Raw genomic sequence first — 72,089 nt, 5'->3', positions numbered from 1 at the left:
GTGGATGGAGGGGTCAAGAAGTCCACCAGGCGTGGAGAAGACGAGCCTTTTCCGTGGACTCCACCACACAGGCCCGAGTGGAACGCATGAAACGCATCGCGACCCCGGGTGGTCATCACTGCAGCCCGTTTCAGAGACAGAACCTTAGCCCGAAAGTGTGGACACAGTTCCTCTGCTCCCGCTCCCTGGCAGTTCCCATTGACTGGGAGAGAAGCTGTCTAACGGATACAGTTTGGCCTTCCATCTTCAACAGTCGTCGCGGCTTGCAAATTTTAGTCTGAATGACTATGGTTATTCAGTCCTTAGGCGCTCAGAGCCCCTCCCTTTTGCCCCACCCCCAGCTACAGCTCCGAAACCTCCCTCCCTCGCCCTGTCTTCCAGGAAGCTTCTCCCACTGCCAGTGCTATCCAGTGTCACTTAATTTTATTACTTTTAATAAAAGTATTCTAAAAATATATTTCTAAAAGCGAATTAACTTTTCTAGCTTTGTAAGACTTTAGAATTTGAATAAGTCTCCCGATCAGAGATAAAAGGTAGGATATGGTTGATGGATCTGAGGTTTGGAAAACAGGTTTATCACATGGAAGTCAGGGCTATCGGCCATTTCACACAAAATTAACCCTCCGACGTGGTTCCGTGACATCCTTAGTGTGTGCGGCCAGCTGCTTTACCAGCCATAGTCAGGCTATTGAAGGCCGCACGAGGGGAGACTGGGTCCGCGCACCCCTCCCGGGCGCATCCCTCCGGGGCGCGGAGCGCGAACGGGTCTAGATACACACGTGCAGGTTCATTGACGTCTCCCGGCGAGCTGGGGGTCCAAGTGGAGGCGGCGGCGCCTCCCATGCACCGCCTCCCATGCACCGCCTCCCATGCACCGCCCGGGGCTGGGCGCGCGCAGGTCCGGGAGGGAGACGAGGTGGGCACCCGGCAGCCCTCCCGCCCCGGCGCAGCCCCGTCCGGGAAGCAGGCCGGCGTCCTGCGCGGCGTCGGGGACCTGCTCGGCGTGGGGCCGGGGAGCGGCAGGGGCCAGTCGCGCCATCCCCCGGGGCCTCCTCCCTGGGCTCCGCCGGCGAGTCCCCCGAGCGGGCCGGGCAGCTGCGCACGCCCGCCGCCTCCCTCGCGCCTCGCGCCCCGCGCCCGGGGGCCGGCCCGGGATTGTCAGCGCGCCCCATATAGCCGCAGACAGCTGCCATCTGTTATGTTTAGTAACAACCCCGCACCGCCCCTCCTTCCCTGTGGATAAGCCGGCCTCGGTCATTAAGCCGGGAAGTTAGTTTTTAACGACTCGCACTCCCTCTCGCGGGCGGGCTCTGCGGGTCAGGCAGCCGCCGGGTCTTCGGCGCGGGGGTGCCGCAGGCAGGTGCTTCAGCGCGCGGGCGGAGAGCGCCGCCTCCACGGGTTCAGTGAAGAGAAAAATCTGGGATGTGTGCACCGTTTTAATGCATCGCGTTTCAGTTCTGCAAATGCGAAGTGTAAATTGGGCTAGAATATGATTGTGAATCAGACCAGACGTCACGATTAATTTATCACCGTGCTCCAGATACATCAGTTAAAATAATGTGAATTCAAAGTAACGGTTCCTCCTGCCTTTGTGTTTGCTGGTTAAAGAAGAGATCTCTAGAGCAATAGAACTAAGATTCCACTCTCTTCTTGTATTGACAAAGTATGAATGTAATTAAACATGCTCACCCAGGTTTCTTCCACCGACTGAAAGAGAAAGATTTGCCCACTCACGCTTTCCATCAGCCTGTGCGCCGCTCTCACGGACACACCCTGAGCTGCTGGTCAACGCTGAAGTGGAGATGAGCTTTTCCTTATCTCAGGCAACATTTGAGATGCCCAAAGTTCTGGTTCCACAACTGGCTGAATATTAGAATTTTCTAGGTCTTTGCCACTGAAGGGGAGCAAAATATACCAGCCAAAATATGCCTATTTTAAGCTGCTTATTCTTAAAACACAGGAGACACAGGTGAAGCTCTGAAAACTGAGTAGAAGTTACCCTTTTGTAAGAAACATTTACATTCATAAGGCAAATCTCCGTTTGTAAAGTGTCTCCCTCTCTGTACTAGGAAGAGAACCGTTACTCTAAATCTCTAGAAACTCTTACAACGGAGAAGCAACGACTTAAATCTTCATAACAACCTTACCCTTGTTTACTGTGCTTTTCTTGGTCACCTCCCCTAACAGACACCCCACCCCCAACATCTTCTTTTGTCTTTAGCTAAGATGGTATCTAAGGTGATGGCTTTGGCCATTTCAGAAAGCTACTCAGTTTTCCTAGGTATCGCCTATGGATACAGGACGTATACATGTTATTAAACTTTAGTCTTTCTCCTGTTAATCTGTCTTACAGCAATTTAATTATTAGATCAGCCATAGGATCTAGAAGGGAAGAAGGGAAAATTTTTCCGCCCCAACACCACTCAGAGTGTGGTCCGTGGAGCAGCCGCACAGCATCACTTTCAAGATCATTCAAAATGCAGAGTCTCCGGCCCCACCCCTGACCTATGGAAGCGGAAGGTAAACTTCTAACCAGATTTCTGCATTAAAGTTTGAGAAGAACTGATCTAATTTTTTTAAACCACAAATATCTTTGCCCAAACATTTATGTATGTTTAGTAAGCAGCCCAGGTGACTCTCACACGTTGTCAGGTTTGGAGGTCACTGTTCTAAGGTTCAAATGACATTTATGCAGATGACATCAGCCAAATTCATTGAATCAGTTGAACTGTCCTCAAGTTTGGTACAGGTAAGTTTATCTGTTTGGTCGTCCATGAATTACAGATGCAAGGGAGCTAATGAATTATTTGGTTAAATAACAACACATTTATTGCTCCGTTAGGAAAGCTCAGAACTGGGAAGGCAGATTTTCTCCTTGTATACTAGCTCATTCACTCCCAGACTGAGTGTAGGCCTGAGAAAATCTTTTGCTTGGCCATTAAAGCTGTCCCCTTCCCCCCCCATTCAAATGGTCTGACTTTATTTATAACAGTACCTTTCATTCAGAAGGACACAAAAGTCCTTTATGCTGATGCTCAGCGCTGTTTAGGGCTGTGCTAGAGGACTGTGTCTGGTTCTGGACTTCACAATAAAAGAGTGATGTGGAGACACTGGCAAAGGTTCAGAAGAAATTCCTAAAGGTTTTTTTAAAATTCAAAGTGAATCTTCAAATTGTGTGGCATTATCTAGAAAATAGTCCTCCTTCCATTGGTGTAAGCAATGCAAAATGAGCTTTCACTGCAGCTGGAGACATTTCCACTTTTAGAGAAATAGATATTGTAGGAATAAGTAGCGAAAGAGAAAGAACTTCTCTTGAGCACAAGTTTTCCCCCTTGGTTGCAGACAGAAGTCACCTGGGGAGGTTTTAAAGACCCCAATGCCAATTAAGTTGGGATCTTTGTGGGCGGGACCCAGGCGTCAGTATTTTTTAAAGCTCCCCAGGTGATTCTGATGTGCAACCAAGGGTGAGAGGAGAACCGTGCTTCCCCAACTATAGTGCGTGTTAGCACCACCTGGGATGTTGTTAAAGTGCAGCTTCGGATTCAGCAGGTCTGTGGTGGGGCCAGAGCTTCTGCGTTTCTAACAAGTGCTCAGGTGATGTCAAACCTCTGGTCCGTGCGCCAGACTTTGAGTGGCAAGGGTCTAGAGGCCTTTGAAACCAGACTAAACCCTCTCCCAGGAAGAGTCCATGATCTTATTTGTAGGCCATCTCAAAGTTCCTATGGCATTATCACGTCCGTCAACATGCCAAAGAGATAACTTCATATAAGCATCATATAAGTCAATGAAAAGAAAACCAACATCAAGAACACTGCTTTGGATGAAAATATTTAACAATGATCAGTATCTCCTTGAATAGAAAAATATTTACAGAATTTAAAGGATAGAAATGTTCCTGGCTTTTCTGGACAAATTACTGTCCCTATTCTCATGTTACTCTTTCCTCAAGATGGCTTTAGTAGTAGCAGAGTTGTCACAATGGTACCCGGTCAAGTACAAGAGCAGCTGGGATGCTGGTGCTGCTGCATCTGACTAGTACCATCTTGTCCAAAGTGGAGCCATCTCAGAACCCAGTTTTCCCTGAGTCGTGGGCATAGGAGAACCAGCCACTTTGTCCAGAGGTCCCATTCAGCAATCAACATGATGGGCAAATGAGTAAAGCAAAATTTTAGGATTTTAAAATGTAAGCATGCCCACAGTGATGTTAATAGCTAACCTAAATGACAGAGCTTTCCATGTACTATCTCATTTATTCCTCTCAACAACCTTATGGGGAAATTCCTATTGTTATCCCTATTTTACAAATCAGACAACAGCGCTTAGAGAAGGGGAGATACTTGCGGGAGGCCACACAACTAGAGAGGCAGAGCCGAGGTTGGAACCCGCTTCTGTTTGACTCTCGAATCGCCACGCTGAGTTCATCCATGTGATAACAAATTTAGCTTGCTGTTTGGAATTTTCTATGGCTATTTCTGCTGCTACAAGCAGTGTGTTCCTGTTTTCCCTAGGCTGTGGTCTAAATATTTTTTAAAAAGCAGACTTTTAATTTTGTAATTAGCCTGGTTCCCTAAAGATAAAGCTCTTTAAAGGTCAGATGTTAACTTAATCCTCTTTGGGTTGTCGTTGAAAAAGATCAGCCGAATTGACCTTGACAAAACCACCTCAGAGGCTTGGGGACAGACAGGCCCTGCTCTCTCAGTGAACACGGACGACCGCCGTGCAGGGAGGGGGCATTTTCCGTGCCTTTGATGGCAGGCACATTTGTTTTTCTTGACAAGACCCTGAGTAAAAAGACTTAATATCCATCTTCAATGTGAATTGAATCGTGTCCTACTGACATTAGATCCTCAGCCCCGGGGAACACCAGGCTGGCGCTGAGGGGCTGCATTAGGCTGACTCAATGACCTCGAGAAGAAACAGAGCGTGACAGGAACTGAATTACATCGCAGGGAGGGAGGGCTCATCCCGCGTTCATTGGCTGCCTCCACTGCGGAGCCTGACCAACGACATGACAGCGAGGCCCACGCTTCATAGGACATATTCTTAAGGACAGTCTGAGTTTCCAAGATATCAACCCCAAATGCAGAGTTTGCCCAAGAAGAGCAAAAACCTGTTGGCTTAGAGTCAACATGGTAACAATCCACTTTATACATGACAAACATAATAGAGCATTGCTGTCCTGAGCCTGTGCTGGCATAAAGACAGGGTCAGGTTGACCCACCCCTAGGCCCCCATCCATGTGGCTAGAATGGAACAGCTATGACCTATCCTCTAGCCTGGACACCATTCGTTGGGTGGTTGTACGACTCCAGCTGGGCCAATCAGAGTCCTTCCTTAGAATTTTTTAAACTGGAAGTGAAAAAAGGAATCTCTGTCTCCCCAGTGGCAGTGGTGGAGGGACTGAGGCTCAGGACCCAGCAGCAGCCATTTTGGCTCCCACAAGGAAGAAGCTGGTCTGCCCAGCATGGAAAATAAGAAAGGAGGAAGAGTAGGGAGAGCACGGAGACGCCTGCTCCCAGTTGTTCCTGAGGCCCACCTGCACTGCTGACCAGCCACAATTTCGTTGTTCAACCGTAGATACTCTGAACTTTTGCCTAACCTAGGTTGGTTACGTTTCTATGACTTGTCAACAAGAAACCCATGACTCCTGGGGAGGAAGTGTGTGAAACGTGATTTGAGCCTCCCCCCGTTTCCCGTGTCTTCTCCTCTGCAGTGGGCCAGCAGCACCTGCCTGCACTGAGCCCTATTTTCTCCCATTTCAAAACCAGCGGACTTACGGCTCCTCCCCAAAGGCCCCAACCCTCGGCTTTCTGCCATGTGGCTTAAGAAAAAGCTAAGAATTTCAAAATCTTTCCTTTGGGGAAAATGTGCATTTTTTTTAAGAATGGGAAAAGGAATGCTTTTCAACTCAGAAGGTGATGAGTGCAGGTTCTTTAGGAAAGACAGGACAAGACAGTGTTGACCCTAGAGGTTTAGGAGTGGAAAAGATGGGTGTTATGGAACATGCCCGACAATGTGTGAAGCACATTTTACAAAACACACTTTTTCATTAATCCTCACAATCACAGACAAGAGCTGCTAGTCTATTTTGTAAAGTAGCTGAGAAATATCATGATTTTAACTATTTTCTAATCCTTTACCCATATCCTTTCTCTTACCATTCAAACATCAAAGGGGACTTTCTATATGTCTTCCCCTGCCCACAAGGGTAGGACTAATATCCTGGAAGAATGGAGATTCCTGGTGTTTCAGTTCAAAGGTAAATTTTAAAAAATCGATAGCTGTTCATCTGACTTTCAAATGTAAGAGCTAGGCACTTGAATAATTTGTCTTTTCTTTTTTTTAAAATTCTAAAGCTTGTTTCCAAATACTAAGGACCAAAAACAAGAAGACCTAGGGTCCAGACTTTATTCTGTAAAGCAAGCTACGGCCTGCAGAGGTAAAGTTTTTGTAAATAAAGTTTTCTTGAAACACAGTTACACCCATTTGTTTATGTATTGTCTGTAGCTACTTTCGCACTAGAACAGCAGACTTGAGAGGCTGCACTAGAAATTGTAAGGACCAAAAAGCCTAAAATATTTATCTGGCCCTTTTTGGAAAGTTTGCTGACCTCTGCATAAGCCATAGAAAAGAGGAAGAACACAAGAGGAGGTGGTGTTTTCTCCCCCAAAAGAGATAAGGGTTTGACCTGCAGGAGGAAGGCAGAAATTTAAGGAGGGGTGACTTAGAGCTCTCTGGGCCCTGGAGAATGGGCACAGAGCCACCATCCTGAGCTAAGTCCAAAAGAGGGAGTGGAAAATAGAAACGACAGATGGACTGGAGGGAATCAGAGAGCAGAAGAACCTTTGGCTGCAGGGGACCAAACGTAGGGTCTGGGGGCAGCCTCAATGCAGAAGTTTCCTATGTCCTCTAAAAAGGGCTGGAGGTGACTGAGAGGGCTGGCAGTCTGGAGGAAGTCTCTCAGTTACTTGGGAATGCCATCAACAAATGGTCCGGAACATACATGTTGGAGACCCCAGGAGGACAAAAGCGTCAGCAGAGACAGAACCAACATCCGAATGCCATTAAGACAGAGGATGTTACAAGTCTTGGATGCCCTCCCCTCAATGCCAAGATAATTCTTAGAGTCCCTGTTTCACCCACAGAAGTCAGGTTATCCCTGGAGAGAAAGAGATGAGGATGGGATCATTGACTAAGTGGTTTCCAAAAAGTGCTGAGTGGGCTGACTGGAGGCTTTCTATCTGCCTCACTGTTAACAGGATCTTTTAGCTCATCTTTCAGAAGTGTGGCCCCAGTGAAGGGTCATCAGCATTAGGACAATAATACTGCTGTCTGAGACGGCACCATCCGACAGAACTTTCTGCTGTAAAGGTTCTCTGTCTGTACTGTCCAATATGGCAGCCACTAACCATATGTGGCTTTTGAACACTTAAACAATGGCTGTGCAGCTGAGGGATTGCATTTTTAATTTTATTTGATCTTTATTAGTTTGTTATAATTTAAGTAGCCACAGCACAGGTTGAAGAGATTGTATTATTTTCCAGGTACAAATGTATTAACACTGCTTTAAAATTAAAAGAACTAATGGAAGAAGTCCAGTTTGAGGGACAGTGGACATCATGACCTCTGTTTTCTAGTCACTTCAGTCTTGTCTCTGAGCTAAATTCCTGGAGTGTTCCTGGCAGGTTCTCACACATAATACGGATCCGAGAATCCAAACGAAGCAGCAAAACACAGATTGCTCGGCATGAGGATGTCTCCAGAGCCTTTCTTTTGATCCTCACAGGCCATCTGGTGCTGGTGTAGGAAGATGGACAAAGAGATCTGAGATGAGGAAAAACATGGATCAAAAAAATAACCCAAGGAAAGGAGCAAAAGAGGGGGGATGGAGCGGGTGGGGACAAGGCTGGGGCGGGAGATTAAAGATGCCTGCTCTGGAACCTCCTAAGCTGCCTGATTTCCGTTCCCCAGCACCCTCAAACCCCCTCCTGCGCCCGTCTCCCACTCCCAGCTGTGTTTGGCCTGCCCTCATCCCTTCTTTCCTCCCTGGCCAAGCCTGTAATTATTGACACCAGGTGCACCACTTCCACTCATCTCCGGTGACTTTATCACTCACAGAGCAGCGAGTGGTAATTTGCCAACCTCTATGGAAGTCGCTTTTTGAAAGCAGGATACGCTGAGTGTAAGGTTACATCGCTAGGAATCCTTAGACAATAGAAAAGGAAATGGAATTTACCCAGGGAACAAAAGAGTCTGCAGCTCACTTCTCTCTAGCCTTAGATAACCCTGTGGAATCCACTGCAGGACTCTGGGGAACAGAGGCTGTGCCCCGATGGGGAAGCGGCTTGTGCAGCAGAGGCTCATGGGGCCGGGGCCTGGTAGCCCCAAGTGGGGCATTTGCTCTAATGCCTCTGAGATTAAGGCAAGGAAGCCAAACGCTGAGTTCATCCACTCAGCAGATTGCCAGTGGGGACTACGGAGTGCTTAGTGAGCCTGGACTTGAAGGCCGACTTCCTGGGTTCAAACCCCGGCTTAACCAGCTAGGGCTGGGGCACCCTTGGGCAGGTCAGGGCACCCTCTCTAAGCCTTAGTTTTTCATCTGAGCAGTAGGATGACCAGCACACTCACGTCATGGTGTTCTTTTGAGGATTTAAGTGAGATGCTGCCTGGGGAGCAGTGTACGTGTACGTGGCAAAGGGCGCACACCATTAGTGTCACCCATGTGGTGGCTCTGGTTTGATTGGCTTTGCCTGGCTGCGTGTGAGGTGGTTGTGCAGAGAATAGCCCTGTTCCTTTGGGCATATCCCTCTAAGCTTGTCGTGTTCTGTGTCTGGAAGAGGGGAATGAAGCACCTGAAGCTGGTTTTGTGTGCCCCTTGCTTCTATGGGCCTCCATGCAAGTCTCTTTCCTTAGGAAGGCCAACTGAAAGACTGCTCTGTCCTTTCACTGCTTTACTTGGCTCAGGAAACCTGCTGTTCCGGATTGAGAGGTTGGGCAGTCCCCTCCAGTGAATTTAAAAAGATAAGAAGGGACTACTTAGTAATGAACTTTTATCTTGGATGACAGAGGGAGGAACAAATTACACATCGTGACTCAATACAAGGAACTCCATGTGTTCAGTGTGTCTCGCTTGTTTAGGGGTTTCTCAGGGGCGGGACAGTGAGAGACAAATCCCAAGAGCTCCCGACAGGGTCTCTGTTCTCTCTGAGACCAGTGCATTTCCTAAGGAGCTGAGTCTGCAGGGTTTAATAATCCTATCTTAGAGATCAGGATTCCCTGCCTGCCTGGCGCCCTTCTGGGGCCCACGTTGCCTTTTAGGAGTTTGTGGGCATGCCAGCTCCTCGACATGTTCCGTGTTCTGAGATTTAGGGAGGATTTAGTGAGTCAAAGATTTAGGAATAAAGTGGAGTGGTGATGTGGGTCACCTGGGAGGGAGCGGGGACACGAGGAGGATCAGACACTGCCCTCCGGTGAAAAGCATGACAAGCAGCCACATTCCGCTTCCCTAACCAGCCTGGGAGACTTCTCAGCGCTGGCAAGAGCGGCAAACACTGCCCACCCTCCATTTTAAAAGCAAACCATCATGGTTCACAAATCAGAAATTAGGCCAAATTTAGTCAGAGGGATACAATTCATATTCACAGCCCATGAAAACACCCCTGGCCAGTAGGGACACCTGTCCACTTGCCCCATCAGGGCGGGAGACCATGGTGCTTCTGTGCTTCCCAAGGCTGAGAGCCTGCCTAAATATATTTCAAGGTGATTTTTTGAAAGTCATGCTTACATAGTGATCTTGAGGGGTTTTTTTGTTTTTTGGTTTTTTTGCTGAGGAAGATTAGCCCTGAGCTAACATATGTTGCCAATCTTCTTTTGTTGCTTGAGGAAGATTAGCCCTGAGCTAACATCTGTGCCAGTCTTCCTCTATTTTATATGTGGGTCACCACCACAGCATGGCTGATGAGTGGTATAGGTCTGTGCCTGGGATCCAAACCTGTGAATCCAGGCCCCTGAAGCAGAGCGCACTGAACTTAACCACTAGGCCATGGGGCCTACCCCATGATCTTGAGTTTTTGCAGTGAAAGGATTAATTGGCCAATTTGAACTTAAGACCCAAATGGACTTCACAAGCAGTGTCTGCAGTGCTACATAAAATATTCCTTGTTATTCATTTGTCTCAACTCCCCTGACCTGGGAAGCATACATCTGAGGCTAAGGGCTCACCCTGCCTGCAAAGTGGTGGGTCAGACCCCCACATGAGCCCTCCTCCTGCCCATGGGAACACCAGGCTGGCTCTCTAGCGGCTGGGGATACCCAGGGAAACACAGCCACTTGCTGTTCAGGAGGAACCTCCAGCTAACTGTGTGGTTTATGGCTTTGAAGAAGTTGAAGGGGCTGTGGAATACCCAGCAAGAGACGTTCACCTGAATCCACAAATTCTAAGACAGGCATGGAACTGTGCCCATGAAAGGATGGCGTCACCTGACCTGCTGACAAGCCAGTGGGGTGGAGGGACTGGGGAACTGAATGCACTCAAAGCTTCCTCAAGTCCAAGGCTGAGGGCAGCCCTGGGGGAATAGTTAGGAGCTGTTCGGGAGACAGTGGCAGCCCCTGTGGACTTGGCCCCTGCCCTGCTCTCTCCTATTTGTAAAAGCAGCTGTACCACCAGACTGGCTGTGCCTGTTCCCCAACCTTTCTTGGTCCAGCAGAACTGGATAGGACACAAGAACATGCCTAGCAGGCTCCAGGATGGGGCTTTATCTGCTGTCTCCATAGTAACAGCTATCACTCACTGGAGCTCTCATTAGGGAGCAGGCCCCGAATTAAGCAATTGACCTGCATGCTGGACTCGGGGCGGAACTAACATTACACATCAGCTGGATGCTGCCATTCTTCCACTCCCCTGTGCATTCACCTGCTTGTCTCATAGCTCTGTACAGCATCTGTCACTGTTCCTCAGTGACAAGAATCAAGCCTTTTCCACATCCTCATCTCCTACAGAGGTTAGCACTGGGGCTTGCACGGACCGTTGGAAATGTTAAGTAAAATCCACTTACATACAGGATGTGATCTGCTGAGTGCCCGCCACACTCACAGATGATCTGGCCTTATCCCACGTGGCCTTGCCACCCTAGGTCAGGGGTGGGCACCTGAGTCTCAGCAGCTGTCTCACAGGCTAGCTGTGGCCCATGAGGTGGCCCAGAGAGGGAGCTCAGCCCGATAAGACTCTTGACAATGAATGTTGACTGACCAGCCAATCAGATCCTCTCTCTTGGGGAATCTGGATGAAAGGTCTGTGGAGGGAGTCCATCAGTCGGTGGCAGCAAAAGTAGTAGAAACAGGTTGAGTCACAAATGTGGTGGAATCTTGAAAGTGAACAGCAGTGGCTGCCCACGTGGAAGCGGCTGGAGCTGTTCTCTCCTTGAATGTTGTGACCCTGAAGCTTTGTCCAGCTGAAATTACATGCTATTTTTAGGAACACGTTTACTCTTCTACAACCATCATCCAGATGCATAAATACTGTAAAAGAATTTAGGAACATAAACCAAAATGAAAAAGAGCCAAACAAATAGTTTCTTGGCTGAGCCCATTGTTTTGAAATTCAGGAAAAGGCCAAACACTGTCCATTACCCGCACCCTCCTCCTCTGTGCCCTTCCTCACCCAATTCTGTCTCACATGGCTGAATGGAATGGGACCTCTGGCCACACAGGCTGCTATACGTGGAAATAGGTCACTGCCTTGTTCTCCAGAGGGGCTGTGGGTTGAGAAAACAAGCTCTATTTGGATAAGTTGTATTTCCGGTTGGCCAGGGAGGAGCATTCTCAGGTTGTGTTTGATCCAGCATGGGGGTCTGCCATTCCCAGGTAGTGCCCAACGATAGAAGCCTTCCAGTGAGTAGGTGCTTTTTGTCAACTCCTAGGTAATTTAAATTTTTTTCCAAAGCTCATTGTCTTTTTCTATCCTCATTATAGTTTACTTGTCCCCAGATGATGGGGAATTGAGTATACTCAGTAAGTCTACATACATCCACACATTTCCATATAAGGTGCAAACATGTTTACATGGCAGGCAGTGCCAAGAAATGTGACATAACCAACAATAATGACTACATTCTAGAAAATAAAGGAAGTCTTGGGTTCAGCTAATAACACAACATGATTTTGTAATAATACAAAATCTCCTTTCCCAAATCACTGCAGATTTGAGGACATCCAACCTGGACGCAGTGAGAAGAAATAAAATGTCACTGAGTTTCTGTTAGGATATTTTTATACAAATCTTGCCTAGAAGACACAGCGGTTCTTAAAGGTTCTAATCACAGGTTGGTGCATCTGAGCTAGGACTTAAAATTGTAGGGTTGTCAAGAAGCAAGGGACTTCAGATTCCAATCAAGATGGAGTATCAGGGACCAGATTTATCCTTCCACATGAAGCAATTAAGGAAACAGGCAAAATATATGAAACAAAGCTTTTCGGGACAATGGACAATCAGGCAGCATGACAGAGGGATCCCTGAGAGAAGGGAAACATGAAACATGAGCTCATGAATGCTCCAGCTTCCTGCCTGGACAGAGGCTATGGCACAGGGAGGGCGACCAGGTAACCCTGATCACCCCCGTGCATTGAGCAGAAGAGTTGGGAGTCCAGGGAAGCCAGAGCCACTAGCATTCTCAGGAGAGTCTCTGGGAACGCTGAAGAGGGAAAGAGCCCTAGAGATCTGCAGGGGTTCCTGCAAGTCTTCAGCTGAGTTCCAGTGAGTTCCAATCAGCCACATGTGTGTGAGGAAACTATGTAAGGCCACGGACAGAACCACCCAGCCCTGGATAATTGTATAAATATTCCAGTAGAAAACGTCATGTGACTTTGATTTGGGGAATTAAAGAGTTATCACCCTCTATTTGATGAATAAAGATGACCAGTTAATGATAAAACTCCCTTTCGCACTAGCTACCAGGAAGTCCAAAACCAAGCAAAGCCCATATGACGTGCATTCTATATACTAGCCTTACTCCAGGCTTAATCTTACTTTTGCTATTCTTGTTTCCTGTCTTCATCAGTTTGGGCTGCTAAAACAAGGTACCATAAACTAAGTGGCTTATAAACAACACAAATTTATTGCTGACAATTCTAGAGGCTGGAAGTCTGAAATCAAGGTGACACATGGTCAGGTTCTGGTAAGGGCCCTCTTCTGGGTTGCAAACCGCCAACTTCTTGTATCTTCACATGGTGGAAAGAGAGCTAGCCAGCTCTCTGGCCTCTTCTCCTAAGGGCACTAATTCCACTGGTGAGGGCTGCACCCTTGTTAGCTTTCAGATGTCCCACCTCCAAATACTATCATATTGGAGATTAGGGTTTCAACATTTTTATATATGAACATATGAAACATAGGACCATTCAGCCCATTGTACTTTCCTTAATCCCTATTCTCTCTCTCAAAAAAATCCCAAAACATTGGATTGTGTATTTTTGAAAACTATCTTTTAGAATAAGGTAAAATCAAATCAAGACTCATGTTTTGAGAAGAAAAATTCTAGATTTGACTTTTGGAAAAGCCAATAAGACAAAGATTAGCAATGAAAGTATATCTAAAACTTTCAAGATTCATGGAAAATAGTAGAAATCTATAAGATGTAACAGACGGAGCAAAATACTTAAAAGGAGAGGAAGATTGATGTAATGTTCTCTTAGAGATAAATGCTTTTGATAGTACATTATCAGTGTCCTCTCTACTTTCCAGGGCATGTTGTCCAGACTCAAGTCCTAAAAGAAGGTAGGGTGAGGAAGACAGGAAAGTTTGGGGAGGCGTGAAGCTCAGAGTTGGAGTAGGAGTCAGGGTGGGATGGCAGTAAGTCAAAGGCAAGGCTCAGGACTGGAGTGGGGACAAACAGTGGGTTGAAACTTAGGATAGAGGAAGCCAGGGATGGGGTGGGAATATGTTGGGCACATGTGTTAAAAGCTAAAAGTTGCAAAGAAAAGGGAAAGCCTTTCCTTATAGTAGAATACAGAGAGTAGACTTAGAAAATCAATTGATGCTAAAACTAGAGGGTGAGAGTTTCCTGAGGAATAGACTATTTACACAGTCTCAAATAATCTCCCCACAAATTACACATTAATTATGAAGGGAAAAACAATGACTATACAGTGGAGAAAAACAGCAGGCACCACCTTAACCGAGTGATCAAAGATAACATCACCAGTAATAGGACAAACAGATAACGTGTGCCTCCTGATATGATGCACTAAGGAGGACATGACATAAGTTCTGTAGTGATCCTGCCAAAACTGCACAATCTGAAACTAATAAAAAAAATTGGACAAACCCAAATTGAGAGATATACTCAGAATAACTGGTCTCTACTCCTCAAAAGGGGCTAAGTCACTAAAGACAAAGGCAGGCCAAAGAACCGTTCCAGAACGAGGAAGCAAAAGAGATACGGCAACTAAATGCAATGCATGATCCTGGGTTTTTGGAATGGGAAAAATAGCTATGCTAGACATCTTGGAATAATTCATGATATCTAAAAATGGACTGTAGATTAGGTAACTATATTTCATCAATGTTATATTTCCTGATTGTGATAATTGCACTGTGATTATGTAAGAAAACATCCTTGTTTTCAGGAAATATACACTGAAGTATTCAAAGGAACAGAAGCACAATATTTCCAACTTACTCTCAGATAGTTCAGTGTATATATCTCATATATATGGAGAGAGACAGAAATAAACAAATGGAGCAAAATGTAAAGAATTGTTAAATCTAGGTAAATGGTATTGGGAATTCATTGTACTCTTCCTACACCTTAAAAAAAATATTTTTTTGATAAAATATTACCAAAGCTAAAAATAGAATGGTCTTTTTAGGCTCACAAAATAAGTGTGAATATAAGATGTTTTACAGCGTCAAGAGGGCCACAACAAAGTTCATGTGCTCTTTAAGAATCCCCAGAGCCTGTCTGTTGACAAGCTTACTTTCCAGCTTGCCTGGGGAAACCCTATGCCATCAAAAGTCTTCACTCAAAATACTGAGTTAATCATTCCTGTGTTCTGTTATGCTGGAGACAGCTCTGCCAGAGAAAAAAAAGCAAGGAGCTGTGGATGACCTTTAGTAGAGCACCAGAAGGCACGGCCTTGAAAGCCCCAACACCCAATAAAGAACTAAGATTAGAGATAAAGTCTTGTCTACTTCATTTAGCTATTTTATCCCCCCAAGCCATTTATTGAGAACCCCAAAAAACTTCTAGCTTTGAGTGTGACCCAGGATAAGAGAAAGCATCCTAATTGGCCCAAACTGCCATGGGTGAACTGTGCCACCTGCCCTCAGGACTCAGCAGGGTTTGGGGTATCTGAGACCCACAGGGTTTTGCAACAAGACTGTGCCCTCTTTGACAAATACCTGCTCTCACTTTATAGGACAACAAGAAGATGGGCTAATGCCCTTGGGGTTCATCAGCTTTACCACGTATCCACCACCCAGAAGCATCTAGTCTTATAGAACAGTAAATTGGCCTATTGAAGATCGGTCCCAGGTAGCCACTAGCACATGTGGCTCTTCAAATTAATTTGAATAAATTGAAATTAAAAATTCAGTTTCTCAGTCACACTAGCCACATTTCAAGTGCTCAGTGGCTACATGTGGCTAATGGTTACCGTTTTGGATAGCGCTACAGAAAGTTCTGCTGGACAGCATTGGTCTAGAACCAAAGTGGTAGAAGTAGGTCACTTGCAAAAATTTTGCTTTCAATTCCAATTACTACTAGTTTAGAAACTTGAGTATTCACAGGAGGAATGCTTACACCAAGGTACAAAACCATAGTTCCACTAAGCTGGAAACTGACATTGGCCTATTTGGAGCTCCTCATTCCACTGAGCAAACAGATTTTTAAAAGGCTGGAGTAGCGGCGTGTGTGTTACATTATTGGCTGATGTGTTAGTCAGTAAAGACTAAATTATGCTTTCACAAGTGACTCCCATCTCTCAGTGGCTTACAACAACAAAGGCTTATTTTTCATTCATGTTATATGTCAATCATGAATCAATAGTTTTGGCTCTGCCCAGGTCCTTTGCACTCTGGGACCAAGGATGATGGAATAGCCCCTATTATGAGGCAGTGCCGAGCTCAAGAGAGAGCAAAAAGGGGATGGCAGAGCTACATGATTAAAGTTTCTTCATGGAAGTCTCTTAAGCTCACATTCAACTGGCCAAAGCAAACCACGTGGCCAGCCTGATGGCAGTGGGATGGGGACGTATAATCTTCTCAATAGAGAGTCTCACAGGAAGTGCCCTTTAGAGAAGGCCAAAGAGTAGACACAAAATAAATACAGAATACAACAGTTGAGATGATTGACCCAGACCATTAAGAGGAAATAGTGTTGCTGATATAACAAAGAGTGGTGTGTACATGTCTAAATGTTTCAGTAATTTACCTTATCTCTCTGCCTACTTACCCACACATTACTGTCAGTTATTGGTTAAGTTCACCATTTAGCATGTAAGTTACTGCATGGCAAGATGGGACTGTGACAGGACTAAAGAGTAGACATCACAGAGATATCCTGGACTTGGAACAGTAACTGACAACACTTTGCATTGTCTCCCTCTGGGGAGGGGCTAATGCATTTTTGAAAATTGCATTATGTGAGGCAGGAGTATTTGGGGGAGTATATGAATGAAAAGGATGTGGACGTGGATACTGGAAAACCAGTGAGATGAATTATCGCAGACCGTTGCCGTAAACTGTTGCCTAGCATTCACTCTCTCTTCCTAACTGTGCTCTGATTTTCTTTGGGAAATCACTTATACAGCTTTATGTATAGTCCTTGGTGTGTCACTAAATTTTGGTGTCTGCCCCACTATGAAGCTAAGAGAACAGATCCTTCCTCTAATTACCTTGGTTCCTACCCATTTCCAAGCCTGGTTTTTCAGTCTTCATATAAGTCTGTGAACTTCTAATGGCCTTTCTATAAATTTCACTTTTTGCTTAAGTTATCTAGAGTCAGGATCATTGCCTGGAAAGGAAGAGCCCTAACTGATCCAACCACTGTGTCGTAGGCTCTGTGCTGGGTGTTTTGTATACATTGTCTCAACAATGTTCACAGCCATCTGCCAGCCTTATAGGGAAGACAGGCATATAAAAGCTAATTGCTGGTAGCTTGTCTTGACTAACGGGAAATTTTGAATGGGGAGCATAAGTGCCCTGACTACTGTAGGAATCAGGGTTGATCCTCACCAGTCAGGTAATAGGGAGAAGAAGCAGTTTGCAAGCTTTCTGTTTCCAGCCTGTGTCCAGCGTCAGGAGAGGCAGGAAGAGCGAAGGAACAGCTCAATATCTCATGGTAAATAAAGCCGGTAATCTTGTCAACAAATGGTGCTTGGAAACTATATATCCACATGCAAAAGAATGGGGTTGCACCCTTACATTACAACATATACAAAAATTAACTAAAAAATGCATTGAGGATCTAAATTTAAGAACTACATAACCCTTGGAATAAAACATAGGTGAAAATCTTCATGACCTTGGTTCAGGCAATGATTTCTTTGGTATGACACCAAAAGCTCAGGCAATAAAAAATAAATTGGACATCACCACAATTAAACCTTTTGTGCATCAAAAGACACTATCAACAGAGTAAAAAGAAAAGCCAAAGAATGGGATAAAATATTTGCTAACAACCTGATAAGAAATTAATATTCAGAATTTATAAAGCACTCCTACAACTCAACACACCAAAAACAACAACCTAATTTAAAAAACGGGCAAAGAACTTAAAAGACATTTCTCCAAAGAAGATAGACAAATAGCCAATAAGCACATGAAAAGATGCTCAACGTCATTAGTCATCAGCTAAATGCAAATCAAAACCACAGTGAGATACCACTGCACAGCCCTTGGGAGGGCTGTTATTTAAACAAACAGAAAATAAGTGTTGGTGAGGATGTGGAGAAACTGGAGCCCTCACGCATTGCTAGTGGGAACACAAAATGGTGCACCTGCTGTAGAAAACGGTCTGCTAGTTCTTCAAGAAGTTGAACACAGAATCACAATATGACCCAGCAATTCCATTCCTAGATATATACCTAAAAGAATGGAAAACAGGGACTCAAACTTATATACCCATGCTCATAGCAGCATTATTCACAATAGCCAGAAAGTGGAAAAAACCTAGTGTCCATCAATGGATAAAGGGATAAACAAACTGATATGTACGCCACTGGAATAATAGTCAGCCATAAAAAGAAATGCAATTCTGATACATGCTGCAACATGGAGAAACTTGAAAACATGCTCAGTGCAATAAGCCAGTCACAAAAGGACAAATAGTGCATGGTTTCACTTATATGAAACATCTGGACTACGCAAATTCCTAGAGACTGAAAGTAGGCTAGAAGTTGCCAAGAGCTGAGGGGAGGGGGGAAGGGTGAGTTATTGCTGAAGGGGGACGGAGTTTCTGTTTGGGAGGATGAAAATGCTCTGGAAACAGTGGTAACATTGTGAATGGACTTAATGCCCCTGAATTGTATGCTTAAAATGGTAAATTTTGTTATGTGTATTTCACAATTTAAAAAATTATGTCAAAAGATAAAGCTAGTGAGATTTCCCTGAGAAGTTAATTCAGGTGGCTGAAGTTGAAAAAATACTGTTCTTTTCCAGCTTAAGGATTTTTTCTCTTACAGGTTATTTTAAATCATGGTGAGAGAAAAATCTAGTATATTTTAATTACTGATATTCTCCAACTTATGCGACAATCCATATACATTAGAATTTCTATTTTTTTTGGTCTTTTCTCAGCATCATGATTGTCACCAAATTTGGAGGCTTCTAAGGTAGCCTAACTTAAAATATAGTCTCCACGGCAAACTTAAAAGTTCACTTTGGTGCTCCCAGAAGCACCTCGAAGAGATGAGGAAGCATTATCTGAAGATGAGACCGAGGCCCAGGTCTCTGCTGGTGGGCGATGCGGACAGGAGAGAGCAGCTTCCATGTGAGCTGCCCACTGAGTCTCAAAGGCAGATTGTAGGTGTGGATGGCAGTGGAAGGGCCTTTGACAGGGGGAGCTTTAGCGTCTTTCAGGTTTAGTGACAGCAGGGGTTTATTATTTAATAGTCGTTAATAATTCTCCCCAGCAACGCTGGGTAGGACAGCGGAAACTGCAGGAAGATGAAGTATCCAGTAAGTGAGCATGGCCCTTGCTGTTGGGTTTTGCTTTTGTTTTGTTCTCTGCTCATCACTTATATTCAGAGAATTTCTACTTCAAAGAATCACATTTACTAAGAAGAAAAATATATCATCGTTTTCCCTCATGTCCTAGCCACGACAGCTATAGGTTATCGTGTTGGAATGGAAGGAAGCATAGCCCCGTGGGTGAAGGGCAGCTTTCTGATCAAACAAAAGGTTTTGCAATGTTTACAACCAAATTATCATATCCACAGTGAACGGCCTTGGATAACAGCTTTAGAAGCAGCTTAAAAATATGCACGTAATTATACATCTTAAGATAGTAACATCAGAAACAAGTTGCTGATAAATTTATAGTGCTTCTTAAACTAGGAAATATGCTGTCCATTGGAAAATGATAAACTATCAAATACTTGGCCGCTTCTAGCTCTAACTCCACATTCTGAATGTTAGTGCTACCTTGTTTTGCCTGGGAGGGTGGTGGTGCAGAGGGCAGTGGCGGAGCTAGAACAAACAGGAAACCTCAAACAGCATCTCCTGTGGTCCCCGCCTCTCTGCTCCCACGCACTTGCCTCCAAGCGCACTGTTGACATTAGACCTCAGCTCGCTGCTCTGCTGGCCAGGTAAGAGCCAGGCCGGCGCAGCAGGGCTCAGCTAAGGTTATGGACGTCTTCTATGTGGATCCACTGGCCTGCCAGAACTACTCCCAAGGCTCTCTACAGTCCGTATCTCTTCCAGAGGCTCCAGAACATTCCACTCGGGTGGAAGACATAAATTTTTCTGACTGGGCAATCAGTCGAACTTATTTAAAGACTTTTAGGTTTGGGGCAGCACTGCACTGGGTGGTATATGAGGGGAGGACCACTCCTGCGTGTATTATTGAAATGCCCCTGGACTTGAGTAAAGCTGATTTGAGATAAGCAATGTCATATTCATAACATAAATTTAATGTTTTCCAAGAAGCAAACGGCACTAAAAAGCAGGCTTCCTTAGGGAAGGAGCTTTATCTAAACCTCTCTCACCCACCGAGGGAGTCTGAGGATGGGAAGTTCCTGCTCGGACCAGTCTTCTCCCCGGCCTCAGCTGCCTTCCCTACACAATACTTCTTTTCCTTCGCTCACCTGTTCTGCTTGGAAAACCCTTCCTACTTAGCTCTGACGATGCAAATCTAACCTCACCCTCAATGCTAGTGTTCCACTTCATCCCCAAAGATGCAGGAACCCTGACCTCTTTCCAATAATTAGGAGCATTCACAATATGAGGCCATCCCACGTGGGTCCAGCCGCTCTGCTACCAGCACTTGCCTCGGAGTGCACAGTTCAAGACGGACCACGTCTCCGGGAACGTATGTAACACGTCTCTCATTTTCTGCAGGTGCACACACACGCACAGGCTTTTCATCCATATTTTGCACCCATGGTAGTCATTAGGGTTGTTTACAAATATTCTAGTTTGTTCCTTTCAGGCCCCCTTGAAGTTAGACGTGACTTGCTTCGAGCAATGAAACAATCCAGGCAGAGGGAACGGCTAAAGCAAGTGCCTGTAAGACCCTAGGGCTTAAATGAGACAGGCGTGTTCCAGGGACAGCCAGGAGCCCAGTGTGACTGGAGCAGAGTGAGGGAGGTGAGTCCAAATGGTCACAAGGATCAGATCAGAGATGGGGCTTTGTAGGCCACTGCAAGGACTTTAGCTTCTGCTGAGTGAAAGGGGCGCCACGGCAGGGGTTTGGACAGAGGACCTGAGGAGGGCCAGGCAGGCAGCAGGCCCTCACTGGGGCGGTGGAGGGCTAACTTTCAGTGTGAACCTTCCCAGGTCATTCTATCCTGCCGACAGGTCAAGAACCACTGCTTCGGAGAAGCCAGGGAACCGATAATAGAAGGGAAATCTGCAATCCTTATCTTAACGTCATTTTAATTGCTTTCCTAATCACACTTACAAGTGACAGGTGACAAGTGAAGTTGGCTCATGCCCTTCCCTCCCCTAATACAGGGTCTTCGGAGGGACAAAATGGAGGCAGACCAAAAAGACTTGACTCATCGACCAACCAGGGACACATTACTGACTGCTATAAAATATAAGGATGATTTATGGGGCCTAAATTAATTCCACTTAAATTTTAGAAAAATAGAATTTTCTCAACTTTAAAAAAAATCTTATTTTTCACTTTAAAACAACCTCCCTTTCATGCTCTTAGTATTTATCTCCTTTTCTTCCCTTCCTCCACAGTCCCTTTTCCTCTTCCTCCTTTGCCAAAAAGAAAAATGCCAAATTCATTAAATGACTTCAAGTTAGTCTAAGAAAATCACGATTCTACGATTAAAAAGTACAATTATTTTCACATAAAGTATCCAAAATTTTAAACTCGAACAAATGATTTTTGAACAAAAGTGTTTGACTTTCAGTCCAAGAAACTAAAATACCCAGACAGTTCCAATAGATTAAGAGAATCTGGCTGGCCTGGTGGCATCGTGGTTAAGTTTGCCCACTCCACTTTGGCAGCCCGGAGTTCACAGGTTCGGATCCTGGGCGCAGACATACATACTCATCAAGCCGTGCCATGAGCATCCCACATACAAAACAGAGGAAGATTGGCACAGATGTTAGCCCAGGGCCAATCTTCCTCACCAAAAACAAAAAAGGAGAGAATGAACTATGTGACCTTCAAAAATTGCTACTGCATTCTTCCTTATCTTAAATTCTGAAGACTTGCCCTCCGGAAGTTTTCTTCTTGGAGTTCTCCTCCTCCTGAGTTGAAGCTTTTACTGACACTGTGGTCCAGTCAGATGCCAAATCCATGTGGTTGTGAAGCAGGCAAACCTCTCTGAAGGTGAAGTTGAACCAAAATGCTAGTATCAGGCACTGTGGAGTTGACCTTGAATAAGGATATTTGTACATGCATACATAATACACTTATAACTATACTGTCATTAAATAGTCCAGCCTACATAGGTTGTAAAAGTCAGGACAGAGTACATGGCAAACCCTTATGAAATCCAAGGATGCAGAATTCAATGCTCCCAGACTTTTCTAAAAAATTTACACAAGTCATAAAGCAGAATGTAGTCTAGGAACTTATAAATTTAAAACAAAACCAAGGGAAAAAACAAGGCAAGCATTGTGATTTCAGTAAATACAGTAAATAAAAGTAAATATTAAGGAAGAAGGACACCAAGCAAGCTTCCCTTCTGTGATCTGGGCACAGAAGTGGTTTCATTGCCCTTATTAAATGCTCAGACCTCTCTTTTTATTTATTAAGGATCATTGCAGCAGAGTGCCCGTCAAAATACATCAAGAAAGGTGGACAGTTATAAAAGTTGAATTACAACAGTTACATGAAGACTTTGCTTAGTGACAAGTTAAAAAAGTCACTTCCTATGTGCTTTCACTACATCTAATTACTAGAAAATTTTAGTTGTTTTGTAAGGAATGTTCTGGAGACTTAGTTAAAAAAAAACCCCTCAGTTTTGTTAGTAAGCAGTTAAGAAATCAATTGCTAAAATAATTGAGAATAACTCTGTTCTTATAATGATATATAGTGAATCTGTTTTCTTCATTAAATAGAATCAAATACACATTCCAGATTGTTAAACTGAGAATTTAGAAGACAGACAATCCCGAATGGTTTCAGTATGCTCATGTAAGGTACATATATAACCCCTTAACCTAGAACAGTCACAAACTCTTCCATGAACCCTTTGATTTTTAAATACTAGAAAATTTTAGTCAATTGTACCAAAACAGACAGAGATAGCAAAATATAATACCAAAAGATCTTTAAGAAAAGCAAGCACGGCTACAACCTAAGTCAGGGTTTGTCCCCTAGAAAGCTGGAGCCCTCGTCCACCTTTAACAAGACGGCACTTAAAGGAGTAATTACTTCCAGAGACTTGAGTGACGTCTCACAGTCAGACTGAGTTGGATCCATTCATCTCAACAGCCTTAATAAAGTGTTTGAAAGGAAATCTTCACTCACCTTGCTAAATTATGTAATTCAAAACAAATCCTTAAAATCATTTCCCCCATCTTATCTTTATGCTTCATTATAATCCTGCCTTCAAATCTTGGAAATTTTGCTAGTCCAAATTAACATGTGGAAAAACTTTTGTGGAGCTCTAAGAAAAGACACAGAGAAAGTACTTTGGTCTGGAGAGCCAAGCCCGCCCCTAAACTATAGCAGGGAATGGCACACATGTAGTGTGTTCAGTAGCTACTCCACCATTTAGGGAACAGTACAACTATGAACATGAAACACGCTATCTTATAAAAAGTTTTTTAGATACTCTGAACCACCTTACATAAGGTCTCAGAACAAGTAACTATGAGTCTCATGTAAGACACCAGGCAGCAGCAAGCACAAATCTTTACCAGCCTCTGGTGAGTGGCTGCTTTTACCGCAAGTAAACAGAGTCCTAGAGGACACACAAGCCAAGTTTTTCTAGGGTAGTTCATCTAAGAACAGACTTTTCAACTAGAATCAGAATCTCTGTAATTTGATGGGAATTTCCGTCTGAGCTATTAGGTGATAACAAGGAAAAAAGGGAAAGAAGAGTACCTCAATATTAGTTTCTCAGTAAGTAACCAATTAAGCAGAAAAAGTAACTGAAATAAACATTTTTTGCTAAAAAACAAAACAAAACCTAGCCTCAACGTTCAAAAGAATAACTACAAAAAAACAAAAACAAAACTACAGGATACACTTTGACAAGTGAACAGGTACTAGTTACACATAAGCCAATTAAATCCTTATTTGACTCCACCTTACTTAGTTCTAAGACTTGCTACCTTTAGTTATGATGCCTCATTACTGTTTTCATTACACTTTTTACAACAAACTAAGCTCTTGCGGGTTCATAGAACTTCAGTTCTGTCACCAATGTGCTCTAAAATCCCTCTAATTTAATTATGCAGCCTATAAAATAAGTCACACTTTCAGACCTGAACACAGGTAGTACAACCAATTATCAGGCTTAGCAGAGGAAGTAAGCCTCCTAAACTCTCTCGCACATTCTACTACAAAGCAGGCACTACACCAAGATACCAGGTGGGGAAGTGCTTTTCCCAGACCACTTCCAATTCCCAATTTCAACTCCACAAGGGAGTGAGAAATATATTATCATCTATAAGAAGATACATGGGCATGTTCTTGCCAAAGAGGAATGATTTCTGGCTTATTTCTGGAATGTTTTTATGAAAATAACCATCAACCCAAACTTAGTGGCTTTCAGTAATCTTCCTAAAATCAGGGAGACAAGTCTAGTTCAAATTGTGATCATCAGATCTGGCTTTTTAAGCAAATTAACCAAGTTCAGTTGAACAAATATTCTCTTAAGGTCTCCTAGTAACTAATTTCAAATTTTCCAAGGTTCTAGTCAGAAGAAAAATGCTGCTTGCCATATCAAACAATCATAAATACACACACATTACACAATTGCCTGTTTATTTAGTGGCACCTGTTTTGCAAACTAGAAATTATTTCTACTCTTCATCTCACATACAATCTGCAACCATTCACAGGCTAAATGCAATTTCTTCAACAGACTTGAAAACAAAAAGTACATTCTTAAAGTTAGAACTGAATTCACATACTTTCTTTGGACTAGGAAATGGTACAGAATACAAAATATACATTTATGGAATTTCTTCAAAAGTTTGGATCACATAAACTGCAAACAGTGGCTGAGTTACTACGTAGAATTTTGTTATACACTGTGTTTAGGAAAAATATTTCTGCAGTTGTATTCGTTTTACATTTATAGGTTTTAAAAAGTCAATCTATATATAATACAACATGCTTTTAACATGTACATGGTCTCGCATAACATTTATACAAATTAAGTGAAATAAATCATTTCAAGAGTGAAACCAATCAGTATTGGGGCATATTACTACAAATTAGATACTTTCCTGCATATATGCTGTGGATTTAGTCAAGGGCTAACCAGGTAAGACAATGGTTTCTGTTTCAAAATTCCCACAACAGGAATTAAATAAGCTGTAACTAAACATCCAATTTTGGCATCAAATGCAACAAGTTAATCAATTTTTTCATGGTAGTTATATTGTAGTAGAAATCGCATTAATCCTGTATATTGGTGGCTATATGGTAGATTCTATTTTAACATTCTGTATTAAGTAAACACCTAATTCCTTCGAATCTGAAGTGAATCGAACACTTAATGAACACCAACATCAGGAAGCTCAAACTCTTAAAACCTGAGTAAGATCTCACAGTTAAATGTGTTGTTTGTGAATATATTGTATCTATACTATGCAGGTCAGAAACTTTCCACAAAGATTCAACTTCCGTTTTACCTCCTTTCTGTTGAGTTTCAAAAGTGGCAAACTTCGAGAATGACATTATCCTCCAAAACAAGTCCAAATACTGTATTTTTTCACCTTTAATCACTCTCCTTTTCTCCACAATACCACCTTTAAAAAGGATATTTTAGTATCATATTCTAGCCTAGGCCCCCATCCAACTCGCCTTTTAAAAAGTGAAATAATTCCTTAAAATAGACTCAAATTATTTTGATGCCCTCAAAATATTTTTTTATGGGCTTTGCAGGAACAAGGCTGATGACCTATTATGCTGTAGTATGAGATCTTAACCAGGGGCCCATAACCACTGCACTACTATAAACTCTGGGGAGTTATGTACATTATATGCATTTTCCTCAGTGAAAAAGTTCCTAGGATTCATCCGTCTCCAAGGGCCTGTGTCCCTACAGGTTAAGAAACATCGCTATAATGAATTTGTGCCATTCATTACACCTAATTATTACTAATTTTGTTCTGCAGTACTTCAGGTAGTACCATACAAATGCAAATGTTACGAAATGTCCTTTACTGGATCAGGAGGACAATGTAAAAAGAAAGGAAAAACACTACACAATTTTTCTAAACATTTAGTTCAATCAGAAAGCTACTAGTAGAAAAATGGGTTTTGGAGCAATGAAAAGAACTGAAGGGTTGGGTTTTGCGGTGAAGAGACATTGCATTTATTTTTCTCAATTGTTTCTATGTTGAAGCAGCAGTAATTTTTACCATTTTCTCCTTTGCTGGAAAAGTCAAATTATCTGAAGAAGCAAAGGCTGATTCTTGCTGGTTTATGTGATGCAACAGTTCTTAGTAATACACAGCTGCGTCCAACGAAGACCTTCCTATGGCTTTTAAATTAAGAATAATCCTCCTTCTGTCCTTGCATCTCCTCACCCCTCCACCTCCCCAGTTTTCTTATTTTCTGCTTAGTTTTACATAGCATTATTGGCCTGGGTTAGGTAATGCACTAAGCTTTCTTGCTCAAGAAAATGGAATTGGCTTATTTCAGTTTGAAGAGAGGGAGAAGAGAAACCACCAAGAGGGTAGCAGAGGAAATGAAGCAACATTTCGTACAGGATAAGGGAGAAAAAAATATCTCGTTGTTATATCAATTTAAACAACCTTTTCCCCTAGCTAATAAAAGTATGAGTTGTCAACTACGATTTCAATACATCTGAGTTTTTCTAATTGGCACACTCCTACCTGCTGGTAATGTAATTAGGAAAACATGAGCAGAGGCCACTAGCTCTCAATATATAAAGCATGTAAAGGGAAAGAATCTGCACTGAGGTGAACAAAAGTGGAAATGGTCATTTGACAATAGAACGGAATCAAATGCCTCTTGTCATTTCTGTACAGCATTCTTACTATCAGTAATAACTAACATTTAACTGAGACATTATTTCTGACCAACAATACAGCATTATACTCATAACATTTAGAAAATGCAATCAAATATTTCAAGCATATTCTGAAGTAATGTATAATTTAAAACAAATACAATCCAAAACTCATGGCACGTTTCTGAAGGAAATAAAGTAAAATTAGGCTTCTAAAATTTTAAACTATACAAAAGCCTTCCTAATGCCTAAAAGAAAAACTAATTAAAAGACTAGATCACTCAGTTAAAAGATGGTCATCTCACCAGCAGTATCTGCAAGTGAAAGTATATGAAACACAAAGTTCCTTCAAAGAAAAACCTCAAATGAGAAACATTTATATACTGAAATATTTACACAATATTTTTAATACCAAATCCTAACATAATACTGTACAAATAGGAATCAAAACATTAAAGGCTTAAACCTCTCAAACTTTATGAACTAAAAGCATACACCATGAAATTCAAAGTTAAAACAGAAAAGAAAACCCGTAACCGATTTCATCAGTTCTTTCAGAAACCACAAACTGAATTTCCATAGGAATTTGTCCAGTAAAGGTGGGCAGAGAAATTATTTAAAAAAATTAAAACACACTGTAATCATTTGACTAAGATTGGATATTAACACTGGCAGTGTGTTTTCAAGAAAAGAACACAGAGTTTTACTTAAGAAAAACTTAGCTAGAGATATATATTTTTCAAACTGCCTTAAACTCAAACTCCACCCCAGTATTTCCAGGGTTGGAGGACTCTAAGACATCCATTCCCCATTTCTCCAAACTTGCTGCTGTCAGGAAGAAGAGTAAAGGCCATTCGTTAAAGGCAGTCAAGCATAGACTTGAGCCTCGTCAGTCCAATTTCATTTCTATGCTGAGCAAAGTTTTCTTTTAAATGAGATTTTAACTTCGGGGAAGAGAAAATATACAGAAGAAAAGAGTTTCCCAGTGAATAAAGGAAGTACAAATGAGTGCTTTAGGGCAGAGACCTGCCTTGTTCAGGAAAGTAGCTGGCAGACAGCATGTGAGGAATAACTATCTTTTTGGAGCTAGCCCTGATGGCCTAGTGGTTAAAGTTCAGTGCTCTCCGCTTTGGCAGCCCAGGTTCAGTTCCCAGGCACAGAACCACACCACTTGTCTGTCAGTTGCCATGCTGTGGCGGTGGCTCATGTAGAATTAGAAGAATTTACAACTTTACACAACTGTGTACTGGAACTTTGGGGTTGGGGAATACAAGGGAAGAAAAAAGGAGGAAGATTGGCAACAGATGATAGCCAAGGGCAAATCTTCCCCTGGGGAAAAAAAGTTCTCTAAGGAAAAAAACACCCCTCTTTTCTTGGATGAGTGCTCCAGTTCTAATATTTACATACATTAGATTATAAATTCTTTTTTCTTTTAAAGATTTTATTTTTCCTCTTTCTCCCCAAAGCCCCCGAGTACACAGCTGTGTATTTTCAGTTGTGGGTCCCTCCAGCCGTGGCATGTGGGATGCTGCCCCAGCATGGCCTGATGAGCGATGCCATGTCTGCACCCAGGACTCGAACTGGCGAAACCCTGGGCCGCCAAAGTGGAGCACAGGAACTTAACCTCTTGGCCACGGGGCCGGCCCCTAGGCTATAAATTCTACTCAAATGTAAACTCCTTGAGGGCAAAGACCTATTCTTAGCCTAAAACAGTGTTTGCAGATAACACTCAATACAATTTGTGGAAAAGGTGAGTTATTAGCTGGATTAATATATGGTCAAATGAATGATCACTAAAAGTACTGCTATAACTCAGATTATTTGAATTACATAATTGCTTCATTCTTTAATACAAATTTCTTAATGTTATATAGTCAGTAAAAAAAAAATTAAATGGCTGGAGCAGTACACTAATTGCATAGTACTCTAAAAGCAAGTTAATGCATTATAATTAAAAATGTGTGAAATAGTTCTAAAGCAGATTAAGAAAATTTAAAGATAATTATCATATTTAGAACTCCTTCTGTTATATGTAAAAATATTCCCTAAGAAAGTGGAAATTAAGAGAACTTACCTTGCTAGAACAGTAAGAGGTAAGTGAAATTTTTTAATGTTAGGGTAACAAGAGTCTGCTATACAAAATGAACTTCCTATTAAAAGCAGCAAACTGGGTTCAGCCTATTAAAACATTTAAATGAAAGTACATTTTGAATAGTATATTATAGTCACACAAGAACTTTTTTCTCCAAAGAAAATAACATATAATACATCAAAAAGTTTTGAGGCATTGCCCTGAGATGCTAATTAGCACACCAAAGGGGGTGGGAGGCCAAGAATTTAAGTGGTACAAAAAACGAAGTCAACAACAGAGGTGCAAACGTGCCGTTTAAAGTGTAGTTGGTTCCTCACCATCACCATTGCCCCCAGGAATCAAGAACACACAGTCTGCTGTTAGAATGTACACTTCCTTCCTGTCTTTTCATAATGAAAAATTCTATCTCGTATGGCAATGCTGACTCACGTGGAAAAGATGTAGTGTTGTTAGATCACACACCTCCAGGCCTGATCTCAGTACTAATAATTTTAACAGAGGAATATTTTAACCTCCTCTTTTTTATTTAAAGACTCTCAAATAAAAAAGGCTCTAACTATGCTGTTATGGTTTGAAATATAGCTTTCCATCACATATTTTACTTGTGATTTAAGATTTTGCATTTCAAAATCCAATTTAAGGTTTTGAAATTTCCAGAACTAAAAATTTCAGTCTACTTAAAAAATTAAGGACCTCGCTTCTTGTAATAGGGATTTAGTTTTCAGTACTAGTATGTCTGGTAATTAATCTACACTAGAAGCACAGTCATCATTAAATGCACATTTAGATGCTTGCAAAGGCATAACTTAGAACATTATCATACTTTGCACTCTACCACAGATTGAGACATTAAGCATTTATTTGTAAGTACGGATTTGGTTCTGTAATTCCCACTGTTATGAATTTCTAAATATAAATAGTACTTGTTTTTCTTTATTCATGCTGGATTAAGATATAAATTAAGTACAATTATGTTACATTTAATTACCTCACAAATAAGAGGGATAATGAAAAGATTTTGCTGGTATGTAATTACTTAAATCTGAGACGTTTCACATTACTTTTCCCCCTACTGTACTCCTTTAACTTTGCATTAGTTTTAAGGCTATATGTACAAACATGTATATTTCCAATTTAGGGGGAAAAAAAGAAATGGAACAAAACTGATCATACTACTTTTTATACACAAAGTTTTGACTTTGTATTCAATACTGTATTTTAATCTTATATTTTAGTAGTTTTCTAGAGGGGAATCTGCCTACTGAATGACTAATTACATGGTGATAAATACAATATTCAACCTAAAGAGACAAAAATACAGAAGGGCACAGAACAGTAGTCTTTTCAATGTGACAGATTTTAAAACTTACTTTCACATGCTTAATCAGAGGGATTTAAGCCTAAGTTAAATTAGGTTATTTTTATATCTACAATTCTTTAAGCTTTGAAAGTTATTTTTAAAGGCCAACAGCTAAATATTATCAACATGCCATATTTCAAATCACAAATACATCTTAACTGCTTAGATTCTAAAGACAGGCCAATTAAAAATCACAGGCAAACACACACTCACAGACACACACACACCCACCCACCAGAGTGTTAGATTGTCAAGCTCTGACAATTATTTAATTAAACAGTAGGCAAATTCAAGCTGATACACATCTTAAAGAAAAATAAGCAGCCAGAAAGAAACCCATTTAAAAAACAGATTAAGGAACAACAGAGACACATCTTTTAGCCTTTCTAATGGAAGGGAAATAGTTTCATCTATGCCTTGAGTAACAGTATTTTCCAATTAAAAGAGACTAACATCTTTCCCCATGAGAAACTTTTCATTTACAACAGCATGGTGTTTTAAAAGGGCGGGGTAAAGGAGGAATTACACATACGTGATTAAATTTCTTGTTTGTTAAATCAAGCTTTATTGATAAAATGGAATTCAGAATATCTTACTAGGAACAGCAGCAGACCCAGCCAATCATGATAGCAAAAATGTGGCAGTCTCCTACTGTATGTAGGAAGCTGCTGCTTACCAATTGGTAATTAAATGTAAGGACTTGTAAAAGAGGTGCAAAGAATCAAGGCATTTTAGCCCCAAGATTGATATTCTTATGAATATACTGTATTACCTGCAATACTCATGGCAACAAGAACAACCTAAAAGACAGTTAAATGAGGGACCAGCTTTATCAACAATGCCAATCCCACCGCCAAGAACATTAAGACAGTTTTCAACCAATTCCTTGGATGTCCAGCTTTGTCGGATTTTGGAATTATTCTCCATAATCACGTGCACGTTTGAGCATCTAGCTGACATGGCTGCTGCTCTCCCTGTCCCAACCCCAAGTCCAAACACGACAGGACTTGAAAGGGCTATATATCTGTTGCATCGCACAAGCCAAACATTTCTTGTAACTTTGATAGTGATTTAAAGCACTTCATAATTAAATATGAGCAGTTTGTACAAGGACAATTACACTTTACAAAAAACAAAATCATACAACAAAAATTGCTGGAGTCTGATTTACAACATGAATTATGGTTTGAAATCACGTTTACGTTAAGTCTCAAATTTACAAAAAAAAAATCAGTTCTGGGCTAGCTGTTGTCCTGCTGCAGTTCTCTGGGGGAGTCACTTTCACCCACTCACACGCCCTTCTTTAAAGTCGAAGATGCATGTTTAAAAGGTCCAACGAAGAGGAGCTGTACTCTCCTTTGGAGGGGAAGATAAACTCCACGGCTGGAGGAGCGCTTTTACCACATATCATCAGTTGATGCAGAGTCCTTTATGAAAGGAAACAAAGCAAAACAAGAAACTGAAGCTCAGAGGCGCCAAAATACATTACTTTCTGGATAATGCAGAAAGATAAGGTTTTGTAAAGTTGACTTGTAGAATGTAAGTGTTTTTCAAAGAATCTAAGTATGAGTCTGTGTATATGAAATATCAATATTTTATCTGTTCAAAGAATTGTTAACCCTTTGTTTTCTTTTGAAATAAAATATGTGAATTATGATTTTACCATGAGGTTGACCAAATGTATTTCTAAACCAATAGCACTACTAAAAAGAATTTTTTTCAATAAAAGCCAATTTATTTTTAGACCACTACTTTTATAAACTTTTCTTGCATAAGAAGAGATTAAGACCTCAAGTAATAGGAGGTTTGACGAAGGTTCATAACGCAATATATGAAATAGCTCAGAGCTGTGCCCAAATGCTTTTAAGTTACCACTTCTCTGTAAATACCACACTACAGTGGAATTGTAATGGGAAACTTAACTGGAGAACACGGCATTCTAATGTCTATTTATAAACAGAATTCTCTACTTTAATATTTAAATGAAGTACATACTTCAGAGTTCTTGGCAAAGGTATTTCTAACCATAAAAACTATTTAGTGGAGATGGGCATTCTGAAGTTCTGTTGCAGCTGCTTATAAAACTCAGAATAATTCAAGATTCTGAGTAGAGATATTATTCCTAATTTCAAAAAAACATTTAGTGGAAGCAAACCTTCTGAAGTTGATTGCTTGTAGAGGCTTAAAAAACCCAGAATAATTCAAAGGGACTTTCTTCTTTTTTGAGAGAGGTGGCCACTCACCATGATTATGTCCTCAATCACTAGAACTGTGGTGCAGGCAGAGTTCAGAGCAATCAGTCAGGGTGTGTGTAAGAGAATGGGTGCAGTGAACAGCTCTGCAAAAACAGGCAGGAAGGATATGCATTTAGAGTGAGGGGTAGGGAAAGCAGAGTGAGCTAAAATGCTACTTACAGTGTCATCATTTTTGTAAGGATTCAGTCTATTGTAAACGGCTTCAATTACATTCCGCCTAAATTTAAAAGAAATGCAGAAAGTTAATTCTCCTTCAGAGCATAAAACTGTTTAATAATCATAGCCAGGTGTTCATTAAAATGTCAAAGACAATCTTACACTTAGAAATTATTTTAATTCTATGTCTTACTGTCCAATAAGTGAGCCTCACTTCAAGATATTTGGGTCTCACTGTTAAAATAGTGGTGAATTTACTCTAAAATATAACATTCCACTAACCCAATTAATAGAAGGCTCAAAGTCATAGTGTAAAAAAGAAATCAGCCTATACGGTCTACTTCTGTTTGAACAGGCTTAAGTGGTTAGGAGTCAGCAATGACGATGCAGTTCTTAAGATATAATACTAATATATTCTGGTTAAGAGCTGAATGTTAGTTTTGAAGTAGAAGTAACTTGTAGTTACTTCTTGTAGTAAATAATTTAGATACATTTTACATTTAAATTTCTGCTTTTCATAATGCCCCTTTAAAAAGGCTATATTAAAAATGAAATGTCAAATATGACATTTCCCTGACAAGTCTAGGAATTAGTTTTTAAAAAGTGAAATCATTACAAAGAATATGGCTACACTTAGAGAACACAATGAAGAATCAAGGAAATTAGTCAATCTATCTTTGTAGGTCAATTATATGGATATCTGAGGTAACAATGTTTTAAGCCTTGTATTATAAAGTTACTTAAAGTCTCTACTGTAGTTTATAAAGATGTAAGCTTAATATTTAACATACATTAGTCCAGTTCTATGCACTAAAGTGCAAAGAGAAAAAGGCAAGAAATGCACCCTCCTATCTTTCATCACTCTAAAACCCAACCAACCAGCAAACAACCAAAAACACTGGGAAAATCAGAGACGTAGAAAAATGGTCTAGATGGAGGAAGAGAAAGATGCTTATCCCTGGGGTGTTAAGTTATCCAGGTATTGACAAGATCAAATTATAATACAGGAATAATAATGACACTTAGAATTTTGTAGTGCTATGTAATTTAGTTAAAAATATTCTTTCATTATATTATCTCATTTATGCTATATGAGGAAATCAATGTAACCCAAGCCTCACTACAGACAGTCTTCAGTATAATTAGTTACAAACAACATTCTGATACATATTCTAAACAAGCACCACACATCATTAATACTGAAAAACACTGAAACATAGCTTAAACATTTCTTTGAAGATACAGTTTGATCAACGGACACCTAACATTTTCAGGTACTGAGATAAATCATAAGGGTCTGCAGAACATAACTTACTTGCTTGCCAATTCACCCCCTGGTGGGAGGCTGGGGATGTTCTCACTCGCTAATGTGCGCATCACATGGACTAAGTCAGGGACGCCTTCCCCCTGCTTCTTTATGATTTCTGGGAATCAGAAGTACTTTTTTTGTAAGTGTTATCCAAATTTAATTAAAAAAAAAACTGAAACAAAGATAACTTAGGTTTTTAAAGATGACATTTACCACATCTGAGATTTTCTAAACTGGTATAAAAAAAAATCTAGTTGACATATGAAAATTTATGACAAAGAAATGCACAAAAGATGAGATACTTTCCAGATTAACTTCAAAGAATGAATATAACAAGATAAAATTGTGAAAAAAAATTTCATGTTACAATCAATGTATTACACAATCAGGGATATCTGTGTACAAATGAGAATATTCTTAAGAGGCCAACGAGTTACTTCTGAGGAGAGCAACTCCTCTCTTTAGACTGGAATCATGTTTCCTGAACTTTGCCCTGAAAACACACTGCACATATTTCAAGATTTGGAAAAAACAAAAAAAAATCTTTAAGTATAGGGGAATTTATTGATTATATACTAATCCGAATCGTTTTTACATGTTTACATTTGCAAAATGATACTTAAGCAGCAGGTGCAGATGAGACTATGTACTTGAATACCACTATCTCAGCTTAATTTTTATCTAAGGTATCTTTAAGCAATAGATAGATATATAATATCATTTTCTCAGTTATTTGAACATCAAAGCCTATAGAATGGAAAAATGTATAAATTTTATGGCCAATTTTTTAAAAATAAAAAATACGACAAACTATACAACTGCATTTAAAATCATTAATTTGAAAACATCTAGTTATTAAATGGATATAATAACCTCTGCAGTGTTGCCATGCAAATGCACAGTTACACCAAAGAATACCAATAATTATGTACAAACAACTTAGAAGAACTCTCAAACTTTTCACTCTAAGTATAGGAAGTCTTCACTTGGAGTTTACCTTATTTATTCTAAATGCAAGATCATGCCAAAGGTATTTGTAAGTTATACATTCAAGTTATGTTGAATTTTTTGTTTTTCAATGTTTATACTAAGAAATTTTCTTTCTCATCATTGGGGCAAGAAAAGTATCATTCTAGTTCTCAATTTGTAAATACCTTTGAGAATAACAATGCATATAAAGCTTTTTTATCCTTTGATCAACTCTCAAAATATTAATTCATCATTAAAGCCGCATATTCACAGACATTACTACCCATATTTCTTGAAATGACTCAAACTGTCCCTTTAGAATCAGGCCAAATTTTACCATCTATTATTTTTTGCCTTAAAAAAAAAAAAACAGTCTTAAATCTGAACAAAAACCAAGGATCTCAGATTTGGTTTGCCAAGTTCCTTTATTGTGTAATCTTTAACATCTAATATATTTATTCTACATGGTTCTAATGCTGGAAATCTGCTGTACAAAAATAAAGGGATTTGATGTTTACCTAAACTGCACAATTTCACAATCTAAAGCTATAATACACTTAACATACAGTCTCTGCTAAGCCAATACAATTACTGGATAAATAACTAGACACAATAGAAATAAACACTGATGATAATTCAATCAATGATAGTTTCAAGTCTAAAAAACATTACCTTGAATCATCTATATCTGATGTAGCTTACATCTCCTTTGTTAAAATATAAATTAGGATATTTTAATTGTGAAGAAAATTACAGGAAGATAAATTCTTTTAAAAAAATAACGTAAGGCTTTAAAAACAGTTAAAGTCTCCTATTCCACATAGGACAATACATTTAAACTATCTGACCATTAGTACTACACTGGCCTTGTTTCTTTTGCTTTTAAAAAAGAAAAAAGTAATGAATTTTAAGAAATATTCCTTTAATTGTTCTTGGACTATACATTTTAATTAGAATGGCAAAAAGATTGAATGCTTTTATTAAAGAATATATATGTATAGAAGATCTATGTTTCACACACTCATATACAAATAAACACAGTCTGCTCTTCTCCCCTCCCCTCCACAAAGTCTGAAGGATTCTATCAGATATCTCCAAATTAGCAAATTTACATCTTGGGCAGTCGGTAGCAAAGATTTTAAAAATATATACGCACAAGTATAACCTTAAATTGGCTTAGAAGGACCACAACTTTAAGCAGTATGGTTTAAATTATGAGCTGAATCCTTTCACAACCGTAGAGAGTCAAGTATTCAGACGGGCACAGATAATAGAAGGAGAGCTGAAGAGCCTTTGTTCTTTTCTGTCATGTGGACAGAGAAGCCAAAAGTATTCAAAAGAAATAAAATGAGGTTTAGTAGGTCACAGCAATTTAGTGAAGGCACGTATTTAAAGAAAGAAAGAAAGAAAGGTACTTGGTGCCTGTTTTGGAATCTGAACGCAGTATTTTTCACTTGAGACATATAACAACTTTCACAATACAAATAGTTACATTTTTTTCTGTTTTTAAATATAGCAGCTGTTTTAATTAATGTAATATTTAATCTCTAGTTGCAGTCTCATCAAATCCACCTCAGTAATGAATATTGTATTTAATTTATGACATCATAATCTCCAGTTGAATGGTACAAGTATAACAACATTTCAACATATCAGAAATATTATTAATGTAAATTCTGTTCAGGTGGCAATTCTTGCTTGATAATAAACAATATAAAACAATATTGTAACATAAAATTATGTATCTAAAGCAATTATTTAAAATTGCATCAAAAATTTAAAGAGCATACACTAAAGAGAAAAGTCGTAACTCATTTCTAAAATTTGATCCCATTTCATAGTAAATAAAACTCAAGTACTTATTTGTATTTCTTTAAATCAATAAGAAAACATTACAACCAAGTTACTTTAAAGTGCTGGTAAATTAAATATCAACTTATCCCAATACATAGTCTTCTTACGATTTCATATTTTTCCACTAACCAGCAGTTTGAACCAATGTGATATGACTTGGCAGCGTTCTAAATATTTTCTTTTACTGTATTATGTATAAACAACTTATATTGAAATGATTCATTTAAAATATAAAAATTCCAAGACCCTTGGTAATAGTTAGGAATCAACTCATGAATAGTGCGTCCAATGAAAGAAATACTAAATAGCACATACACATAACTAGACATATCACTCTCAAGTGGGAGAGAGCAACAAAAACAAAGTAGCAGCTCTAGATAGTACTGAAAATCAAAACCATTATAATCCTAATAGGAGTCTGATTATAATTGATATAAAACTGTAAAAAGGGAGAAAACAAAATTAAAGTGCACATTAATTTTAATAATGCAGGCACAGCAGGAAATAATAGTATGTAGGTCAATGCTTACATGCTATTAAAGGTCTTTAACGTGCAAATTAATGACATTAGGGGCCCAACATACATTTTAACACTATTATAGGCATGTCAAATTTTTCTGCATAAAGAAACTGCATAATCTACATACTTACTGCATATATGCATTACACTGGAATTCTCTGGGGAAACTTAATATTTATACCAAGTAGTAGCTGCAAAGATCATTTAAATTTTTTCAAATATTTAAAGGCATTACATTTGAGAGTTACAAATATCCTTCTAACTATCTCAAAGTAATTTGCAGAATTATGACAAATATACTCCTGGAATTCCAAACTTATTTCTTGACTTTATTCAGTATTTACATTTCTGCCATGTAGAGACCTAGCATTTCTATATTTGGTTCTATGTTGTCGAGGTGAGGCAGTTTACGGTTTAGGCAAAAAGCTGTGAAACAGATTAAAATAAATTTTTAAAAGCTGTGGCACATAGAGGTTGTTAATAACCAGGCTGTGATCTTCAGCTTATTGAAAAAAATCCTAAAAATCTTAAATTCATACGAACAGCTTTACAGAGAAAGATGGTATTCATATTATCACCATCATAAATAATCTGTTTATAATCAAATAAACCACAAATCAGACTTTCCTGGCATAAAATTATTCATGCCAGTGAACTCATCATGAATTTTAAAGCATATAAACACTTCAGCCTTTTTAAACAAAAGTATGCTGAACAGAATGTACAGGGCCACACTAGTTATTTCTAATATAACCGTGATAGGACAATTGCAAACATTGTAACAGCTACTACAGAAATGCCCTTTCTCATTTTTGTACACTAAACACTAGATGTCAAAAGCTTATAAAGCTCTAAAAGCTAAAATGTTAAAGTTTGATTGTGTTGAGGTTTTTCTTTAATAAAGCTACTTATTTTTTGTTAAATGATCCACCTTCTACTCTGCTTTCCAGGTACTTGTCCAGCTCTGCCTCCTTCTTCACTGCTTCTGGTGATACTTTGGGTGCATTTGGAAAACAGATCAATATCACACTCATGTTGTCTCGACTTCCCTGGGAAGATAAAAGTTTGAGAAAATAATATAGTTTTCTTTTTGCTCTTCAAAGCCTTGAGAACCTTTACAGCCACGCCAATTATATTTATTCTAGTTGAAAATATATATTGTTTTTAAGGAGAAAAAAATATACACACATATGTGGAGGAGGTACCCCCCATACAAATATAGTATACAATATAGTATACAGTATAATCAACACTCAAAAAGACAGGAGAGAAACACTACAGGTTAAACTCACTGCAACAATCATTCTGAAAAATTCTATAACACAAAAATATTCCTGAACATCTTTTGGTGGCCTACTTCACTTGAAGTGATACCTAACACACATAAACCTACACACACAGTCATTCATTCAACAAAATGGACAATTCTAGTGGTGTTCCTTACAAGAGGATTTGACCTGTAGTTACATGTACTTGACAAACTTACATTTAAAATAAATTATAATAAATTGTTGGGCTAATTAATTTGCTTCAAAATAAATAAAGATACGGAATTAGAAGTAAAACTACATATATAAAGTTTATAAGCCAGCTTTTAACTTTCATAATTAAAAAAATGACAACTTTTTATAAAGTACATTCATTTTTAAAGACAACTAGGTATTCAAAATGCTATAATTAAAATACCTGAGTTGATATTGGTCTCCCCACACTTTCCTTCCTATTACTAACTAGAGTTAACTTTTACATTTAAAAAAAATCCTCACATTTTAAGGATTTAATTCCACTATATGAGAAAACTGACCTTATACCATTAGTTTAAGCAAACAATACAAAGAATTTAATATTAAAAAAAATCTTGGATTTGTATAAAATGTGGCAAATGATAAGCTACTGAATAATTTTTAAAATAGAGTAGAATGCAGAAAAGAAAAAGTGGAATCTGAGTCATAATTTACTAATATCTGAATCTGGCAATTTTCTCAAGAAAACAGCTTTTAACTTAGCTAACAACTATTTAATTCTTAAGTGCTACAGAATAAACCCAACAAAATAGATGTTACTTGTATACATACTGAAAAGGACAAAGAACACATGCATCACTGTTCAGTTCTTCCCAAATTCGGAAATTAACAGTGTGCACTATTAAGTTGTTGCTCTATTGATTTTTTTAACATATATGTTGGATATTACATAAACTTGATTTGTGTTGGATAGCACATAAACCTGATTTCTAAGTATGATCAGATTTTAATTAAGATTTTAAGTAAAGCTGGCAGTGTGCATATAAAACTACAAAGAATATTATGTTGACTTTCTATCGGCGCATGTTAAAAGAAAATCAAATATATAGCCTCAGCAGAGTTTTATAAAGTCAGTATATTTAAAAAAAAGTCAAAATAAAAAAATTAGTTAAGGAGCATTACTGACAAAATAGAACAATGTAGCAGAAAGAACACTGAACCTAAGTCAAGGGCTTAGATTTTGGTCTTGGTACCATTACTAAAGAAGTAAATTGTATAATAACCCTGTAGAAGTCACTTCTAACTTCTCTAGGAAAGGGGGCAGCATGTATCAAGTACATATTATTTGCTAAACTAGGCAATTCATATATATATACATTAGCTCGTTAATTTAACTCCTCAACAGTCTTACTAGTTACATATTATTATCTCCACTTAATAGCTGAGGGACGTTGAACAATTTATTCAAAACTGTAGAGTACAAAAGTAATAGAGATAAGCCTTGTTTCCAGGTCTAACAAGTTAGCAGAGCCTTCTCTGACTTCAGCTTCCTCATCTGCAAAATAAAGGAGCTGAGCTGGCTCATCTATGTACACAATCCCATTTGATCAACCCAACAACCCCATGAGAAAGGGTAATAATCTCTCTTACCTTTTTTATAATTAGAGAAACTGATCTTCCAGACAGTTTAAATAGCTTACCTGAAGTCATATACAGTCTCATACCAAGTTCTTCTGACTCCCATGTTCACGGCTATTTCCATTACATCACACCAAATCACTCAATTCTCTTTCTTGGTACTACAGATTCATTAGACCATAGTCTCAAAGTACTTCCATAAATGTACGGAGATATCACATGGTAAAAATAAATTGTTAAAATTCTAAAATGCTTTTCATTTATGGACACTGAGACTTAACCTTCTCCGTCCCCTTTCTTTTAAAACCTACACTTTGATATAATCCTTTTACCTTTGATAATCTTCCACAATCTTAAAAGGCTCAAGTAGTCATGGTTACTTAAGACTAAACGCTCAGATTATATGACTCTTGCATACTTTGTAATTGGGTTATTTATTTCTAAAAACTCTTCAGTATTTTTATCAGTGTGAAGAGTATCTTGCAATTGTGTCAAAAACTTATTTCTGAGAACTACAGGTTCTAAGATGATTAAATACCACAGCAGTAATTAAGATGGCACAAAATCATTTTATCTTTTAAAAGAAAAGTCTAGCTACCTTATACAAACAGGTGTCGACTACTTCATTGCAAACTTTCTCAAGGTCATCAGTGACTTCAAGTCTGGATCTTACAAAATCACAGAGCTCTTCATTTCCCATAACATCCCAAATACCATCACATGCAAGGATAATAAACTGGTCATCTTCTTCAGATCTTTCAATATCATGGACTTCAGGCTCTGGTGAGACAAGCTGCTCTGTAGGACCTTTTCCATGGACACACTTGTAATCAAAGTCCCCAAGGGCCCTTGATACAGCCAGAGAGCCATTCACACGCTGAATCATTACAGAACCACCTGCATTCTGAATTCGTTCTTTTTCCAGCGGATTACTTGGTTTGTGATCTTGTGTGAAGAAGTGAACTTTCCTGTTCCTACAAAGTAAACCTCTCGAGTCTCCACAGTTAATGAAATAAGTATGTTGAGGAGAAATTAACACACCCACAGCTGTTGACCCACTTCTATCTGCACCATGTTTCTTCTCTGACATAACTCTCATATGTTCATCAATCTCCAGAAAACCTGTTCTGATTCCATTCTTTACATTTTCCACAGAAGGTGCTCCTGCAGACCCTTTAAAATCCTGGTTATTGGTGATGTGATCTAACAAATGCTCACAGCAGTATTTGGCAACCTGAGAACCAGCATGCCCATCATACACAGCAAAGAAAGACCATGTTTCAAGTCCACTTGGCAAACCGATCACGGCCGTATGTGCATCCTCCATCTCAACTCGCCAGCCTTGCATGCTGCTTAGCCCATATCGCAACCCATTACCCTGCCCCTGGGCATTATGTTTTTCCATCTTTGGCTTGTCTAAAAATGCTCCCATTATGTCTTGATCCTCTAGGTCTGCAAAGGAAGAGAAACAGGAAAGTTAATAACTATCTTATAAACAAAATTCATATCAAACAACATTTTTAAGAGTGAAGGAGATACAAAGAAAGCTTTAAATAAGAATTCACAACTCTTGTGATAAGCATTTATCGTATCACTGACTTAGAATCTGGAGATTAACAAGGAAAAATTAGGGGAAAGGCTGATCAGGCACAGCTCAGAATGGACAGCAGGCAGTGAACTAAAGCATCAGGATGAAGGCAGCTGATCTGACACTCCCCAAGGCACAACCACTTGTAGAAAGGAGACTCGGCAGTGGCCATCAGTTTACATGAACCAGGCCAAGTGTTAGGATGCAGTGAACATGTGAATCTCTTACGGAATCTCACAACTAAGCTGTATGTGTACATTATTCAAGAAAAGCCAAATGAATTCACAGGACATACCAAAAGCCTACTAATTCAAACATCTTAGTTGAACACTGAGAATTTTCCAGAGTTTGATTCTGAATTATCTAGTTTTATCCTTACTACATGAACCCTCTGAAAAAGTAAAAAATGATCTACTCACAATGGTCCAAATTTGCATGCTCCTTCCTTTAAGACTCTGCTTATGTCTGTCCCCTTAAATGGAATCCCCTGCCTCTCCTCCCTGCTTACAGAAAAAAGTATACCCATCCTTTAAAGTCTAGCTCCAATTCTACCTTTTCCATAGGTTTTTCAGTCTTGGACAAAGTCGGTAAGTTATTAAACTACTGTTAAGTGGTCCAGCCTCAATTTTCAAGTTGCAAAGCAATTATACATACATATAATAAAGCTTATTGTATATAAACATAACAGAATTAACCTACTCTAATCTACTAGTATTCTATTAATCTAGTGGTAATAACATGTATCCTTATTATTGCACTCTATGACCATTAGGTATAAATAGTAAAGAAGATCAAAGGGTTTAGGCACAGCCCTGTGGACAAGCCTGAAAGCTTAGCTAATATAATTCTTTCCCAATAGTCAAAAGCTAAAACCCCTGGTCTGGAGTGGGCCCACAGAAGGCAAGGAGACAGTTGGTCAGGATTTAGGTTGGCCTTTACTTGAGTAATAGCCTAAGAAAGTGGAGACATGGGTCCAAGTCACCAAATGAGTCACAAGTGAACTAAAAGCAATTTGAAAGGACAGGATGAGAGTGAATGGAGGTGAAGGGGAGAAGTAGAAGGTAAGGGTGTGAAAAAGTACCTAGGTAAATCAGGATGCAGTTATGAGATTAAGGATTGATGATGCTAGTGACATAAAGCTCTGAGAAGAAGTTGGGAGAGAAAGGGGAAGAAGAAAAATCCCTTAGGAAGGAGGCAGATTCCCAGCAACCTTCTCCTCTTCTTTTTCCTACTAGTACACAGGCAGAGAAGTCTGGTTGATTAGTATAACAAAACAATCTCCTGCCTACTCCTTTGCCCCCTCTTACAATTCCACTAATGGGAGGTAAATAATGAAAACTAGCCATCATTCATTCCTTATGGTGGTATTACCTTTCTGACACCAAGGTGATACAGATTATGGCAAGGGTGAGTGTTTTGACTGCACAAAGATAACATGATGACACCTTAATAGCAGACGATTTTTAAGAAGAATTCTAAATTACCCTGATAAGTGTTTTACAAACATTACCTCATTCGTTCTCCTCAACAACCCTCTAAAGTGGTTAACAGTATTATCTCCAATTTATAGATGAAGAGCCTTAGCAAGACTAAAGAATGTGGCCAAGGTCACTCAGCTGATAAATTTAGAGGAATCAGTACTCTAACTTAAGCCTGCCTGACTGGAAAGCACCATTTATCAGTAAGGGAATGGTTTCAATCACTGAGGTACAATACAATTATCTGTGGACCTTTTGGAAAATTAAGATTAACAAATCAGAATTTCCAGGTAGGGTTGGAACCTAGGCATCTGTGTATCTGTGGAAAAGATTAGATGGAATGCCTAGATAGGTAGGCAGAGGATGATTGAGCCATGGTGAGGTAAAGCCATCTGCTGAAGGTCAACAGCAAGTTGTCTCATCTCTGTACCTCAATTCCTTTAGCTGGGGTAAAGGGGAGGAGGGAGGTATTATATAGTTAAGATGCTTGTTACCTACTAATCTAGCATTCCTCATCTGTACAATGGGCACATTACGACTTACCTCTGAACGTTGCTGCAAGGTTTAAATGAGGTAATGGCTGCAAAGTAGCCACAGAGTCTGGCAAAAATGAGGCACTCAGCAAATGGAAACTATTATTACAACATTCTTATATACACAGCTACATCTAGCTTCTGATACTATCTAACAGGGACCTTACTCTCTCTTTTATAGAAACGTCTGGTAGTTATTTTCCAGACATACCTACGAAACTACCAAATAAATAACTATTTGAAGATAAACAGAGTACACTTTCTAAAAACAAAACCAAAACTTTTCAAAATTTATACTAGAAATGTAACAAACCAAGTCAACTATATGATAAAATTTTAGGTTCAGCTCCACAGCAAATTTAAAAATATAGTCAAGGGCAAATTAATAATTTTGTGGTTGGACTTTCACATAGTGAAAATAGGCAATTCAGAAATCTTACCTCCTGGGATTCTGAATAATTTGTAGAATCCAGGTGAAGCAGTCAACTACAGCTACATAAATACAGCAGATACTTATGTAGATATAATACTTACCAGAAATTGTTAACTTACAAATACTGGTTTCATAGTCATCTTCCATAAGTGGACTAGCAAACAGTATTTTACTTAGTCAAATTATTAAATTGGCATATATCTACAAATAGTAGACCCCAAAGGGATTCAATTTGCCCATTAAAGTTTAAGTTAGTTTCTGAAAGAAATTCTAGTTCTCACCTGTCTTAAATCTACTCTGTACACATGCTGGGTCTCATTACAATGATAACATTATCAGTGACTGAACCTTTCAAAACAAAATACTCTGACAATCATAAGACTGAATTCATCTTTGATATAATGAGAAAATCTGGTGAACATTTTTTGTCTTTTAAAACCAAACTAACTCCTAAACTGAAAAATTCTAAGGCTGGGCGAGGAAGTCATTCATTAAAGTTCAGCCACTGCCTTTTATTAAGCAAAACTGATCTCATAACCATAGCAAACAGTCTTGAACCTGGTCATTTGGTTTAATCTACTCACAATGACCCCAAATTTTAAAAAAGCTCTATACATGCCACTGTTAAGATCCCTAAGGAATCTATTAGCCCCAAAACAACAAGAGTTATTCAACCTACAATTTGGGCAGAGTCCTTCAGTAAAAAATTTAAGAATAAAACCCTATAAGGTTTTTTCCTGTTACCTATGGATACACAGTCTAATACAGAACCCCTCCAGGCTCCATAAACAGAGAACGAAATGGACATATGTAAACAATGTGGAGAAAATTATATTCTCTTAGCAACCGACAGAATTCTTTTTAGGACAAGCCCTACTTTTTCTGAGAAACACTACTTTGATCAGACATGTAAAGTAGGGGGTAAGGATCAAAAGATATACTCACATAACAAGTGATCAGTGCGAAACAGGCATCTGAAGGAGGGGAGATGCTGATAACTGGAAGACCTTTGTTTGATGAACACTGAAATAGTTTTGGCTATACAAATTAGGGAGGAAAATCTAGAGTGTATCTGCATTAAAAAATAAGAAATCTAAAGGTTGGGGAGAATCCAGAGGAAAAAAACTATGTAGCAAGAGAAGCTTCTTGGGAGAAGAGGGAATACATGGAACACTAGCTGGCAGCATAGGCAGCAGTGTGTAGCATGGCAACAGTCAAGTTATCTGCAGTGGGGTGTGGGAAGTAAATTCTCTACTATTACCAAATCTTTAGTATATTCTACGTTGCCCACTAATGCTTATATATGAATAGACTTTATCCAAGATGAGGACGAGTGTTTAACCGACTCTGGAACATTTAATGAACAAAAGAATATTAAGTAACATATTGCATAGCTGGGGTTCAGTGAAGAAATATTTCAGTATAGCCAAATCTCTGGCAAAGGATAATTCAGGGTACAAAAACTACTTTTTACTTCACAAGCTATCAGGCATAGTAATCATAAATTATATTTTGTAATCCAAGGCAGCCGTCTCCAAATTAACTATGGTAAGGACAAATAAGCACATGAACAAAAAACTTTTCAGCAGTTTGAGATGTGAGATGACACTGAATGAATAAAACAATTGCAGGCTGTCCATTTTTTTTAAAAAAAGGGCAATCTTAAAGTAGGTTCATGGAAACACAAATAATTACTAAACCAAAAATTTCAATAGAGACAATGAATAACCAATTGGATACTGAAAAAACAAAAGAAAACACCCAAGCCAACAAATGAGATTACCTCAAGGAATTCTTTTATAATTCAGAGGGCTTTCTTCATCTTGTTGATTCCAAACATACAAACCCACCCACAACCGTACCCATCCTATCCTTAAACTTTGTAATAACAGAGGACTCTCTGTCTTCTCACTTAAGATAAATCCCTCTACCACAGCTTTGGAGCCCATGCTTCAAAGGAACTTACATGACTTACATGTCTTCTCAGGAACCTTACATTATTAGGCTCCTTTTTCTCCTTTGTATTCAACCTCAACTTTTAAAGACACTCAAATGTCGCCCATTAAAAGTAAGTCTTTATGTGAGTCATTCCCCTCTAGCTACTGACCTGCCCCTCTCTTCCCTTTACAGTTCAACTTCTGAAAAAGAAGTGTCAATGCTCCAAAATGTTGTCTGGCCATCCACCAAAACAAGCTCCTCCAAGTTGCTTAATCCAATGGACGTTTTTTAGCCCTCATCTGATTGACTGCTCACAGCAGCATTTGACAACACTCCCTCTTGAAACACTCTTCCCATTGGCTTTTCAATATGCTACACACTCACAGCTTTCTTCCTATCCCTAGCTTTTCTATCCTTGTCTCCTTTGCAGGCCCATCCTCATCTCTCAAGCCATTAAATGCTGACATTCAAGGCTTAGACTGAGGCCCTCTTCTCACTCTATGCTGTCTCCCTCGGCACTCTTTCACATATCTGCAGTTTTTGGCCAGTGAATGGTACCATCATCCATCAAAGTGAATAAAAAATAAGGACATATATTTGACACCTCCTTCTACTTCATCTCTCATCAGTCCATCATCAAGTCCCATGGATTATACTTCCTAAATATTCTCAAATCTGTCCACTTCTTTTCACTAACACCTTAGTCTTCAAGCTACCATCATCTCTCACTGCAACACCAGCCTCCTATTTTGTCTCTTCACACGCATGCTGGCCTCCTAATTCATTCTACAAACCTCAGCCTAAGTAAACTTTTCAAAATAAAAATTTCATCATGTCACTTCTGTACTAAAAGTTATCTAATGGCTTTCCACCATTTTGGAGTACAAAGAACTGCTTAATATGGCTTACATGAAAGCCCTAATTGGTCAGGCACCTACGACCCTTCACCAGACTTATCTCACCTCCTACCGTCCCTCCTCCAACATTCTCTACTCCAACCATAAGAGCTTTCTTACAGTACCTAGTACTTGTCATGCTGTCTTCTTCCAAATAACATAAACAAATGCTACTTCCTCTACCTAAAAAGCTATTCCCTCATCTCTTAGTCTGGTTAATGCATACTCATTCTTTAGCTCTTAACCCTCATATCAGTTCTTCAGGAGAGCCTCTTCGAATACCCTAGGTCAATTTCCCTAGCGCAGAGCAGACAGGAGACCTTCAATAAACATTTACTGAATGAACTCAAAAGAAAAAGCAGATGCAAATAATAAAAATCTGGTAACAGACAGGGAGAGTGCACACAGAGAGTAAATATACACATAAAAAATAAGACTTTCTGACTGAGAAAACAGTCAGAGAAGCTATAATCAAAGAAATGAGAGGAAATTCTCCCTCAGTTGAAATCTTCAAACTGATAAAGCTCACTGAATATCTAGCAGGATTAATTGCTAAAAGCCACATCTAGTTACCCACAACTAAAGAAATTCAAGGAAAAGAAAAATACTGAGCTTCTAGGAGAACCTTGGGTAACTGTCAAAGGAAAGAGTATCAGATTGGTAATACCCACTGCAACTATAAAACTGAATCTTAAAAGACAATAGAGAATAGAGTTCTAAGAGTAAAGATTAATGAACTTAGAATTACATAATTATCCAAATTATTTTTCATGTGTATAGGTGGAAAGGGAGGCAGAAAACATTTTAAGATACACAAGAACTCAAAGTATACACTCATACCTTAATGAAAAATTCAAGAAAAAATTCCAGCCAAGCAAACATCTACTGCTGTTTTAAAACTAAGTTCATCTTTATGACTTGCCATTAAACTCTAATAAGATTACAGAAAAAGTCAGAAATAGTCTGATTCTTAAAAATAACAATTGAGAAAAACAAAATCCCAAATATATAAAGTAAAAAGAACTTGGGAAATTGCCCAATTATCCAATTTAATACTAGAGAAACACTCCTTTTATGTTTTTAGAATCCTCACATCAACAGCAAAACACATATGAAACATCAAAAAAATGGAAATATCTTTCATAAGATTAAACTTAAAAGTTACACATCTATCCACTATGTGACTTTGGACAAGTCCTTTATCTTAATGTCTTAACTTTCCTCATTGATAAATAAGCAAACTTGATTAAGTGTTTTCAGAACAATTACCTTGTTCTGAGGAATGTGTAAGAAGTTAAGTGAGAAGACTAAAGTTCTAGGAATACCTAGGCAAATGGTATTAGCAAAGTAATACTTTAGTCTAAAATCATGCTGCTGAATTCTCATGTAAAAACTCTTACACTCAATACCAAGATGAAGATTATAAGAGATAAACAAAATTATTTTACTATGGAAAAATCAACCTGTAAAGAATGAAAAAGGAGAAAAGTAGCTACCAACTAGGAGTGCAAGCTGGTAGCCTGAATTTGATGGTTACATATATTGTTATCCCCTCCCCGCAAACAACAAGCATTCTCTAGAGTCCCCACTACTCCTCACTGACCACATCTAGAACATTTTATCCACGTTCTCAACATGGCATTTGAGTTTGCATCACTTGGCAAAGAGGACAATACCTGTGATTGTAACAGCATACGATCCATGAGGATTTACTCTAATCTGGTTTTTCACTAATGCGGCTGCATCATCCCAACGTAGCAAAACAAAATGATACCTGTAGAAGGCTGAATAATGGCTCCCAAGAATATCAAGTCCTACTCCTGTAAATGTTACCTTATTTGCAAAAAGAGCCTTTGCAGATGGGATTAAGTTTAGAAATTTGTGACAAGCAGATTATCCTGGATTATGCTGGCTGGGGGCGCGGTGTGGGGGGGGCGCTCTAAAGGCAATCACAAGTGTCCTTATAAGAGAGAGGAAGAGGAAGATTTGACACACACACAGAGAAGGCAGAGCAGAGAGATTTAAGGTTGTTGGCCTTAAGATTACAGTGAATGTGGCTACAATCCAAGGAACGCTGACAGCCAAGAGAAGTGGGAAAGGGCAAGAAATGCGTTCTTCCCTAAAGCCTCCAGAGTGAGCAGATTCCTGCCGACTCCTTGATTTTGGCCCAGTGAAACTGATTTTGGACTTGTGACCTCCAGAACTGTAAGAGAATAAATGTGTATGAAAAATAAGAAACTGGAATATGAAAAACATTAACAGAGCTAAGAAAGAAATGTAAGAGATAAAAAGTTATTGTAACATTTTAAACAGCATGAAAAGCAATGATGAGAAGCAAAGAATCTATAGAAAACAATCTGCATGGGGTAAAAACCAAAATAAGAGGAAAATCATCCAGTATGCAGATAATAAGAATAAAGGGATAAAAGTGAGGAGACTAAAGAAAAGACACAAACAATGCAGATCCAACAGTTTAATCAGTGCATTGTAAAAAGAAAATCAAATAATGGAAAAGAAATTAAACTTCAAAGAAAAAAGAAATTAATCCTAAACTGAACTTGATGACTGAAAGCATTCATCAAGTACCAGATAATTTTAGTAGAAAGTGACCAACACCAAAGCATAATCTGGTGAAGACAATGCACTTCAAGAATACAAGAATTTAGACAAATGAAACATGCCAAAAACATAAAAACAAAAACAAATCAGGCTAGTCTCAAACTTCTTTGCAATGTCAAATGATAGGCAATAATGAAGTCAAGTCTATAAATATTGAGCGTAAAGGTGGATGTTCCAAGAATTTTATACCCAGCAAAATCAGCACCTATATGTGAAGGTAACAGAAAGATATCATCAAATATCCTGTAACTAAAAAAGTATATCATCCACGTACTATTCCTGAAAAACCTATTTCTTAAGACAGATTATGCAATCAAGAGATTAATCAAAATAAGAAACTCAATAATGGAGATGTCATAGTATAGGGCTTGGGGTGGGCAAAATATACTAAGCAAAAAGAAATCAAGGGCTATGATTTTAATTTCAGACAAAGGAAAGCACAAGGAATAAAGCAATAAATAGGATGAGTGTCTCTTTTAAATTGATGAGGGTGTAGTCTAAAATTATAATTTAACTTACGAATTTTATATGCTAAATACTTTTATGCCAGATAATTCACAGCAAACTTACCAAAAATACTATATGCTGAAATCCAGACTATATATTCTGTTCAAACATGCTTAAAACATTAATTAAAAATCAAGCATTTATTGGATTATATATTAGAAAACAAAAGCTTTAGAGTTTCCTAACACACTCCCACCCACCCTACCCTGGGGACCAGGGGGGAAAAAAAAGAAAGAAAGAAAACAAGTGATACAGACCATATTATCTGACTTAATACAATAACAGTAGATAGTATAACAATAAAGAAAGGAAAAAACCTTCAAATATCTGGAAATTGCTTTAAAAGGCATGCTTCCGCACAAGCAGAAGGACCTACAACTAGAATATACAACTATGTACTGGGGGTGCTTTGGGGAGAAGACGGAGAGAGAAGATGGGCAACAGATGTTAGCTCAGGTGCCAATGTTAAAAAAAAAAAAAAGGCATGCTTCTAATCAACTTTGCATTGAGTTTCTGTATTTTCGCAATTACAAAATATTTAGGAAAAATGAGAAAAGTGAAATCAGTATATTAAGTATTCAATGCAAGAAGAACCACCACACACACAAAACCTAAGGAAAGCTGAAGGAATTATAATGAAAGATTAAGGTAAATATGATAAGTTATATGAGAGAAAAATGAGTAAAACAGGTAAACCACTAATTAGCCTCGTTGAGAAAAATTATTAATTGAAATTAGAAACCAAACAGGCCATACTCACTTCACAGATAGAGGTGTTTTTGTTTGTTTGTTTTTTATAAAACACACTATACAATTCTTTGCTAATAAATTTGAAAACATGGAGGAAACTGACAAGGTTCTTGGAAAACAAATTACCAAATTTTTTTTTCAAGAAGTGATGGAATAGGGCTGGCCCCATGGCCGAGTGGTTAAGTTCGCGCACTCCGCTGCAGGCGGCCCAGTGTTTCGTTGGTTCGAATCCTGGGCGCGGACATGGCACTGCTCATCAAACCACGCTGAGGCAGCATCCCACATGGCACAACTAGGTGGACCCACAACGAAGAATATACAACTATGTACTGGGGGGCTTTGGGGAGAAAAAGGAAAAAATAAAAAATCTTTAAAAAAAACAAAAAAACAAAAAAAAAAAAACCAAGAAGTGATAGAATAAAGACCAGTAACTGCAACAACTGCAAGAAAATGAGTAAGTTATCAAAGAACTATCGCTCAAAAAAGCTCCTGGGCTCATGAAAAACAAAAAACAAAAAGGCTGAAGAACATTCTAGGTAAAGAAGACCAAAGAGATAATGACAACAAAGTGTAATGTGTGATCCCCCACCAGCTTATACATATTTATCTGTGCAAAGAGAATGCACACACACACCCCCCAAAGGAAAAATGGAAGGTTATAAAACAAATGTGGCAAAATGTTAACAACTGGTCATTTTAGATAAATGAGTTCATTGTATTCTTTTTTCACATTTTCTGTAAATTTGAATTGTGTTCAAAATAAAGTTATCAAAATTAAAAGTGGAGGCCAGCCCCACGGTGTAGTGGTTAAATCCGGCACGCTCTGCTTTGGCAGCCCAGGCTTGCAGGTTCAGATCCTGGGCAAGGACGTACACCACTCGTAAGCCATGTTGTGATGACAACCCACATGTGAAATGGAGGAAGACTGGCACAGTTGTCAGCTCAGGGCTAATCTTCCTCAGCAAAAAATAATAATGATAAAATTAAAAAATACAAGTACATCAGACAATTTTACAACTAAGATCTTTCAAGCCTTAAAAGAACATGTAACTCCTAAATTAACAAAAGAAGGGAAAAAAACTTTCCACTTCTTTTTACAAACCTATCATAATCCTGATATAAAATCTGACAAAGATAGCAAAAAATAAGACTATAGTTCAAACACACTCATCGATACAGATGCAAAAAAACCCTAAGTAAAACATGAGCACATAAAATATGAGCATACATAAGCACAAATTACCAAGTAGGTTTCATTTTTAGGAAGTTAACTATGAGCCAACATTCAGCAACCTATTAATATAAGTGATCTTTTAAGAAGTTCAAAGGAGGGCCAGCCCGGTGGCGCAGCAGTTAAGTTCGCATGTTCTGCTTCTCGGCAGCCCAGGGTTCGCTGGTTGGCATCCCAGGTACGGACATGGCACCGCCTGGCATGCCATGCTGTGGCAGGCATCCCACGTATAAAGTAGAGAAAGATGGGCATGGCTGTTAGCTCAGGGCCAGTCTTCCTCAGTAAAAAGAGGAGGATTGGCAGTAGTTAGCTCAGGGTTAATCTTCCTCAAAAAAAAAAAAAAGAGTTCAAAGGAGAAACAATACCATCATCTCTTCACATGCTAAAAGGGATCTGATAAAAGTCATTCCATAATCATTAACACATACTTCAAGCCAAATAGGAAGCACAGTGATTAGAACAATTGCCACAAAAGAAACAAGAACAAAGATACCTGCTCTTATCCCTATTATTTAGCACTGTCTAGAAATAGTGATCAATGCAGTAAGTCAAGATAAAAAAAAAGAGGCATAAAAATATGAGATGAGATCACATTATTATTTGCAGATAATAACTGTGATGGCAAACTCAAAATCTAAAACATTATTAGGAAAAAACAGTTCAGTAAGGTTATCTGACTATAGAAAATCATACAAAAAAACTTAAACAATAACAACCACTTAGAAAATAAAGAAAAAATGGCAATAAAAGTATATCCAAATAAATAATTAACAAGAAATACTCAGAACCTTTAAGAAAGCCTCAGAAGAAAAGATATTCCTTTTTCTCAGACAGGAAGATTCAATATTGTGAAGACATTTATCCCTCCTTTTTTAGTCAACAAATTCAATATAATCAAAACTGGGTCTTTTTGTTCCCAGACTTTGATGAAATGATTCCAAAATTCATATGAACGAATGTTTGAGAATAGTAAAAACATTCTAAAAAACATCAGAATTTGCCATACCTAATATTAAAACAATTTCAAATTATGGTATTTAAGAGGGAATACTATTGCAGGAATAAACTGATCAGTAGACTAGAACTGAGACTCCAAAGAGATCTGTGGGAAGGCAAATTCAATAAAGCGTTAGAACAGCTGGCCTATTCCAGTCCTGCCCTCCCAGGGAGGGTAGCTGAATCACTGTCGCACATGTTAAATACCAGGTGATTAAGACTCAAGTTTGAAATACTAATAAAACCACGCAAGGACAGCCAGGCAAATATTTCTATAATCTTATGATAGAAAAGGACTTTCTAAGTATGACATCAATGGCAAGAAGGAAAAGAGACTCCAAAGGAATAAAAAGTGACTCCAGAGGAATAAACCTTCTACACTATAATGCAAAGCTCATAAGCTTGAAAGGCAAATCTCTTTAAAATAAGTATTTGCAATATATAGGATAAAGTTAATATTCCTAAAAGAGACAAAAGGCTCTTATAAGACAATAAAAGGAACACTTTAAAAGAAATGGACAAAGAACATGAATAGGCAATTCAATTCATAAAAGAATATAAATGGCCAATAAATATATGAAACATTGACCAATCTCACTAGCCATTGAACACAAATTAATTTTTTATACATTACTTTATCAAAAATTAAAGATTTATAATGTCCAGTATTAGCAAAGGAATTTTAAAAAATATATGCTTCATAGGTAGGAGAGGAATCTCATAGTAACTTTCTGAAGGATATGTACGATACACATTAATTTTAAATGTTGACTTCCATTTAAATGGTTTTGTATATTCACACTTTGAAGCACCCCTTTATTCCAAAAGTACTTTAAAAACAGATTAACTATAAAACAGAAAATTAAGAAGACCAAACCACCTGCTGAAGACAAACTCTTGAAATACAAAGCACTTTGTGAAGCTGAAACTGTGAGCCTCCTGGGCACAAGTAACAGAGACAGACAGAAGTCCACACCCTGTAGGGATGGTTTCAGAGACTAAAAATGCCCCCGCGCAAGCTGGGATAGAACCCAGGCTCACTGAAACTAATGCCTGGGGTGGAAGGGCTCTATTGCCTGTACAAGTTCCTGGAAAAAGCTACTTACAACCTAGGGCTACAGTTTAGATGAAGTTATGTGCCCAGTGAGCAGCAGTATAGATCTTCCTTTAGTCTGTGTCTTATTCTTGGAGAGATAAGCCTGATCCTAACGTTATCACGAATCATGAGAACCAAGTCTCGAATATAAGACATGGTTTCAGACTGGGCACCCTAGGGCCAAGATGTAGCTGCATGCAAAAACACTGGATAAAAAGGGTGAAAAGAAAGAAAACAAAACAAAATTTCCATTTAATATGAGACTACAAAACCAAACTCCAAAACTCAAGGAAAACTAAACTAAGACGGATAGCAAACAAAATCAGTAATTGTAAGAATTCAATCTAGAAGAAAATGTAACCATCTGAAAATAACTTCAAATGTACATGTTTAGGATCCTTCCAAAGTTAAAAAGAACAATAGACATAAAGGGGGAAAAAAGAATAAAAAAATCAGAAATCAAACCAGAATAGGTGGCCGTTAGAGAGAGAACCTGAACATGAGAAAAATATTCACTGAGAAATAAAACAAGTGAAGCCACATAAATTCTAAGCTGAACAAAGTCAAGGTTTGAACTAGTAAATTGAAAAACAATACTTAGGAATTGCCCAGAACATAACACAAAGATTAAGAAGGAATACTGGAAAAACAATATTCAGAGATATAAAACCTCAGGAATTTTCTGGAACTGAAGAAAGATAGGAGTCTACAGACCAACAATGTATTTCAAAGAGCACCTAGAGACAACACAACATACAGATCCAGGCACATCATGGGAATGTGCTCAGAACATCAAGCATAGTAAAATAGACAACAAATACTAACATTCACATCACACTTGAAATATACAGGGTTCTATCCTAAGTGCTTTACATATATTAATGTAATCATCACTGCAACCCCTATAATACGGACACTGTTTCATCATCTCTGTTCAGAATTTGCCCAAGGTCACACAGTAAACAGTGGCAACAGGATACAGAAAAGGAATCTTCTTAAAAACTACAAGAGAGAAAAATTATACACAAAGGCATAACAATTAGCTAGAGACCAGACTTTTCAGAGATTCATGTTTGCCAAGTTTCATAATATAATAAACAGTATCTTGAGGGTGCTGACAGGAAGAGGGAGGGGAGAAGTTTATTAACCAAGACTTCTTTATTTGCTAAAAAAAAAAAGAAAATAATGTGTAAAATATACTTTCAAACAAAAACCAAGGACATTTATAAGCCACATTCTGTTACTAAAAACACTACTAAAGGATATACTTTAGCAAGAAGAAAGGTGAAGCCTGGAGTGAGATACAAGCAACAGTAAATACAGAAACTGGTAAAATATACTGGCTGATTAAATTAGGTATTGAATATAAAAAAGAAAATGAAATTTTTTATGCTACAAAAAGGGGGACATAAAATTGTAGGCAATTATATAGATAATGGAGGAACGTTTAGTGTTTAATCAAATATGAGCTCACAAAAAAATCACCAAATATACAAGGAAAAAGCTGCCACGAGTAGGAGTTAACATATAACAAATACAACTAGCTTAAGACTTCAGATATTGGAATTAGTGAATATAAGATATAAAATAACTATGTATGAAATGTTTAAGAAGATTTAAAAAGAAAAAACAAAAAAATTACCAGGCAAATTGGGAAAGAATTAAATACCACTTTTGGAAACGAAAAAATAATTGTTGGTATTAAAAGTTCAAAGGACAACTTAAACAACAGATTAGAAACAAATGCAGTAAATTAGTTCAGTAAGTTCAAGAAAACTATGTTCACTTCAAAACACCTATAACTAAAGGATCGGGGGGAAGGGGAAGGAGAAAAAGAAAATCAAGTTCTCCAACAATAGTAACAGCATAAACAGTCCACAGATGTAGGTTCTAAAAACTTAAGACCTGGACACTGTAGTGCCCCTGGAAGCCCAGGACTATTAATTCATCTCTCTGATCAGGTCAACTTCCTGGATCACGGCTATGGTAGTAGTAGACTTCTCTAGGCTTTATATCAACATTTATTCCACTGAGAGAATCAGAAAACACCAGCAAAATAATGGTTACTGGGGCCAGCCCCGTGGCCAAGTGGTTAAGTTCGTGCGCTCCGCCTTTGGCGGCCTGGGGTTTCGGCTGGTTCGGATCCTGGGCGTGGACACGGCACTGCTCATCAGGCCACGTTGAGGTGGCGTCCCACATGCCACAACTAGAAGGACCCACAAGTAAAAAAATAAAAAAATAATGGTTACTTTACTCTATACAGAAGAGCCTAATCTCATTTAACAAATGCTCCTCTGGTAACTCCTATTTTCTAAATATTTTTAAATCATAGCAATCTTTAAATTCTCACATCCTACTTTAGTTAGAGGTAGAAGTTTCTTACAGGGTCCATTAGTTTGCAGTTCACCAGCCAAGGTCTCTAGAATGCTGCTCCAATCTCCCTCAGGACTAACAATATTTTCACAGATTACTCTGGTTAAATATTCTTTTAATAAAGCTCAATCCTATAGATCAGTCAATTAAACCAACAAATACTCTTAAGTTTCTCCTTCTATGACATAAATAATCTATAAAAGTTATGAACATTGGGGCCAGCCCCGTGGTGCAGTGGTTTAAGTGCACACGTTCCGCTTCGGCGGCCCTGGGTTCGCTGGTTCGGATCCTGGGTGCTGACATGGCACCGCTTGGCACGCCATGCTGTGGTAGGCGTCCCACATATAAAGTAGAGGAAGGTGGGCATGGAGGTTAGCTCAGGGCCAGTCTTCCTCAGCAAAAAGAGGAGGATTGGCAGCAGATGTTAGCTCAGGGCTAATCTTCCTCAAAGGAAAAAAAAAGTTATGAGCATTTATATAGAGTTCTTTTGCAGAGAAAGGAATACTTGTTCTTAAAACAAATTATATACACAGATATTTTGTAAACTTGATTTCCAATACTAAAAACACTCATTTAAATCAGATACACATTTTATCTGTTAAATAAATCTCAATTGTTCTAAAGAAAATTTAACCTACCTTCATCACCTTTCTCCTTAAAAAAGTTATATACAAAATATTGTAGACAATATTTTGGATAAGGAACTGAATACATCCAAGTGGTCAAATACAGGTACTAACAGTTCTCATTAGTTTGCACTCCCCTCCTCTCAAATTTCCAATTTGCTTAATTACAGGACTTTACTAACTTTAAAGCTATTATGTGGGATGCTGGCTGGCTCTTTTGGGGCACTTTACTGACAGTCCCTAAAATCTCACAAACAATTCTAATCCAACCAGAAGACTGCTGATCTATGAATCAAATAAGATTTCCTTTGGCAGTGGCAACTTCTCATTAGTGCCATTCTCTGGCCAATTCTAGACCTCTGCAGCAGCCCACTGACAACAGGGGCACCCAGAATAGGATTCTGCCCCTCCAATCAGAAACTCCAGGGGAACGGTGCCATTTAACTCTCTGTGGGATTTCTCTGAAGAATAATCCCAAGGTGGTATATGGGTTTCCCACTCTGCACTGGTTTAAACCTGAAGATCTTCGAACAACCCAAAAGACAACACATAACTATTGTTCAGCATCAAAATTCCTACACAAAGTTCTGGAAAGAAAGTATGTCAAGGATACTAGACCTCATCAGAAAATGAAATTATCTTTTGTGCTTCACTGACATGTGACTAAAATTAAAATTTTACAACTGAATATTTAAAAAATGTCACCTGTCTTCCACATTATAAGATCTTTGCTTTCTGTTCTTGCCTCTACTTCTCACTCTCTCCTAAGCAGCCTCTAAGTTTTATTCTTCTGCCCACAAATTCAGTCTCCTTGCAAATTTTAAACCATTTCTACTCCTGCTCTTACCACTTTGTCCCTCCCAAGCCTGAGCAATCTTTTCTTCTATTTTCCCTTTCTTTAATTCTTCCTCATCCTTGGTGTGAGGAAAGTTCAAGAAGGTAGAGTTCAGGTAAGCCAGCTGCAAACAGGAACATTTCAGTGAGCGCATGCAAGACTGAGTTTGAGAGGGAGAAGAGAAATGGCTACCAGGGTAACGTCTTGGGGCAAGCGGGGGGGGGGGGGGGGGGGGGGGGGGGAGGAGGGGCGCTACTGAACAATCCACACAGTGAAAAGCATATTGGAGGTGAGGACCAATGGTACATTTTCTTCAAAGTTATAGTACTAGTGAAAAGCCTCATTCTTGGTTTAAATTTAGATATAGCCTTCCAATTACTGAATGATTTTTCCTGGTCAGAGAAGGAGGAAACAGCTATTATTTAAGCTATAAAAGAAGGCTAAGTTTTCAAAGCTGACTATCTCATGAGAGATACAAGATGTTCACAAAGGGGAGAAATCACTGATCAAAGTCTGGATTCTGTTTATATGAAATATCCAAAAAGCAAATCTACAGAGACAGAAAGTAGATGAGTGGTTGACAAGGGGGACAGGAGAATGGAGAGTGACTGCTAATGAGTACAAGGTTTCTTTTGGGGGTGATGAAAAGGTTCTAAAATTAAATTGTGGCAATGGTTGCACAATTCTGTGAATAAACTAAAAACTACTGAGCCGTAAACTTTAAATGGGTAAATTTTATGCTATGTTAGTTATAACTTAATAAAGCCATTTAAAAAGATTTCTAGGGTTTTATTGGTTTTCTGTATCTGTATTTTACTTTACATAAAAAGATTTAAAAAGATAACTGTAGATTATGTAGTAATATGGAAAGCACTACATTAACATTTTTTCAAACACTAAAAAAAGAGTTACCTGCAAATTTCTTGCTGCTCAACAGTTGTTCATCTTGTAGCTTCAACTAAATATTTACTTCACTCTTTCAATTAAATATTTGCTTAACCTCCTCCAACAAACCAAATTTCACCAAATGAATTACAATGCAAAACAGTTACTGAGTTAAACAATACCTTAATTTAAATGCTTTAAATTAAAACCTTAAAAATGAAACTTCAAAAAGCAAACCAAAACTGACCAATCAAGAGGTGGGGCTGGCCCCGTGGCCGAGTGGTTAAGTTCGCGCACTCCGCTGCAGGCGGCCCAGTGTTTCGTTGGTTCAAATCCTGGGCGCGGACATGGCACTGCTCATTAAAACCACGCTGAGGCAGCGTCTCACATGCCACAACTAGAAGGACACACAACAAAGAATATACAACTATGTACTGGGGGGCTTTGGGGAGAAAAAGGAAAAAATAAAAAATCTTTAAAAACAAAAAAACAAAAAAACTGACCAATCAAACCAACCCAAGTAAGTCAGAAAAAGCTCTTCTATGCTAAGCAGTATTTCGATAACGCCCATGACACAGGGCATTTTTTCTCTACCAAAAACTATTCAAAAATTTGTCGTTGCTGAATTAGGTAAAAATTTACAATTACCCAAACCAGTCCGTTTATACAGCTATTAGCAGCACTTTCAATTTCACAGAGTACGTTTGACACAAAGCTTGCCACTGTTGATGTTTCCTTCATGTTCCATGATTTTTTAACGTATCAACATGTTTTAGACATGTGCTGTGATCTGAATTACATACTCCATAAAGCAGTCTTCTTAAATTCCTACAGAGGTATGAACTGCAGAATTTTTTTTTTTTTTTTTGGTGAGGAAGATTGTCACTGAGCTAACATTTGTGCCAATCTTCCTCTATTTTGTATGTGGGATGCCACCATAGCATGGCTTAATGAGTTGGTGTGTAGGTCTGCCCTGGGAGCTGAACCCGCCAACTGCAGGCTGCTGAGGCAGAGCATGCAAACTTAAGCACTATGCCACGGGGCCAGCCCCAAACTGCACAATTTTTAAAAGTAAACTTTAGCAGTACAAACTGCCTGAAAAATATCTAAGCTAAATTTAGTTGGAGGGTTCTACTGGCTATAAAAATTAGATAGTGACCTATTTTCACTAACAATTACAGTATGAGCAAAACATTTAAAGACTTAGCATAGAGCAATTTAGTTTTTAAAGTTCTCTAAGAATGTTCTGGTATTCACAATCTCAATTTGCCTCATCTATTAACTATTTCAAATGTCTCAGTTTTGGATAACATGTCTACAGATTGGAAAGCGGATTCAATTCCCAGTTTGTTATTTTTTAATCCTTGCGTATTTGAGGATTCAGACTCAGACTGACCTAGAAAACAATAAATGACTTCCTCAGCCAACCTATCCTTTTTTTCTTTTGCTTAAAACAAACAAAAGCCCTCACACAGAGCATTTATTAAGTGTTTGCTGATAACCCTGTATATTTAAGTTGAAAGAAGGGAAAAATAAAACATTAAATATCTAAGATGGTAAAAGGTTCATTCACACACAAAACGGGGGAATTCTAAGTATTTCACACATATGAAATGTCTCTGCCAGAAAAAAAGACAACAAAGTATTTGACTCTAAGAGATAGACTTCTGCATACAATCTAATATTCTTCAAAATAGAATCATTCACTGAGTCCATAAATTGTGATATAGATGTTTTGTGTGTGGAAAAGGATGTTGGGGAAGTATGAGAAAAAAGTTTTTTTTAAAGTGAAAATCCTGTATTTCTAATAGCTTAAAAATACATATATATCCAGCTACTTCCTATACTTGATTAGCCACACCTCAAATGACATGGCTTAAAATGAATTTCTCAACTCCCTGCCACTTCTCCTACCCAGTTCCCTGTCTCAGGAAATAGGTCTACCATTAGTCACGAGCTCACAGAATCCTGTATTTCCCTTATCACAGCACAAGAGAGTCCGTGAATACTTTCTCATTTTAGATTTTCAGGTCCATGAGGGAAGAGATCATGTCTTTTTTTGTTTCACAGTACTTAGCACATAGTGACACCTGATTAATATGTAGGACAAATGAATGATAGCCATCATTGTGACTTCTCCTTTAACAGAGGAGTTAGGAATTCTTTTCCATCCAGTAAAATGTATTCCCATAGAAGCTGACCTACAAACAAACTATATCCTACCATTTCCATTTTGTTATTCTATAGAATACATAGTTGTAATTTTAAAAATCTCTATAGAAACATAATTGATTTCTAATAAGAAAATATTGGATTCTCAAGCAAATTTGCAGCTTATCAATCAAAAACTTGATTTTCAGATTACTGGTCATTATGACTTTTAAAAGTTTCTCAACATCATCAGATGCACACTCTCATTACTGAAAAATGCCACATAAAATACACTGGAGAAGACAAAAGAGACGATGCAGTTTCCACTAGAGGTTACAGTGCCCATACGTTCTCCTTCCCAGAGCTATTTATTTATGCATCTACTCAGTCATTCAATATTCATGAATAGGTAAATTTTTTAAAAAGTCTTTGATGTAAGAAGCAAGTATAAGGTAAGTTAGACACAAAGGAATAATTTCTGGGAGCTAGGAAATCCACTTTCAATGTATTTTAGACAAAAATATCTTTAACTGAGTCTGGGAGTTTCACTGTATAAAATGAATCATCCCATTTGTACTTAAGGAGCTCCTTATTCTACTGACTGTAGCAAACAGTACAAGATCACACCAGATGGCTGACTAGTTGCTGAAGTACTTGCTTATAGTATCAGGAAGCATTTATACAGATGGAGAAAATGAAGATGACAGATATGGAGTAACACAGGGTTAAGCTGTGGTTTGACCACAGAACAAAAGCTGCCAGTTCTAAGATCAGCCCTGTGACATCCAAAACAGCCTTACAGACTCTCAGCAATAATATTTTACTGCTTTATAAAAAGTGAAAATTTTAGTTACTACCTATTTATATTCTGAAGCATGATGGCATACTGCAAAGATGTTTTTCTAAAGTCTGGTAAGTTTTGTGATTCTGTTTGCAAAACAAAACTAAAAAAGTAATACACAGCCACTCGTCGCTTATCCTTATCATTAATATTTTCATTTCTGAATTTTGGTAACAAAATTAAGTAAGCAAGCTGCATCTCCTATAGACGTAATACCAAATTTGACGCAATTTTCTACCATTCACGCTAAAGAAAAGGAGCATTTCTAAGAAGCCAAGACATTCATTCAAAGTTGGTAGTGAATTATGTTCTTATTCTCTGAGACAGTACAGTTCTTGAATGACATATTCTTTAAATAATTAAGCCACATAAAGCATGACTCAAACAAAACAAAACAAAGCCGTTTATCTACATCCCTGCCTGAGACAGTCATATCACAGATGCATACAAAGCACCAGCCTAAATTTAAACTGGATTATACATGACCTATGCTCTCTCATGGTCTAATATATTTCTGGCTCACATTCAATTTTCTTTGTCATGTGTTCATCAGAAAATGAACAGGAAGACTACAAAGATTAAATAATCGTATAATGAGCACCTATTTAAAACAAATGAAACTTGGTCCCTGCTTTCAAGGAATTTTTATTTTTAATAAATCTTAATATTGAAATGTTCCACATACAGTATAATCTCTATTGTAAACCCAATTAGGTAGCTTGTGTTTAACACTATCTTCTTAAACTCAGTAAGAATTTCACTTGAATAAAGGACTGATGAAATTATTTGTCAGCAGGGTGCAAAGTAATGAACATGAATAAAATAAGCCATAAGACAAAAGTGTGTCTGGCTGTGGTACTAGTTGTATTATAGCTATATCTTATACGCTTTTTTATATTAAAAAATTTAACAGTTCTTCTTGTGAAAGTTCTAAAAGGAGCTGACCTGTCAAGTGTCACTGTGCACTTTAAATTTAGTGCACTCTTCCACCTCAGATCCCAACTTAACCACAAGAGTCATTCTCTGTACGATGCAACTGTAGTCATATCCTTCATATACAAAGATTTTCTAACCCATCACAACTGCCAACACATTTTCTTTTAGCAGTAGCAATAAAACTGTAGTGACCCACAACATAATTACTTTGAAAAGTCCAAGGAAATGTGTTTGGTTTTTGTTACTAGCTGTGAAACTTTGGACAAATCACTTAACCTGTTTCAATTTCCTCATCTGCTAAGATACAAGTAATAATAGTATCTATCTCATATAGATAGATATGAAGATTTAATGAGACAGTACTTGAAAATTTCTATGATAATGCCTGGCATATAAATGCTTAATAATGTTAGTTATCATTGTTACCAGCTAATGTCAAGGCTTGAAAAACTTAAGAGGTACACAAAGAATCATATTCGTGATTCTGGTCTCATTAGTATCATACCAAGCAGTCACAGACTGCCTACATAAAACTATCCATTTAAAAATTGAAATTTTTAAAAAGAAAATTTACCATGTATTTGCTAAATACTGGATGTAGTTTAACAGTTTGATGAGGTTTAAAGTTTAGCTTAGAGGTTTATGTGAACACAGACTATTCATATTTAGACATTTGCTTGGTTCAAATTAAATCAGTTAATAGTTCTCTCTCTTCTGTAATTACTACACTAATTACCATGACTCCACAATTTCTGTTTAAAAGGATACCTAGTTCACAATAATATTTGCAGATGTAACTCTGGAAAGAGATGCATCATTATGAATGTCCTGTTAACCCTCAAAGCCAAAACGTAGGACGTTAAAATGAAACCTTTAGGTCCAGAATCAGTCAAGCTAATTTTCTATGCCAACAACAGAAAAACTCTGCCACATTTCAGATTTGTATAATCTTCACACTTAAATATCCAGGTTCAGCCAAAATAATAAATAGGAAGAGAGTCAGAAATGTCTGCTACCAGAAAGTTCTACCTTCTTCCACCACCTTCTACAGCAATCACTCCCACTCTCAGGCGGATTTCGCCTAACACAAAACATCTGAATGTCTACTATCCACAAGACACTGTGCCAGGCTTTGGGTATAATAAAAAGTTATTGTACTTTCCCCTTCAGAATTTTATAATTAAATTGAACACACAATTATAATTAAAACACAAATACCTTGCAGTAAAGCATATGACTAAAGCTATACAAATAATACAACAGATACTGCTACAGAAGTACAGAGAAATGAGAGATGAAACACTCTGGTGATCAGAGAAGGCTTTCTGGACGAGGAAATATTAGAAGTGAGCTTTGATAAAGGAGAAAACAAAAGCTAGAGAAGGGCGGGCAAGAATTCCAAGCTAGCAATTAGCATGTGTAAAGATCCACTGAGAGAAAAGTACAGGGTATGTTCCAGAGATGGCAAATGTACCAGTTTGGTTGAAATAGATCAGTCCTAAGGTCCAATCATGGAAAGTGTCAAAAGCCAAGCCAAGAATTCTGAACTTTATTCTAGAGGCAAAAGGGAGTCAGTAAGTATATTGAGCAGAGAAATAATATGATGAAAATAGTATCTTAGGAAGAATTTCGGGATGGTTTACAGAGGGAGGTAGGAGGGAGACGTAGTACAAGATACTAGTGGGAAAGACCAGTTGGAGTGCTAAAACATGGTTTGGGTATAAGGTAATAAGACTTGAACTGTTCCAATACAATTTCTCAACCTTAAATAACCCAGGATCCACATAAAAAGCCTTAATGCCTTTTATGAAGACTTCCTTCCACCTACCTTTTTTCTTTATATAGGAAGAAGTGAGTTAACTAGAATAATTTAGTTTCCTTAATCTCTCTTGCATCTTTTCTGGTAGCAATATCTTCTTGTCCATTTCTAATCATGAACTGTAACTCCTCTCCAAAATACCAACCCTTGTCCCTCCTCACTTACTGATCATTCTACTCTGAACATTCACCTTTGCTTTATTACTTTTACTCTTTATCCTCTATCTAACCATCTACTCTCATCTAATCATTAACTCCAAACCCACAACTTCTCTCCAGCTTCATACAGTCAAATAAATCTACTTATACTCAATTTTCTCTTCCATTACCTCTTAACTTTTAGTCTATTCATATACAAGTTCTATATACCAACAACCTTTAGAACCTATTCTAAAGTCTACTCAATCTCATAGTTTGGTTTCCAGGCTCATTGCTAAAATTATACTCAAAAGACAACCCTCTCACACCCACTAATTCTCTATTCCCCTATGTACCTCAAGATTTCATATCCTACTCAACAACAGCAGTTACTATTTGGTACTTTTCTCATGGTAGAAAACATGTCAAGTGCCTTATGTAATTATCTCATTTAATCTTCAAGATTACCTTATTAGAATGACCTTTTCATTTCACAGATAAAGAAAACTGAGGCTTAGAGAAATCAAGTTGCTTGCCCAAGATCACCCCACTAGTAAGTTTTACCACCTTCTCCTTTCCAAAGACTTCTATGTGGCTCTATTGACTAGATGTACTCAGAAACATTTCTCTTAATCCTTCATTAAGGATATAAACCATGAGAATTAACATCGATTCCATTCCTCAATCTGAATGAACAATGACAGCTGAAGACATAAAATTGTTTAACTCTGTTGACTTCTGAAACTCTGGGAATGAGAAAATGAACTTTTTTTTGTAGATCTTTTCTTTTTTTTGAGCCCATGTTGTTGTTTTTTTTTTTTTTTTGGTGAAGAAGATTGTTGCCAATCTTCCTCTTTTTTTCTCCCCAAAGCCCCAATACATAGTTGTATATCCTAGTTGCAAGTCATTCTAGTTCTTCTATGTGGGATGCTGTCACAGCATGGCCTGATAAGCAGTTGCTAGGTCTGTGCCCAAGCTCTGAATCGGCCTACCCCAGGTGGCCTAAGTGGAGGACGTGAACACAACCACTTGGCTATGGGGCCAGCCCCTGAACTGAACTTCTTAAATCTTTTCTGAATGTTTTAGAAGGGACCCCTGCATTGGAAGACTTAACTACATAAATTTCTACGGTCTCTTTTAATTCTGGGAATCTGAACCAGAAGTGTTACCATTCAGCTTTTCATTTTGATTGCTAGGAACAAGAAGGCTCATCTAATTGGGAAAAAAATCCACACATGAATATTTTGAAAATAATTTTATTTCTATCGGGATCTGATCCTGGCATGTTAGATTCTCTGACCCTTACTTCTTCATTTGTAAAACAGAGATAACATCATATGATTTAGAAGGTTGCAGCAAAAATTAAAGCTGACACAAATAAATGGTCGATAAATTATGGCTTTTATCATCCACTTTCTTCTGTATCTAGAAGTAGTTCTCTCTCATAGGATTTTAGTTCAAATCATATCAGCCACAAAAACTCTAACGACTTTCAATCTAGCTCCTAAATATGAGAACTACATAAATGTGGTCAATGGATTCCAAACATATTAAGAATTATAGGAGCCGGCCCGGTGGAGGAGTGGTTGAGTTTGCTTGCTTCACTTAGGTGGCCCAGGGTTTCCCTGGTTCGGATCCTGGGCGTGGACCTGGCACTGCTCATCAAGCCATGCTGAGGCAGCGTCCCACATGCCACAAGTAGAAGCACCTACAACTAGAATATACAACTATGTACTGGAGGGCTTTGGGGAGAAGAAAAAGAAGTGAACAAAAAAGACTGACAACAGATGTTAGCTCAAGTGCCAATCTTTAAAAAAAAAAATTTATAAAAACTCAGACTCCCTCCTTTATCACATATTTACTCAAGTAATGTTTAAACAGCTCTAATTTTATAAACACAGAATCAACAGCCTACTTTATTAATATACATTAGTATCCAGTATCTCTCCCTCAGTTTCGTAGAAAAATTCTAAAGTCGATTATACTTTAAATACAGGTAGACAGAACCTCACCTCTCTTAATCGCTTACTGTCTCTAGCTCCTCCTACCTGCCTCAGCAAAAGAAAAGCTAGGTAAAGAGATTATCTAGGGAGCACATATACAGCTAGGACAAGCAAAGGTCAAAATCATCAAGGAATGTATTCTAGTGACTCATAACAAAATATAAAATTGTTACTTGGGTCATATGGAGCATATCAGACAACAGAAAGAGCAAAAGAATATAGATAATTAACCTTTTGATTTTGATATAATTTAACCCAAGCTTCTTTCACTTAAGGTTAGTTAATAATCCCAGGTGGAAATTCACAGAATTTATACATCCTGGCTAATCCTGAAATAATAAATGAAGCAACTGAATTTTTAAAATTTTTTCACCAACATTATTTGAGATGGAAGACAGAACATCTTCTGGCATAACGTTACTATCCAAGGTACAGGAAGACAGAAACGTCTGCCTAGTTGCCTCATAACAACTCTCCCCTCCCTCGAGGTCCTATCCTTCACAGGGCCACACCTTATTTTATCTTCTTGCTTAACTCTTGGAGGACTCCACTTGAGCCTATTTTCTTACATGACTGCCTCCTTCCTCCAATTTGATTAAGGATGGAAAGCAGTCAAGAGTATCACTCAGACTCAGGCACCCAGGCAAGTGTTAGACAATCATTTGGGGGGGAATCACCAAAATATCACCTTATAATTAATTATTCCTACATGACCACACACTTACATCTTAAGAAATTAATCCAGCTCTCAGGGGTGAGCATCGCAGGGGTAATAAGCTCTCTGTGGACCTACGTCAGTCTTTAGTATTAAATTATTAAATAAGCATTCATAGTTAAACCAGAATCAGCTACACATTCTACTAGCCATTATAATAAATAGTCTAAGTATAATATGAACAAATTCAAAGGCTGTAGCTTTCTGGTAACTGCTTAGCAATATTTACCATCAGACAGCATGACAGACAGTGCTATAGATTTCTTTGAAAAAAAAAATTAGGTACCAAGGAACAAATTTTCAAAGGAAAGTTTATTATCAAGTCAAGATAAGCAAGACCCAGCTTGAACTGACAGAAAAACCTTCATAATGTGTTCTTATAATGCCCTTTGCATCAAACCATCAAGGGTCGTGTGCTTGTTCAAATCTGTAGACTCAACCACCCTCTGTCTCCCGTGGAATCTCCATCCTTCCTCCAAGGGTTTTTCTCGACTTCCCAATCCCAGGAGAACAATCAATAAATGCCACCTACAGGAATCTCTTTCCTGAAGAATTATCACCCACTTAAAATTCTTTTAAGTAAGACACAACCCAGAAAGAAAATCAGCTTTAGAGTGCAGAAACATCTAACTGCTTAGCACACACCAGGCATTTGGTCAAGGCATACTGAATAGACAATGTTAAGGGAATCAAAAAATTTAACAACTGGACAGTACATTTGATCATATATTCACCCCTCTGGCTTTACTGATTTGTAAGTGGAGACTCAAAAGGTTAAAGGACTTGTCCACGGACAGAGATATTTTGGAGCACAGCCATGACTAAACAATTCTTGCCTCCTAGTGCAATGTTCCCTTCAACAGGTTATATATATACACATATAAATGCCAAGTAAAAAGAAATGTTAATAACCCCAGCATTGAACCATGTTATTTCTCAAATATATACTGAGGTAGCTAGCCAAACTCTACTAGTCTTAATATACCTCTCCCATTATATAGTTACTTCACTGATATGAAAAATGTTTAATGATATCAAATCAAAAATGTCTTAAGCAACTTTCATGGGCAGTTCATTATAGTTTCTATAACGTGATATTGCTGTAACTTGCAGGTTAAAAGTAATCACTCTACATGAGTGAATGTTTAATCAGATATATGTGAGTTACACATAAGAACACAACTGTAACATCAGGCAAGGAATGTTACTTTGTGCTTCAAATTATTTATCGGCAAAGGAAATATTAAATTAATAAAGGTAACATCTGTAAACAAAAAATAGGCGGGAGGCGGGGTGACTATCTTCCTAGTCAGTTTTCTAATCTGTCAAGAGTTACAGAAATACAATCTTCGGAAAAGGCCCAATATGTAAAAAGGCAAAAGTGAAGGTGTTCCAGTCAAAGAGTTGGGGAGCCAGCTCCGCTGGGCTTCGGAGAGCTCTGGAACCCCTATGGCTCAGCAGAGTGCTGATGAAATAAATCAACCCCCTGACTCCTAAGAGCTCTTCACGTCTAAACAGTGTTGTTTAAAATCCCAACCTGCAAGTTTGAAAAGATTAAGCCTTTTTCCTCAGAGCAATTTTTCAGATTTCTATTTTTTTCCAGAAACGTCAAAATCATTAACTCCGGGAAAATAAGAGCTATTTCCCATAGATTTTTACACTTCCCATTCTCTTCCAATCACTTCTTAAAATGTATTCGGCTCGTTTACTGCAATTAGCAGAAAACTCAGTGCTGGGGGTGGGACGGCGCGTAGATTTCCTGGCTTGGACAACGAAGTACCACCTCTGTGGATCTTAGAAGAGGGAAGGAAAAATACCCCAGGGGATGAAATTTTCAAAACCTATCTAAAACTGCGGTCGTAGAAGGCTCTCCACAGCCAGCTCGCAAGAACGTATTTGCAATGTACAAGCAGAACAGAACCATACCTCACCAAACTCTAACATCAAGAACTTTCACCCACACAATTTACACGGTTAAAAAGACAGGAGAAGAAATCAGGGTGGTTTACTTCAATGGATTTGTCTGATGCCTTAAAAATGAATGGACCGGCGGCATCATTGACTCGAGTTCTGAAGGAGCCTCACTCTCAGCTCTGCCCCCTATAAAACCTGGAGCAAATTCTCCAGAATCTGCTATTCCGAGGGTCAGTCCGGTCCGAAGGGGGCCTCCCTCCGGGGGTTGCAGCCCAGGCGGCCGGGCGGCCGGGCGGACGGCCGGGCGGCGGGTGGGGGCGCCGCGACGCCCCCTCTGCTCTCGGGAAAAGTTCCGCCGGCCGCTCTCGGGCCAGGCCGGCCCTCGCCCTCGCCCGCGCCGCCGCCGACACGCGCCCAGCCTCGGCGGCCCGAGGGTCGCGCCCCCCGCCCCCCGCGCGCCGCCAAACACCTCGCCCCCGCCTCCCCGCCGCCGCCCCGGCGGAGCGTTAACCCCTCGCCGCCCGCCGCCCGGCCGCGGGGAGGAGGCTGGGCCAGGGGGTGGAGTTGTCGCGTCTCCTCCCGGGAGCGCCCGGGCAGACGCCCGGCTTGTTTACAGGCCCCAGGCCCAGGCCTGGCCGCCGCCGCGCAGGCCCGCGCCGCCCGCCCGCCCTCGGCCCGAGCGGAGCGCTTACCCGGAGCAGCAGCGGGCGGGCAGGTCCCTGGTCGGCCGAGGCGGAGACGGCGACGGCGGCCGGGGAGGGGGCGGGAAGGGGGTCACCGCGGCCGCGGCCGGCCAGGTCAGGCCGGGGAGGGGGTGGAGGAGGGGAGGAGCCGGGCTGCGTCCGGGCCCCCGGCTCTCGGCGTCCTCGCGGTTCAGATCATCCGGGCGTTGGAGCGGGAGGCGGAGAGCGGGTCCCAGAGGAGGAGGAGGAAGAGCCGAAGATTCATCGCTTTCGCGCCCCACCTGCCTGGCGCCCCCCCACCCCCCCTCCCCAACCACCCGTTCCCGAACTGCAGCCGCCCGAGCACCCGAAGCCGCGGTCCGGGCCGGCGTCGAGACCACTGCTCCCTCGCTCCCGCGCGCGCTCCCGCCCCTAGCGCCGCCACCGCCTCGAGCGCGTCCCCGCGCAGGCGCGCTCACGACGGCGCCGTGCTGCCCCTCCCCCCTCCTCCGCCCGCCCAGCCCCGCCGGCTCAGCCGCCGCTACAGCTGCGGCGCGGCGGAGCAGCTGGAGAGACCCGGATGTCGTTGGGCAGGAACTGCGGCGAGGGCTGGCGCGCGGGGGAGGGGCGGCGGCAGATGACGTCACTGCCCTGCCCGGCTTCGCTCGCCGCAGCCGCCGGGCTGACGGGGCTCCAGGCTGAAGCCGAAAAGAGTATCCAAACCCTAGTCCCAACCGAGACCGGGGCCTTCACGCCCCGGCGCCGGAGCCTGGGCAGTGGCCGAGATGTTAGGAACCCCGGAGATCGCGAACGTCTCCGAGCCCGGCGTCTGCCGAGTCGAGAGGGCGCAGCTCCCGCTAGGGCGTCCCGCCTCCCGCCCCGGCGCTTCCACCTGTCTGCGAATACACGCCCACTCCCCGCGAAGACGCCGGCCACAGTCCCCGAGGCCTGGCCCCGCGCGGCCGCGCTCTCGGGTGCAGCCGCGGACTGGCGGCGGCCTGGCTGCTGCGGCTCGACCGCGCGCTGGGTCCCAGGCCGCCGCCAGACCCCCTCCCCAGGGTCCCACGCTTCCGGAGCCATCCTCCCCCAGTGACCCCAGGAGGCCCACGCAGGTGCCCCAGCCACACACCTCGAGTCCCGAAGGGCGGCACACGCCCCCTACCACCACCCACCCACAAGCCAGAGCAGCTGACACGCACGCGGTGCATGAGTTTCTGGCAGGTTTTCGGTCTGTAGCTCAGGGGATTCCACATTGTATTTATTTGCACATGTTAGACAGTCACGTGATTCTGTCACAGGGGACCTCCAACGACCTCCAATGAGGTTAAAGAAACGAAGGACTTTTCAAAATCTGAAGGATAATCAGAAAAGTAACAGCTGCTTCTGTTAAGAGTTAGAGATCGGCTAAACCTAATTGAAACTGCACGTGCAGGCGGCCAAAATCCAGTTTAGCTAGCTAGACTACGGAAAACCCAACCCACGCTGTTTGCAGACGCCTGGGATAGAATGACAAACCCTAGGCGGCCAATGAGTCAGAACTGGGGAGCAGTACATCACCAGCACGAGTTCCCATTGGTTGGGGTGCCTTTCCCTCTCTTGTCAAAGGTTAACCTGTTCTTGCGTTTGACCTACACCACATTTGCAGGAACAGAAGTTTAAAAGAAAATCCGTGTTTTAAAAAGATGCTCCGTTATATACAAAAAACCCCCAAATGCTTCATTATAGGAGGCAGGTACTTTAAAAAGAACACCTGAAAATATTAGCCAAATTGTTTTCTGGCTGATAAAATGGTAAATTTGTGAGGAGGCCTCTCTGTTTTATCTCAGGAGCTTACTGTAGCAATTTGTCCCCTGCTACCTTGTGTCTCTTAAAAACACTTTGTTGCCCCGAATCTT

The 72,089-nt window shown here is 39.4% G+C and overlaps 1 protein-coding gene across 5 annotated transcripts; it reads right to left on the bottom strand.

Annotated features, from left to right (window-relative positions):
- Positions 1-29,823: 29,823 nt before the first annotated feature.
- PPM1A (protein phosphatase, Mg2+/Mn2+ dependent 1A) lies at positions 29,824-71,449 on the bottom strand. Of its 5 annotated transcripts, XM_070513717.1 has the most exons (7): positions 70,225-70,667; positions 59,264-59,413; positions 40,831-41,684; positions 38,282-38,399; positions 34,014-34,122; positions 32,702-32,759; positions 29,824-31,714 (listed from the first exon to the last, which is right to left on the bottom strand). In XM_070513717.1, exons 3-7 carry the CDS (start codon positions 41,662-41,664, stop codon positions 31,685-31,687), a joined length of 1,149 nt encoding a protein of 382 aa, XP_070369818.1. In that variant the 5' UTR covers positions 41,665-41,684; positions 59,264-59,413; positions 70,225-70,667; the 3' UTR covers positions 29,824-31,684. The 5 variants fall into 5 exon arrangements, with proteins under 5 accessions (XP_070369818.1, XP_070369816.1, XP_044629624.1 ...); XM_070513715.1 differs by lacking the exons at positions 59,264-59,413; positions 70,225-70,667 and adding an exon at positions 71,324-71,449; XM_044773689.2 differs by lacking the exon at positions 59,264-59,413 and having other exon boundaries at positions 70,225-70,679.
- Positions 71,450-72,089: the final 640 nt, after the last annotated feature.

The sequence above is a fragment of the Equus asinus genome, chromosome 7 (assembly GCF_041296235.1).
Source record: "Equus asinus isolate D_3611 breed Donkey chromosome 7, EquAss-T2T_v2, whole genome shotgun sequence".
Taxonomy (NCBI): Eukaryota; Metazoa; Chordata; class Mammalia; order Perissodactyla; family Equidae; genus Equus; species Equus asinus.
This window is presented reverse-complemented; position numbering and strand designations above follow the sequence as displayed.

What these genes read in the sequence shown, in the direction of transcription:
- PPM1A (XM_044773688.2), bottom strand. Translation starts at nt 45,342, where the DNA reads ATGCAGATACACTCTAGATTTTCCTCCCTAATTTGTATAGCCAAAACT. An exon ending in TCGCACTGATCACTTGTTAT is followed by an intron (nt 41,685 to 45,209) that starts GTGAGTATATCT and finishes CTTCCTTTGCAG; the next exon opens with ACCTAGAGGATCAAGACATA. An exon ending in CTTACAAAAATGATGACACT is followed by an intron (nt 31,715 to 32,701) that starts GTAAGTAGCATT and finishes CCTTTCATAAAG; the next exon opens with GACTCTGCATCAACTGATGA.